The sequence below is a fragment of the Myodes glareolus genome, chromosome 7 (assembly GCF_982192425.1).
Source record: "Myodes glareolus chromosome 7, mMyoGla1.1, whole genome shotgun sequence".
Classification (NCBI taxonomy): domain Eukaryota; kingdom Metazoa; phylum Chordata; class Mammalia; order Rodentia; family Cricetidae; genus Myodes; species Myodes glareolus.
In genome coordinates, this window is record NC_142032.1 from 1,325,228 (window position 1) to 1,397,316 (window position 72,089).

The 72,089-nt window shown below is 40.2% G+C and overlaps 1 protein-coding gene across 2 annotated transcripts; it reads left to right on the forward strand.

The window, feature by feature from the left end:
- Positions 1-5,276: 5,276 nt before the first annotated feature.
- Positions 5,277-37,711, forward strand: Fam204a (family with sequence similarity 204 member A). 2 transcript variants are annotated; one of them, XM_087907725.1, is made up of 8 exons: positions 5,277-5,399; positions 11,072-11,319; positions 11,841-11,928; positions 12,051-12,081; positions 12,246-12,345; positions 20,291-20,380; positions 33,859-33,965; positions 34,439-37,711. In XM_087907725.1, the coding sequence occupies exons 1-8, from the start codon at positions 5,339-5,341 to the stop codon at positions 34,488-34,490; spliced, it is 777 nt and encodes a 258-aa protein (XP_087763851.1). In that variant the 5' UTR covers positions 5,277-5,338; the 3' UTR covers positions 34,491-37,711. The 2 variants fall into 2 exon arrangements, with proteins under 2 accessions (XP_087763851.1, XP_087763852.1); XM_087907726.1 differs by lacking the exon at positions 5,277-5,399 and adding an exon at positions 5,440-5,862.
- Positions 37,712-72,089: the final 34,378 nt, after the last annotated feature.

A 72,089-nucleotide genomic window follows, 5' to 3' on the forward strand; every position in this document is an offset into this window, starting at 1 on the left:
GGTTGCAAATAAAAGATATATAAGTAAATGTAAAAGATTATTTTTCCTTACTTCTGTGAAAAAACATACATTAATTAAAGAAAAAGGAGTAACCTCATCATGAGATCCACCCAGCATGTAGATAAAATATGTAGGATAACTTCTAGGATGGGTCCAAAGCATCATATAGACTTGTGTAGTTCCAAGATTTCTATATTTTACATGAACTGCTAAAGAAGCCCTCTAAGTAGTACATGAAAAGTTATGGATAAGTACTGTAAACCCTAGACTGATTACGGCAGGATGACAAAGGGGCATAGGTAAAACCCAATAGTATCCATTGGAATGCATGTTCAGAAAGCACCTGGACATGAACATGGGATGAAGAGAAAGACACAGCTCAAGAGGTGGCCAAGTCTTGGAGCTGAACAGGCAAGATAGCAAAGGTCTGTGTGGTTCAGGATCAGATCTGGCCAGGTAGGCTGAGAACGCATTGGTAATTCAAGACCAAATTGTAAGGGCGCTTTTAGAATTGAATTTAAATGTTAAGTAGACTTACTCAGAATTTTAAAAAAAAACAAGTGTCATCATTTGGATATTGAAGGTTCCCCACAGCATCCTATGGTTACCTAGGATTGTGCTTTCTGGGTGATGGAGGAGCCCCGAAGGAGGTCTGTGAGTTGCTGAAAGTATGCCCAGTAAGAGATTAATGAGACTCTGGCCACTCCCTTTTCTTTTGTTCCCTCGGCTATGATGAGACGAGAATCCCTGTTCTGCCATAGCTAGTGCCACTACTTGTTCACTTGATGTTCCTAAGTCACAGTCCCCATTTCTCTTATCTAATTCACTTTCATCTTCACCCCTGCCAAGCATCTTAATAAGCCTGCTCATATACTTCTGTAGCCACACACCTTAGACAGAGATGGCACTGGACACATAGTAATGAATGGAAAAGGGCTGACAGGGTAATCCAATCATCTGTCAACATTCATGGGCACCTTGGTTTTTATACATCAGAAAACTACTTACTGGCAACTTCTCAAATACCAGGCTTTGTATTAAAGGTTGATATGTGTTGTTTCATCTACAGAGGTAAAGTAGGTAGCAGAATATTTTTGAAAATGAAAGTGTGCAAAAGAAAAGGGAGAGACTAACAGACTTCAGTGCGTCAAACCAGGAATGACTGGATGCTTCTGATAGAATGGGACCAGTCATGATATGTTGGTAGGGAAGAAGAGAGAAAAGAAACCAAAACCTCTTTTTCCACAAGATCCCCAGTGGTTATGTCATTATATCGGTCATCACGGATGTCTGCATGTTGACTGTTCTGCTCTGGGATTGTCAAGGAACCTCCACTAATGAGGCAGTATGAAACAGTGGAGGAAAGCAGTAACTCAGTGTCCAGTGAGTCTGTTGTCTTTGTTTGGTAGCTTTGTATGCCTTGTCCTGGTTCTGCACATCATTGTATGTGTGGCATTAGACAAGCTACTTCAACTCCTGTCTATAAGGATGATGCACCCATACCTACCTCATAGAATTGCATAAGATACTAGAGGCAAAATATAAACATACACAAATACTCCTTAAATGTCCCTCTTCTGCTGTCTTTCCCCATTAGACCTGAAGAATTTGAAAGTACTAGACATGAACAATCAGGAAAAGGTGCTTCTCTTCAGCATTTTCCAAGATTATAGAAAATTTCTTTCCTTGCGTCATATTGTTAGCTGCTGGTTCTTAAGTATATTCTTGGAAGACTTAACATTGCTTATAGATGCTTTACTCTGCAAAACGTAAAAAGAAGTTCATATAAATTGTAATTTCTCAGTCATGATGGATAGCAACACAATTATGAAATTCCGAACTCCCTGGTTTCAATTTATCTACCAAAGTCACTAGAATACCCTTTTGCAATTTTGAAAAAGAAGTACATTGTATAGAAGGAAATTAATTATTCTTTCTCAGTTTCAGCAAGAAGTATATTTATTATATGTTCAACAGAGTTGTATTTGCTTTATACAAATGAGAAATAGTTGAGAGGCTTCATTATATTCGGGGAACATTTTCATCAATCAGAGATTTAGCAGCCACCAAAAAGAATTCCATAATTAATCTTTTATATCACGAGTGTGACTTATAATCTCTACACCAAAAGTATTAAATATGACGGAAACCTGTTCATAAACCTTAATGTTCCTCAGCAAAGAAACACTGCTTTGTGTTTTTGAAGATATGAAGAATTTAAATGAAACTTACATGCTTGAAATTAGTGCCAGATGCAATACAATTCCAGCACAATTCACTAGAAGCATGGTATATTTCACTATGATTTACTAAAAAGTATTCAACAATTCTATGTTTCACTGAGATCTCAAGAATACAAGTATTTCATTCACAAAACACATGGCTTGGCAGGTTTCCAGAGTGGAAATTTTCTAGAAGGGAAGATAAATTTATTGATTAAGATAAATCAAATAACTGACATTTTTCCTTAGAAAACTTGCAAAACATAAAATGCAGAAGCTGACATTTCACAGTTTGAAGCAGAACAAAACTCTGAGATATGACTTATGTTTATTATCAGACTTCATTGGTGTCATAAATAGATATTTAAGAGTTTCAACATTAACATTGGAAAACATATATGTATTTACATACATATATAAATGTGTATATGCTAATGATTTTAAATCTTTGACTTTTTTTCATTTCTACCCAAGGTACAGTTATAGGAAGTAAATAATGAGCATTTGTGTTGGAATATGCACATAGAAATAATTCAGATACTAAACTATGTGTCACTTTTTCTACCCTATGCTATGGCTTTTCTCCTTGTCCTCTCACCATTCTGGGCACACTTCTGTCTTTAGCAGTTGTTGTGGGCTTTCCCCAAATTCATATTGAAGCCTTAAACCACAACACAGCTATATCTGGAGATGGGGCCTCTAATGAAGTAAGTTAAGTACAATCAGATCAAAAGAGTGGGTCCCTGACCTGGAACCATTAATGTCCTTATGAGGACTCCAGAGAGCTCTCCTAAACTGTGTTCCAAACAGGTCACGTGAGCTCACAGAGATAGTAGCTGCCTATAAGCCAAGAGACCATGCTAGCAGACTTTACGGTATCCAGAGTGCGAGAAATGCAGTGATGATTTAAGCTCCTCTGTCTATAGTATTTTGTTATGGCAACTCACAGCAGACTAACACGACAATTAAGTCACTCAATACCGACAATTGCAAAGCCAGTTTCATATACTTTCTTTATATTTTAAGGATTTGAGCAGAAGGAAATCCCGTTTAAAAGCCGGACAGTCTTGTTATTGGAGAGTTTCATATGAATCCTTGAATTGTTCAGCTTTGTTTTTCTCTAAATCAGGGAATGCTTGAGAGGGGAACCTCAGCCATGCAAACTTATCAAATTAGGATATATCACTACTACACAAACTTGGCCTATCTTTCATAAGATATTAGAGGTTGTATGGGTATACTAGGTGTTTAAGTAGTAGGATTAACTTTCTAATAATGTTAAATCCATTCATATTATTAAGTACAAACAAAAATTTTGTATGTCAGAATTTTTTTTTTAGTCTAGATTTTTCTGTAGCTTTGGTGCCTGTCCTGGAACTAGCTTTTGTAGACCAGGCTGGCCTAGTGCTCACAGAGATTCTCCTGCCTCTGCCTCCTGAGTACTGAGATTAAAAGCATGCACCACCACCACCCAGTCATCAGAATATTTTTAAAAAGTATTTGTTGATAAAGTTAGTAAGTGAAAATTATTTTAGGTTAAGCAATGTGTACATTGTTTGACCTACAACTGACTCTTTTCTTTGAATAACTAAATACCTTATATGGCAACCTAACTTAATAGTGCATTAGTTTTCTTATAACATATTGCTGAGTCTTAGTCAAACCATAGTAGCTGGCTTTTAGCCAGTCAATGTGACTGTTGATCAGACCATGTTTATATAAGGTAAAGGCCCAGATATGACCAACCACACTATTATATCATCTCTTTTCATATATATGTGTGTGTGTGTGTGTGTGTGTGTGGGTGTGTGTGTGTGTGTGTGTGTGTGTTTTGAGACAGGGTTTCTCTGTGTGGCTTTGGAGCCTGTCATGGAACATGCTCTAAAGACCAGACTGGCCTCGAATTCACAGAGATCAGCCTGCCTCTTGAGTGCTGTAATTAAAGGCGTGAGCCACCACTTCCCTACTTCTTTTCATTTTCTTAATCTGCAAAGATTGCTTATTCAATGGTGGAACTCTCTGAACTTTGACTGGATCATAGCTCTACTCCAGTCACGAAAATAGCTGTTTGTTCAAATAAATTCTTATTAAAGGCTTTGTATTTTGTGTGTGCATGGGCCCACAAGCGGGTTCCAGTGTTCTTGTAGAGTTCAGAAGACAACTCCCAAGCATAGTTCCTCAGTTCACCTGTCTTTTGTGCTCACTGGCCTGGAGCTGGCTGAGTAGGCTTGTCTGATTGACTAAGGAACCCCAAGAACCTGCCTGTCTGCCTCCTCAGTGCTGGGATTACACGTTTAGGCCACTACCTCCGGGTTTTAAAATATGGATTCTGGGGATGGAATGAACTCAGGTCCTCCTGCTTGCTAGGCAAGTTTTTCACTGACTGAGCTATCTCTCTAGCCCTGTATTTTCTCAAATAACCACCACAAGAAAATAGGAACATATACTTAATCTGATTACAGAACATTACTTCAGAAAACGGAAGCATTTCTAAATCGGTCTTAAACTAATGTCTGTCTCCATGCCTGGTTTTATTGTCTTCACACGGTGATATTTTCTGATCTTTTCATCATTTATATGCCTCCAAGCCCATCATCAGGACCCATACACTCTAACAACTCAGTAAACAAACTTCAGACCAGGGATGCTGAAGCTAGATTCAGGCAACCAGATGGTGTGTGCCTGGAGAACAGGAATCGGATTGAGGATTACAGGAGGCCTGGAACACAGAGAACACTATACTATACACAGAAAACAAAGGGGGCGGACGAGGAAGCGAAGGAAAGAAAAGGGATTGATTATAGCAAACCCTGGAGACACCATCTACCACAATTTTTGATTGAACTCAAGAAAGCGTCGAGGTCAGCACTTTTCTCAGCAAGATTCACCAGCACAGGTGGAGTGAGGAAAGAACAAAACTTTTCCAAAAACAAAACCAAAAACCGAAACTAAACTCTGATGGGTCAAAGGAGAAAGACAGTGAGGAAAGAGAGGGGAAAAAAAACAAACAAAAACACAGTCTCCTCCTGGCAGACGAGCCTAGGCAAGCCCGGCTGTTGCCTAGGCGACCGCAGAGCCAGAATGGCCGTAGCCTATTGGCTGAGCCGCTTCAGCCAATGAGAAGGCACGATGTTGCCGGGGTTCTAAGATGGCTGCTGAGCCCCTGCTTCACTGCCGGTAAGTTAGGCTTCGCGCGGCTCGAGTAGGCGGCCGGCTTCGTGGCGGGCGAGCCTGTCGGGCTTGGGTTCGGGGCAGGGAAGGCCGCGGAGGAGTCTGAGCAGCCTGGCCTTGCAGCTCCTCGGCGGGGACACCGGAGCGGGCTGGGAGAACTCGGCTCCGCCGGACGCCGCTCGGCCCCGAGTGGGCTCGTGAGGTGGCGAGAGGGGGTTCTTGTCCCATCCCAGGCCGAGCGAGGAGGAGCAGGCTCGTGGGTGCGTTCGGCTGCGTCGGGGAGAGCGGCTTCTGCTGATGAGTGTGGCGAACTCCTCGATGCCCGGGTCGGCGCCCCGGCGGGCATTCTGACGCCGCTCGACATCCCAAGGTGGCGCGACCCTCAGTGCCACCAGAACCGCAGAGTTTCAGGTTGTCAGCGGGGAAAGCTGCACTGTTTTAGAGCCACCTTGGTGCGGTCTTGAACTTCGTAAGTATTTGCACGGTGGCGAGCATTTCATACAAGGTAGAGAGGCTCGTCTCGGGTAGGCGCGGGGGGGGGGGGTAGTTTCCGTGTCTTGTCTGTAAACAAACATTGTCTTCATTCAAACTCACCCACTCCTGAAAAGAGAGTACAACAACAAAAAGAAATACCGCTAAGTAAATAGTTTATGTGAAATAAATCCGAACTCAGGCCCGCGTGTTTTCTTTCTGTGCTGTTTTGAGAAAAAAGAGCACATTTTCTAGCAATAAATAAGACCTTTACATTAATGTTGATCTTTTAAGCCCAAAAGTACGTTAGTTAACTAATTCCAAAGTTCATGAATTAATTAAGTACTTTATTATGATCTTACAGGTTAGACTATGGTGATTATAATTATTTTACAAATAAGATTAAATTTAGATGTCCGTGATTATTTAAAATTGAAGACACAGTTTGTCATAAAATATGGTCATTTGATGAAAATGCTGTCTAAGTCCTGGCATATTAGAGACAGGAAATGCTTATCCATTGAGATGTTCAGATTTTTATATTTTGGGTATTGCTTGTAAGTAGTTGGGTGGTCTAGAAAATACATTTCTGGGATTTCTATATGTGACTCTCTGTATGTTACTTGCTTTAATATCTTGCCTGGTTTTTCATACGTAAAAAGTGCAGAAAAAAATTATTAGTAAATTTTAGCAGTCTTATAATTACAGCCTAGAGCCATTGTTTTGGCCCATCTCCCAAATCTTTGTCCCAAGAATACTTTTGCCCTCTAAAAGTTCATAATTGACTCCACTTTTGTAAAATAAGTGGATCTCAGTGATTTAGGGCAGATGTTAAAAGGGTTGGTGTTAATTTCTAATGAGTGTCGTGATGAGGATTAATGCCTGCCTCTTGGTTTGTGTGCCATGTGGGACATGGCATGCTTTGTTTTTTTCCCTACTGCTTTGTGTCTTTTGTTGTAACTGGGTGTCTGGTCCCTTTTCAGTGGCCTGGGTGCACAGCCTCTAAAAGCTGGTAACCTTGAGTTGAGGAGAGAAACTGCATTTACTGACTACATACATGTCATGATGTAAACTAGATTCACATCAAAGAGCGAGGCTGTTCTGGGCATCTGGGACACTCACAGTATTAAGACGATAAACATTTCAAAGGTGTGAGACATCTCCGTGGTAACTGATGACACTCTCATTTTAAAGCTTAGTTAGGATGGAGACCCAGGCTGGAAGTCATCTGAGTTCCAAGCCTATTCTTGCTCTTGTAACTAGTGTTCTCCAGGTCTAACACAAGCTTGAACTTTTGTTATTGAGATTTGGTATCGCTATGGTTTCTGTATTTTGAGAGATGATATTTACTAAACCTTTTTTTCATATTTTATAAAAATGAGGTTGTATAGTCAACTTCTCTGGTTAACAATTGAAGGATAACGCTTCACTGGATTTAAGTCTTCTTACCTAGTGGTAGATGATACCGTGCTACCAGGAGGAAAATAAATAATTTTGATTTTAAAAAAATACTGATAATTAGCTTAGTGAGTTCCAGTGCATTCGTTATAAAACTTTGTAAAAAAAAAAAAAAGGAAGAAAGAAAGAAAGAAAGAAAGAAAAAGAAACAAACCCACAGATTACCAGCCACCAAACCACTTTGTTTTAAGTGCATTGTTTTCTGCCAATGTGTGCTCAATATGGCTATGGTTGTTTATTGAGGGTGAAAGAAAGCCCCTTTTATTTAGACTTAGAACAGTGCAGAAATTCATTCAGGTCATAGTAAATGATGTTTGCCCAAAACTAAAAGATGTGTCTCATGTTGTACACAAAATTGTTTGTAGGATGGAATAAATCATAACCGCAGTGGTGATGAGTATATGGAATGAAGGTGATGTTTGAAACTTTAGAGAAAAGGGGAATTATGGCTCTTTGACATCTTCCTTGGTACTATCATGACTAGATTAAATATTATTGAGTTACAGGCTAAAAATTGAAAGCTTACAAATTAATTCATTGGCTGTGCTATGGGCCTGGCTATAATCTACATAAAAGAATTTACTTTCTTTCTGTTTGTCTGTTATTTCACATGTTTTGAGATTAGACGAGTGAATTTTCTCAGAGACTAATTTAGGATTTTCTCCCTTAAAATAAAGATATACACCCTGAAAAGAATGAAAGAGACAGTTCATAGAAATAAAGAATCTCCCCTCAAAGAAGCCCAGCAGGAGTAGCAGGAGGCCAGGGAACCATATGAGTGACACACATTGATGGAAGTAGCCTCTCCATATTGGCTGCTGTACATTGAGCTGCTGCTTAATGGACGGCTCCATTTTGCAGACTCTACCAGCAGTTACCTGAGTTTATCAGCAGAAACCTGAATCTCCCTTACATCTGTTTATGTTTTCTTTTTGTTTTGTGCCACCTGCCAATATCACAGGTAACTGATGTGTGGCTTAAGATTTTAAAGTAGTAAATTTTAAAAAAATGTACTTTATTTGAAATTTTTGTTTTGGATTTGGAGGTTCTTTGAACTTTTCTTTCTTCAGGTACATTTAGCAAACTATCGAGCTAGGAAAATACCATATTGAGGACAATTTTGGAAGCCATATCAGGCGTAGATAAAGTAATTTTGAAAAATGGTCAAAAGGCCATGAAAACTGGATAGCTGTCTGAAACCCTACAAGGAAATGCATAACTTTTGTAGGGTAACTGAGACTGCTCTCTGTGTGGAAGCACATATGAATGCCCAGCATGTAGATTGGGAAACTCCAGACACACTAAAACAGACCTCTCCTTGTAGGGGGCACATGCTGTCTATGTCCAGACTGAGTGACATTTCCTTGCCATGGTGTTAGCCTCGCTCTGTGAGGCTATAGATTTTATCCTCTTTTGTGTACTTTTGTTCCCAAACTCTTAGAGAATATCTAGCATGCAGTAGAAAATGCCATGGGCGTACTTTCTACAGTAAGCCCCCAAGCATGCTTTAAAAAATGTCTGAAATTTGTTACAGTTTCAGTATCCTCTTACAGATAATGAACCTAAAGATGTTTTGGAGGCTGTTACTACTCCACTCTCCCTAGTGGCATATTTTACCGAATATATCAGGAATCCCTTTATTTCATCTTTTAAAATCTACACACCAAGTTCAGGAGTAGATGCAGGTTTATAAGGCTGAACATGTATAACTTGGGGTCTTTACTTGGAGTTGAATGTAAATTCTGGATAGAAAATTATACACATGGTTAGAGAAGACCTTTATCAGTAAATCACATTCATATTTGAGTTCCATTAATGGCCTGGTAATCTGCCTCTTGTTTTATTGCCCTATTTAGAAGCCAAATGCCAGGTTTATTTTTAGAAGCTTCATGTCAGGCTGTGGAGATCAGGGAGGAACATGATTTATATCAGTTGATAAATGAAGCACCACAAATATCAGAAAATTCAGAGCTGTCTTACAAGTTCTTCTATCTATATTAGGAGTGATAAAAATGTATTTCATGGCCACAGAAATAATAGCAAGAACCAATGAACATTTGTATTTTGATGCATAGTTCAAGCTTATTTAAAAAAAAAAGATTATCAGCACCAAACATTCATTTTGTCCCTAGAACCTTCTGAACTCAACGCTCTTGAGTGTTGTATCTCATTTAATGCTCAGGCTAATCAGTGTAATTATCCTGTGCTATAGGTGAAGAAACTGAGGGTCAGAGTTGTTAAGTGATTTTCTTCTGCTTCTAGTGGAACTGGAATCAGGAGTCTAGTTGGGGTCCTCTTAAAAAGCCAAGAGAATGTTTTAGAAAATCAGGTACTGGTAAACCTGGCCTAAAAAAAAGCACAAACATAACCCTTTTTCTTTAAATCTGAGAGGAGGTCCTTACAAGAAAGCAGAAATATGTAATTGAGATTAATGCAAAGATCCTTGATACCTGTGACCTGAAAAGAATGGGGTTGGTTTTCTTGCTATATTAATTGCAAAATAGGGCAGGACTTTCAGCAAGACAGCTTTCTGTTCTTCTTTTCCTTCTGAGTAATGATGAATCTTGAGAGATGTAACTGTTTTTGGATTCAGTTGTATGAAAACATAGTCTGTAGTATGGAAATCAAATGAAATTTTCATAATCTTGGGAATGATTACACTAATTCTAAAAGTCATTTTCATGAAACTTGATGATTATACCAGTGGGTTATACAGATATTGTTGAATACTGTACTGAGCTTTTGTTTCCCAAGCACATTGTATTATTAGTCAAAGAAGCTGTATGCTTGTTAAGTTTTAGAATTATATTTCATTTGGTTTATTTTAGCAGTGTAAAATTTAAAACTGGGGTATCTTTTCCACCTTCCACACCTTTTACTTACTGGTAATTTTTTACACTTGTTTATTCTGTGTATGGATGTGCTTGCACACACACAGGTGGAGGTTAGAGGACATCTTACAGGAGCTGTTTTTCACCCACCATGTATAGGTGAAACTCAGGTCATCGGGTTTGGTGGCAAATACCTTTACTTTCTGAGCCATCTTGCTGCCCATCTACTGCATCCTTTAAACATATGTATGCAACTTAAAGTTTTTTTTCTTTAATTGATAACTTGATTCTTAGACAGTAAGCCTTTTGAAAGTTAAATGTGCTTCATATAGACGATGCGTCCACCCATTTTGTTCCTTAATGAGTACTATGTGAAGCACGGTATTTTAAGCCTTAAGCTAACTGTGATGTTTCATACGTATATATAATCACAGCACTTAGGAGGCTGAAGCAGGAGGAACTTTGGTAGTTCAAGACCAGCTTGGGCTCCAGAGTAAGGTCCTGTCTCAATAAAAGAACAACAAAACAAAGTAAAATTAAAAAAAATACATTGTTTTAAATTCCTGAAGAGTGTGTTGTTAAGTGTTTGACATTCTTGAGCCGTGTGTGCTTTACTATGTTTCATGTAGGCAGAATAACCCATACTTTAGAGAATCAGTATTCTGCTTTGTCCGATGGTGGATGTTGTAACATACTTAAACTGTTAAATAATTTTAAAACTTTTTTTTCAACTTAACACAACTGATTTTAGCTCTTTTATATGGAGGCTTCATTTCATTTTAGATTTTAAAGTTTAAAGTGACTGTTCCTCAACCATTGGTAGACATACTGGTCTCCTGGGATATCTGTTATGGGCTTTAAAATAGTTTCTGTGGCTACTATTTGAGTTTGAAGTCATTTTTCCCTTTCTCCTTCTAGAAGAAAAGATGTGGAGTGGGCTGTTACCTCCTGGGCTAACTGAAAGCGATGTTGAGTCAGATTCTGAAGATGAAGCCGCACTAGAGAATCCAGAACTTCCAGAATTTAATTTACAGAAAGATGGAAAGACTGACAGCAGTAGGAAGCCAAGAATGTCAGATTTCCCAGCAGGCAAGCCAATGGAAACAGAGGCTGATGCAAATGCATATGAGAAGTGTCCTTCTGGAATTCCCTTGGACATGTGGAATGTAGGTTTCCTTTGCATTGTCAGGAAAGCGCATGCTTCCAGAATTCCCTGAACATGTGGAGTGTAGGCTTCCTCTGTGTTAGGAAAGTGTGCATGTGTCCATGTGTTGTGTGTCAGAGCATGTTGTGAGCAGACAGCAGAGGGGCTCATGATACTTGTTGTTTATTTAGCCGTTTGGATACTCTGATTCTAGTTTTATTTTACATAAGTAGAAGGAAAATGTCGTAGGATTATCTGCTTTACTTTACCTAACATGGTAAATGAATTTATTTCTTTTTTCTTCATTTAATTGTAAATCATTTAGTGTCATTCTCTGTTATCAAACAGCTTGTGTTAAAACCAGTGAATATCCCAATTCACCTGAGTTGTGAGGACTGGAGTATGTATCTCAAGAGCAAAATTCCTTAGTTGGTGACTTTAGAAATGGCAGAACATAAGGGTTTTACTTAACACATTTTTCATTGTTAAAATGTATGCTAATCTCTAGCACACACCCATACTATTTTTTTTCTTTTTACATAGAAATTTCAAGAATTGCATAAAAGACATTCTGAACAGAAAAATTCAACATCAAGATTCAAACAGAAAAAAAGAAAACGCTCCAAAAAAGGTGGTTATTTTTAAATTTAGATTGTTAGTTGTACTAACTCTAAATTGACTAATTGAGATAATTTCTTAAAACATGATTTTGAAATAATAGCTGAATAATTAAGTGTTCTAAATTCATTTTAGGCAAATTGAAGAATGAAAATGAATCTCACAGGTGGGTGGAATTCAGCAGTGTTTTGGAACTTTCTAGATTGCTGTACTACTTACCTTGATAATGATTAAACATGGAAAGTAGTCATTGAAGTGTAATTATTGCAACTAGTTATAAATAGTCAAAGCATAAAGAGTTATAATTCATCTTAATTTATCTTCTTGCAGTGAACAGTCCTCAAGTGAAACACAGTGGAAGGAGCTTACTCAGTATTTTGGAGCCAATGATAGATTTGAACCACCAGTTAAGCAGAAAAAAGTTGAGAAAGTAAGATCCATCTTATTATTTATATATTATTCCATCATATATTAGCTAGCAGGATGCATTTGCAATTAACCTTGCCTAAGATACTAGTTCATTAATTTATATAATTAGAAACAAAATATATTACTGCACTTGAAAAAGATGCTTGATAAACAAGTGGATACCTAGTTTAAAACTCTTCAGAAGAGTAAGTTGTGAAAGGATTATTGTGAGGGCCTCACTCCTTTTGCCTTGGGTGAAGAAAGCTGTTCTTGTAAGAGGCCCTCTCACTGAGACCTGAAGGGTGGTGAAAGGCTGATAACATAAATAATGGTCACTAGGAGACTACAGGTAAAGACCCTAAAGGAGGGGTTAATGTGAGAACTTTTTGGTTTTTGGTGAGAAGGTTAGACTGGTTGGAATGGAGTCAGTGAGGAAGAGTGTAGCTCAAGACTCATGATAATCTTACAGAACTGCCCAAACTGGGTGGCCTTGGAGCAGGTAGGAAATGGACTTTATTTACAGTGCACTTGGCTTTTAAGAGTGACAGGATCTTACTTAAGTTTAAAGATTCCCTGACTGTTGGCATGGAGATTAGATGGTGATGTAGCAAAAGTAATCAGAAAACAGCAGACTAGGCACAGGATAATGGTCCGTTGACTGACAGTGGTGTTGATGAAGATGGAAAAAAATGTGTGAGTGCTTTGATGTTTTAATGTGAAGGTAGAATTGTCATGTTTTTCCTCAAGTGAGTTAGAAAATTGAGAAAAATCAGGAAGAGAAAAGATTGAGAGTAGACCTATTCACAATTCAATTTGGGGCATAAGTGTTAATCAGAAAACAAGAAAGGAGTAAATAATTGCTATAGTATGAGGTGGGGACTCAGAGCAGTGTCTGAGCCTGAGGTATTATTTATAGTTGTTACTCTTTAGAAATTAGAAAAGGCCTTGAAGGAATAACACACATATTCATGGTGAGGGTGGCCAGTGGTGTTGGGAGAGTCTAAGCTAATGAGAATCCTTTGTTCTGAGGTAGGGTTAGAGGCCTATGGGGGCACGTGGGACCTGTGTGTCTTGTGCTTCCTTAAGGAGATACCAGATACCGTTACATGGGTCACTGCTGAGTACTATATTCCTAGAGACCTTTGCTGTTTTCTGATTGGTTGGTATTTCTCATGAAGAACCTCTTATGTTAAATTCTTAATTAGGTGATGATATTTCACTGAGAAGATTGTAAATTAAGGGCCTATCACAACAAATTTTGTATGTGTTGTGTTTGGAGTTTTGTTCTGTTTGAGATGAGAGGTCTGGTTATGTTGCCCAGGCTAGTATTGAACTCCTGATCACAATCATGTGATCCTATTGATTCAGTCTGTGTCTGGGATTATAGTCACAGCATCCTTCAAGTGGCTTTTTCTCTCCAGTTTTGCAAAGAATTAATTCCAAAATAGTCCCTATTATACCACATACCTGGCCCTGGGTTCATTTTCTGCACCTACTACTGGGCGGTAACCTTTAAGCAGATACAGAAATAATGCATTTCCCACAAAGCCCAGTGGTAGAGTAAAATCTGAGACATAAGACATTGCTTTGATGCTTCTGGGGGTTCACTGTGATAGGTAGTGCATTTCTGGACATGTTTTTGTCTTGATCTTGACTCTTGGTTCATTTGTGCAGGGAGCAGTCGTGTGACTTTGATTTAAGCTGCTCTTGACTGCCAAACCTGCCCTTCAGCAGGGGGGAAGATCTTGTTAAATGCCCTGAGACATGGGGCATCTCTGGTAGACCTGCTGAGCGGTTCTTAACCTGAGAGTCGAATGACCCTTTCATAGGTTTTGCCTAGAACCGTCAGAAAACACAGATAGTTTACATTATAATTCATAACAGTAGCAAATTTTCAATTATGAAGTGGCAATGAAAGTAATTTTATGGTTGGGGGTCACCACAACATGAAGAACTGTATTAAAGAGTTGTAGCATAAGGAAGATTGAGAACCACTGGACTAGATCCTTCAGTGCATGAATGATTGTTAGTTTAATTCTTTTTAAACATACGAATTAAATGGCCTTTGATTTTTCAGTTATGTGCAATATTTACTGTCTTTCATATTGGTATTGACTTCAGAGTATCTAATTGATAAGAGACAGTAAAGTCATGAAATGAAATTTGAAAACATTCTAAAAAGCAGAGATTGAGAGAATATATTTTTTTACAACTTACTAGAATCCTATTGTTACCCTATTGTTTGAAGTTGTACAGTCTAAATTTTGGCTAGATACTTCTAGCTCTTAAGAAGTTACAAGGGTTGTTCATAGTATCATTTGAAGAACTCCATCTTGAGACCTAGCACCTTGTCTCACCATGCATTTCATGCATCCTAGAGAAACCAGAACAGAAACCAGAACAGCAGTTAAAAGTGTGAACTCTATTTAAGAGGAATTGCTGTGAGCCTGACTAGTCAAAGGTGCATTCATTTGGAAAGTTTGGGCTTTTTTCCTGCAGATATTGCCCTGCATGAATGGTGAGGAAAGTTATGGGTCTTCCAATCAAGGAAACTGTTGTTGGCCAGACTTCTATTTTGCCAGCACTTATTAGTCTACAAGTAAATGCAAGCATGAAAGGAGAGAAAGGGTTTAGGAAAGCTGAGTTATTTCAGCTTCTCTTGGGAGGTGAGTATGATCGCACGCAGGCAGTTCTGCACCCACTTTCTCGGGTGGGGTCACGGTTTTTACATGATGCTCCTTTTGCTGTCCTGCCGAGATCGTACTGTGAGTCCAGCAAAGCAAATAAACTTTAAAAAGGCAAAAGCAAAATGGCCACATTGGAGACACTGGTAAAAGCTATGAATAACTGTAAGTCCAGCAGATAGTTAGGGATCTGGTAGCAGTATGTAGACACGTGGTGCAGTGTAAACAAATATGGATTTCCAGTCTAGCATTTTATTCTCTGGAGCAGAGGCTGATCTGTCCCAATATCAGAAAGTCTTTATTTGGTTTTCGCTCAACCCTCAAGAACAGTAAAGCAAAACAAAACTTCTTAATCTTATGTCTATCACACCCCCTCCCTTTGGAGTCCTGCCAAACAAAAATCTTAGCCCAGAATGTGTATTACAACACTGCTGTCACCTGCCTGCCAGACAGTGCAGAGAGGCTTGTATTTTTATTTTTAAATATAGTCTTCCTAATTAATGTTCAACACTGTTTTAAGTTGCTCATTGTATTAAATGCAGATATCATTGTGTTTCTGGCAGCAGTTAATGGGGCTTGTTAGTAACTCTGTAATCATAACATAATTATTTTTAATCTATGGGAATTTCTTCATAATAAATTTTTCCCTTTAATTTCACTATAAATATCTCAAGTATTCTGTAGTTGACTCAGTTTTATTGAAGTAGTAGTCCTGGGTATGTCAAATGGACACTTTTGGTATGAAAACTACAGGTACTTTTATTATTTTTTAGAATCACTGTCCTTGATGTTTGTATAAAGTTGTTCAACTGCTGTTGCATAGAATATCTTTTTCACACTTGTTCTTTTTTGTGATAGAGTACTTTTTCCATCTAGACTATGTGGAACTCTAGTATATAGATCACATCAAAGCCAGTGCCTTGAGTGTGTTGGGAGGGTGGTACAGAGGGGAGAAACCATCAATCATGGTGATCTCTGTAGGGAGGGCCAGTGTTAGTCTCCTGATGTATTTGCATTAAAAAACAAACAACAGATAAGTTTAAAGTGAGGCTTTAAGCTCAAGTCATTTGGTTGTCATTCTGAATTTTTCTAAATTAATAGTTTTTAATTTCTCTAAATTTTGTATGATTTATGTATAATATTTAACTTATGTTTGTAGTTAAATGTTGTTCCCTCCTCTCCTTTATGGAGAAGTTGCCTCGTTTTACTCCTAGATATTTAAATTATACCATAATTAAGCAAACTCCCATAGCTATTTTATTTTCCTTTAAAGATTGAATATATTATCCAAATAAACATTTAGCATTGAGATTTGTGGAGAAATATATTGTGATGCTGTTGGCCCATGGAGTCCACACCTCTTTGTTGTGCCGTCTTGACACCTGTAGGACAGCTTTGTTGATTAGAGGTCAATTGTTGTCTTATGGGAACCTGTTACATAGGTGCCCTTAGGTAAAATTTCCGCTTGTGGGTAAATTGCCATTCCTATGCATACCTGTTCTCTGAGATATATTTTATGATTAATTCTCACTTAAGTAAAAAGTGTGAAGAGTATACCAAGGCACTGTTACTATCAATATGAGCCTTCAGCTCCTGTTGGTCTTCTGGTGTGGAAGATCCTGTGTAAATCAGAAGCTACTTTAGGACCTGTCTGAAAAATCTTAAAAAGCTTGGATACTTAAATCTTGTTTGATGAGACAATTTACTGACCCAGAGTCAAATTTTTGATACTTGTATCTAAGCCCCCAAAGAAGTGTGGTGAGGTGTGTAACCTCTCCTGGAAGTCACCTGATGTTAGAGATAGAAGAACCAATAACACCACTGGGTGGTTACTGTAATCTAAATATTAGCTAAATAGTTCACATGTATTTTCTTGACCCTCATCATCACTTTGTAGTGAACATGGCTTTACATTTACTTGACCTTAATGAGAGAACTTCTGCCATAGAAGTTTAGAGACCCTCCCCAGATTGCTCAATTCTTGGGTGGAAGTTCTAGTTCATTTCACTTTTTCAGTAGAGCTTTTGGCAGAATGATATCTTCTTATGTTGTTAAGCGTGTTTATAATACAAGAATTTTGAATGTCTCTAAATACAAAATAGAATAGAAATAAAATATTTTCAGTGCTAGGCATCTTACATAGATTATGCCTGTAAACTCAGTACTCTGGAGGTTGAGGCCTGAGAAGTACCATAAGCTCCCAGCCAGCCTGGGGGTACAGCGTGAGACCCTGTCTCAATGAAATTGAGAAGAAGAGAAAGACAAAAGCATTTTATGAAAGAAGAAAGCAAACTCACTGTGTAGACCAGGCTGGCCTTGAACTCACAGAGCTCTGCCTGCCTCTGCTACCCTTTGCTGGGATTAAAGGCATGTGCCACCATGACCTTCAAGGACCCTGAACTTCTGATCCTCCCGTTTTCATCTCCCAAATGCTGGGATTACAAGTGTGTGCCATCACTACTCCAGATTTAGTGCAGTGCTAGGGATTAAACCCAGGGTTTCCTGTATTTTAGGCAATACTACTAAGGGATGCTCCCATTCTGATTTAATTTTAGAGAGAAACTTAACCTTATGTTTAAGCTCAGCAGTTCATAGGAGTTTCTGGGATAGGAGAGTTTTCCCTTCCCTTTGTGATATTCAGTGCTGAGCTGTAGCTCTTTGTACCAGAGGGACATTAACAAGTTGATTCAGTAGAATGCTTCAATAGGTGGAGGTAATTTGGGTCTAAGAATCTTTGGGTTACTCTGGACACTGTATACAGGAAGGCAGCACCCAGCCTTTACAATCTCAAGAGCCTAGGTAATTGAAAGGAGCACAGCTGCTTTGTGTAACCTACATGTCTGAAGAGAGGATTAGTGGACAGGTTTCTAAGGTGAAAGAGTGGAGCTTGTCTAGGTGATTGTATGGGTAAATACTGAATTGAGGTATCTGGCTACCTCAGTCCTTGTGATATAAGAAAATTGAATTTGATATTAATGTTTACTTCATCTGTCTCAGAGGCATTTTGAGGAAATCTCTTGTTCTGCAAAGGGAGTATAGACTATTGTTTTAGCATTTTGTAAATAAATAGCCTCATTTCCATTATAGATTAAATATGAAGTTCTAAATGGAGAATATAAACTTCTAATTGTACTACACTCTGGGAGCTCAAGATAAAGATACCCTTGAGCCCCGAAGAAATACAGAAACCAGAAGTATCAAATCCTCTGGAACTGGAATTCCAGATGGTTGTGAGGCACCCGATGCTGGTGCTGGGGTCTGAGCTCGGATCCACTAGAACGGCAGCAGTGTTCCTATCTCTGAGCCATTGGTCTCTAGCTCCAAGAAATACATTTTTATTTGTTGGACATAAATTTGTATAAATAAGCATGACAATATGTTACCCCTTTTAGACTGAAAAGGTATTATTTCTACAGTGTTACTCTTATGGAATTCTTACCTGGGGCTACCAGTGTGGTTGAGTTACTTCAGTATTAATGCAGACGTGGTTTATTGTATTGCGACGTTCAGTGCAGTAGGATAGACTGAGTGAGTGCCTCCTGTGTGCAAGGAACTGGGTGGGATTTTGGAATACTAAAAAGATGGGAAAGGTTGTTTGTTTGTTTGTTTGTTTGTTTTTAAAGGGAAGTGTGTCAGAAGCAGTAGGAACATTAAGAAGATGGCACTTGTGGCCAGAGATTATGAATTATAGCAATGCCATAGATGAGGCTAAGAGTTATGTAGATAAACCTGGTAGCCAGGTAGTTTTATCTGCATTCTGGCAAATGATCCTTAGCTTAGCTTTTCATGAACCCAAATAATAGACTTTTGATAAGTGTATGGTGAGTCCTACTTATTATTATTATTAGATATTATTAGACATTATTCTAAATGTCTCATGACATTTAGAATTTTGATTTCTTGAAGTATTTTTATAAATTAAAACATTTGCATAGTAGATTTGCACATTGGCAGGTCAGAGCTGGTATGTAGATCTCAGCTGGAGTGGCACAGGCACAGAGTTAGGCTCCCTAAAAATGAAAATGGGTTGGGAATCAGGTTGTTTGCACCAGCCTGAGAACAAGTTCTGCAGACGGACAAGGCAGGGAAGTTTCTGGAAATCATACAAGAGTAGAAAATGGCATTAGAATCATACGGCCTATGGTGAGAGATAACGTAGGGTAGTTAGTTGAATGAGGGTCTTCAGCTGCTATGGAAAGCAGGTTGACTACCCCGGTCCTCAGATGGGATTGTGATACAGGAGTCTCTTTATGTCAGACATCCAGGGAGGTGCTCCGTGGCCTCTGCTTCCAGTTTGTTGTTTTTTGGTGAATTATGTTGTAGTTTATAAAGTCTTCATTTCAACATCAGTACAGGAACAAAATCCCTCTGTTGACTGCTGTGATCTGGTGGTGGATGAGATTTTCTTAACACTTTTGTTGTTATATAAGGAGGAGGAAGTTTGTATGAGGTCCAAGATTCACTGCGTTGAAATGAAGGGATAGGAGGCAGTTGTTAGAATAAAATTGTCTTTCAAGAAGTACATTCTAGACCACTTAAATGTTTTATGTTCTGAAGTAATATTTCACAACCAGACCTTGTTTATATCAGGGTGTCTTTTGATAAACCTTACCTAGTTTGGTGATTCCATGACCTTTAAATTTTTGATTTCTTGAAGCAGTTTTAGTGGGAAGATAATAAAATAATTGTTATTTCTTGCTTTCTTCTCTGTGTAGTTGGCATAATAGTCCTATTTGCAGATGGCGAGAAACTTGGGAGTGAGAGTGTTGAGATGTGGGAATGGGCTGTAGATGAGAACTCAGACTTGTGCAAGCTGAGTGTGGGATGACTTTACAACTCACAGACGGATGTCAGCCAAGTTGAGCAATTTATGACTGTTTCTACCTCTCACAAACAAGCTAGCATTGAATGGAGCTGTTATAAGGATGCAAATGACAGCTTTAGTAGTATAAGCCCCCAGGTTCTACCATGTGGTAAGAGCTTTATAATTTTAAACCATTGCTGTAATTAGCTTTGCTGTTATTAGGGAATAGCAGTCTTTTGTTCTACACCCCCCATCTGAATTTGCATCTTCTTTTTATTGTTACCTTGAGAAATTAGGGACCTTGACTAGTCACTGAATGTTTCAGAAATGTTTTATCGATCAATTGAAATTGATGCAAGCCTTTATAGGGTTATTGAGAGGACTGAATGGATGTTGCACACTGTGACATAGTCTTAGTTAGCAAATGATTGACTTTCTTTCCTGCCCATAATTTATTTTGTTTTTTTCTTTCTTTCTAGTCAGGCCTTGAAAAGAGGATAGACCAGGCTGTGGAGGAATGGGATGTTGAGAAGGCTGAAGAGCTCAGCAACCAGCTAGCTACTCGAGAGGTAAGTCAGACTGACTCTGATTTTCTTCCTGCCCTTCTTTTTTTCTCCCTTCCTACTGTTTGTTTTGAAATGATAGGTTTTGTGCTGACGTTAATGCTTTAAATTTATTCTGGTCTAAAATGTAGACTGGAAATTATGCATAATTGATAATTTTTTGTTTTGTTTTGTTCCAATACAGGGATTCTCTGTAGCGTAATTGATATTTGACCCTAGTTTTACCTGGCTTCAGCAGGGTTTTTGTTTGTTTGTTTGTTTGTTTGCTTTGTTTTGTTTTTTGCTTTATTTTGTTTGAGCTTGGTGTTGTTTTCAGGTGTGCTTAGAAGAGCACCTTCATTTTCCTTTTGTGTCTAGCTCAGTTGATCCTCACTGAGGACAACTGTGCTCTGCAATCACACCCTGCAGCCTTTTCTTAGTCTTTAAAAATAATTGGTCACATTAAATATTCTGTGTATAACGTTTATACATGTGTTATTGGCTAATATAAAAGAAATTTCAGAGTCATGGATATTAAGGGTATTAGGTAGAAATAGCAAAAATGACAATTATATAGCTTTGAAAAAAAAAACAAAAAATAAGTTGACATTTTAATCTGGATGTGGTGGTTCTTGCTTGTAATGCAAGCATTGGGAAGCTGAGGCAAAAAGATTACTCTGATTTCAAGGCCAGCGTAGGTTACAGTGTGAGACCCTATTTCAAACAAAACAGACTCTGACATTTTATAAATTGTTCTATTGTAAAGTATAGTAGAATTTATGCTCGTAGATGCTTTGAGTGTGTAAATGAGTTACATCAAAGACACTTAAAGTGCTGTGCAGTCTTGCACTACCCATCTGCAGATTTTTTTGCAAAACTGAAACTCTGCAACTTAAACCATTACTCTGCAATTTCCTCTTCACCCTGCTTTGACAGCATGCTGCTTTGCCTCTGCACTCAGTTGCTATAGCTGCTTTATGTAAGCCATATGCTTATGCTTATGGCTTAAGTTCTTTAGTGATCACTGTGTTATAGTGTATGTCAGAATTTTCTTCCATTTCACACTGATTGATACTCTTTCTCATTTGGGGTACTCATGCCATTGTCTGTACATTGAATTGCTGGGGTAGACAGTGCTCCCACAGTTTGACTGTTGTGAACCATGCTGCTGTAAATATGAGTGTACTAGCATCTGTGTGAATCCTTGTTTGAACTTCCTTTATATATATCCAGAAATAGAATTGCTACATTATTTAAGAAAAAAATAAATGCATGTCAGGCATTTGATATGATTTTAATTTGTGAGGGTTCTATGACTCAACATAACCATCAAAGCTTTAATACGGTTACCTTGTAGTTGAGCTATGAAATACACTTGTTTGCTTTTTCTTTAAAAGGTATTCTGCTCTTCCCATCTTCTAATACTCCTTATGCTTACAGTTTGATAATTTTTTTTATAAAAGAGTGCCGTATTTTGATTAAATGTAGCGCTTGTTAGATATAATAGTATTTCATTACAATTTCGAAGGGGAAAGATAAAGTTCATTTAATAAAATGAACTCGAAGATATGTTAAATTGTGCCCCAAGTTCAGTCGGATTTCCTGTTACCTGTTGGTTATCTGTGGCTTCTTCAGTGTGAGTAACATCCCTGTATGTCAATCTGTGCTACCAATTAGTGACTGTCATCTTCAGGTTTTGACAGGGTGGCCATAGAAACAGGGAATGGTGGAGGAGAACTGCTTGTGGGCTTGGACGGGACCTCAGGGGTTAGATGTCTGTCCCAACTCTAAGGATTTAGGTAGAGGAGGACGTCAGGATGGGACTAGGGAAGAGTAGGATCTAGGGACACTTTCGGGAACTGAAAAACACATAGGGCAGTAGTAGCCAATCAGTGGGTTGAACTCTTCTCAGGTTGTGGGAGTAGAAGCTCGTGGCAGCTTAGTGTGGATCAGGAATGAAACCTTTGAGGGAGCTGGTGCTTAACTGTATCTCTACTGAGGAAGTAGTTCACCCTGTGCTACTTGTTGACGAGGTGCCTTTTGAATGGTTTGAAAGGTTTCAGGGCTGTTTTGTATTGGTTTGAATGCTGGTCTGGGTTTGGTGGAGAGTAGTAGTAAAGCCCAAGATCCAACTTAAGAAAAGCCAGCAGGACTATAGTGTGCAGTCGGTCGCTTGCTGATTTTTAGAAATGCTGTGTCTGTCTTTTTTGCACTCTACAGGATTAAGGACTCAAACTGGTACTCTTGCCTTTTTCATCCATTCTTCTTTTGGAGGACCCGGGCATTGTGTCTGTGTCCTCTTCCAACTGCAAAGGCTGCCTCAGCAGACCCCTTCCATCAGTCAGTTGTCTCTGACTTTTTGCCTTGCTGAGAAAGAAAAGATGAGGCAGAGCATAGTTTATTAGTTCTTCTGCCTGATACCAGGGAAATTTACAGAGAAACATTTGTTTCATTGCAAGTTCTGAGTTCTTTTTAGCAGGGTTAATTATTTCACTTGCTATTAAGGAAGTTGTGCAATCTGAGGCCAGGAGGATGACTTGAGAGTCGTTGCACAAGTGTAGCAGCCAGAGCTTGGTCATAGGAATCCATGTAAAGGTGGGAGGAGAGAACTAACTTTACAAATTTGTCTTCTGATCTTCACATACAGTGAATGCCCTCATACCTACACCATATGCACATATAAAGAAGTTAATAAAAAATAAATGGTGCCTACAAGTTGGCTCAGTTGGGAACCTGAATTGTTTGATCCCTGGCACCAGTGTGGTAGAAGGGGAGAAATGATGTGGGTATACACATACAATCATAAAGAAAATTAAATTTTTTAAAAAGAAAGTTGTAAAATTTGTAAAATGTTTTTCTTTAATCCATACACTTTATTTAAATTTGCATTTATACCATTAGTTTCCATACTAGCAAAGGTATTTCCTGTTCTCTAACCCTGCTTTCTGTTGCAATGTTCCTTTGATCTAAAATAGCTGCTCTGTCCCTATTTTCCAAGACCTTGTTTTTGAGGAGAAGCCAGTTAGTACACACCCCTCAATTGTGTTTTGCCTAGTATTTCCTCATGGTGAGTCACAGCAGTGACACGGGACCTTCTTAGGCTCTCCAGAGACACATGCTCTCTCTTTGTGCCACTTTTTAATGGTTTTACTTTGATGAGGGTGATATCACTTAGTTTCTCCACTGTCTCCCTCTGTAATGAGTAAATACTTTATGGAGATTATAGTTTATGGCTGCACATGTTCTCTTGTTATTCTTTTGTCTATTTTGGCATCTATTGCTGGTTCTTTTTTTGCCAAAGTACTTTAGATCTTTAAAACAACGTTTGACTTTACATTTAGAAAGATTTTTTTGTATTTTATTATTATTATTATCTGTAAGCAGAGACTGCTCGTTCGTTTTCCAGCTGTATAATCAATCACACAGAAATTATATTAATATCAACATTTTTTGGCCAATGGCTCAAGCGTATTTCTAGCTAGCTCTTATATCTTAAATTAACCCAATTCTATTGGACAGCTTTATTTTCTGTCCAATAAAGGCAACACATATACAGAAGGATATCCCACATCGATTTTTTTTTTCCCCGCGACAGGGTTTCTCTGTACAGTCTTGGCTGTCCTGGAACTAGCTCTTGTAGACCAGGCTGGCCTCGAACTCACAGAGATCCGCCTATCTCTGCCTCCCAAGCGCTGGGATTAAAGGCATGAGCCATCACTGCCTGGCTTAAGATTTGTTTTATTTTTAATTGCATATGTGTGTGTTCACTTGTTCATCAATACACATTTGAGTGTAGTTGCCCAAGGAAGGCAGGAGAAGTGTACAGATCTCTTGGAGCTGGAGTTACAAGTAGTTGTAAGTTGGCTGATGTGGGTTCTGGGAACTGAGTTCTAGTCCTCTGCAGAAGCAGAAAGGGGTTTTAACTGTGAGCCATCCCTCCAGTGCCTCTTGACAGTATTTTCTTACATGGCAAACCAAGACTAAACTTTAGTTTAAGTGTGAGGAATTTGATTATAGATTGTTTTCTGAATCCATTTCAAATCTCACAAACCTGGACAATTTTCCAGATGGTGTGCTGGATTGGGAAGGAGCTCCACGTGTGTCTTGTGCCAGCTTAACTTTGTTAGTTCCAGTCTCGCCCTGGCGAGCTGCCTTGCTATGTACATGTTCAACTGCCTGAAAATCCATTCAGGGCTGCACCTCTAGTGTTTTTTAGAAGTAGGGATTTCTTTGAGGACACTGGTATTGTAGTTTGGTTTCTTCTCATCTTGCTGTTTTAGAAGTTGGGATTTTATAATGCTGATTAGGAGTTTTATTTCAACATCTGTCCTGTCATACTCTATGACAAATGAGATTGCTTTAAAAATACTATTTTTAGCATATGTGAAAATAACATTTTTCTCAATTGTCCTTTTTTTTTTACTGTGATACATATGTAAAGCTATGTTTTGGTAAATTCAAATGATTTATTTTGAGTTTAATGAATTCTGATTAAAAGAAAAACCAATAATTTATATCCTGTATAACTGAAAGGACGGCTGGGTCATCTCTACTGTTCTGACATAGACTCAGGAGGACTCCAGTGCTGTGCCCACACTTTGAGCGCCTGTGAGGAATGTCCAGTCAAGAAGAGCTTTGACAGGGAATGGTGCAAGCTTCAGATGCTCATATTCACCCCTTAGTGCCAGACACTGTGACGATGAGATGGGATTCTAGAAAAGCGTGGGTTTGGGGCAGAAACCTTTTATGAATAGAGTGTATATATGCATGGTAGGTGTCCTTTTGAAATTCAGGTAGATTGGTTTTTAATAACAGCAGCGTTTGCTTTTCTCAAGAAGCAGTGACTGGGACCTGCTGATAAAGCCTTTGCTCAGAGGCACAGACCCCAGAGTTCTTAGAGCCCTTTCCAGCCATAGGTGAAGCTCATTTTGATGTTTAACATTTAAAAGCCTGTGAAGCGAGTAGGGCAGCATCAATTTTGAGAAAAATGAAGTTAAAAGTAGAACCACGTCTGTGAATAGACCTTGAGAACAGCCCTCAAAGAGAGTGTGTCAAAATTAGGCTGTTGGTGTGCTCTCATTGTGACGCAGCAACCACATAATTTCCCAGAAACGTGTCCCTCAAATTTGTGATGACTGAGTTTGTGTGAAATCTGGTTTGGGGAAAGTGGGCAACTTAAAGTCTGTGTCTAAGCTTAAACTGTGCTATCATTTTAGGGTTTGCTGTGCAAACCTAGACTCTTTTGAGAGTGCCCTCCTGCTTATCTGCCCGTTCGGTGCTGTAACAGTTTCTGAGGAGAAATAGACACATGGACTTAGACGGGTGTACTGATGAAAGTGTTCCATCTTTCTCTAAACTCTTGTTTGGAGGTGTCTGGCTGGTGACCTCTGACTTGACAGAGCATTCTGCTCATCTTGCACCCTTCCTCCTAGGCTGCTGTCCTTTCTGACTCATTATCTTCAGTCTAAAGAGACCTGTGGAAACAAATACTTTGAAATACACTGCTAGAGTCTGAATTTAATTTAGTGGGCAGCAATTGGAGTGACTATTACATTTAAAAAAAAAAAAAAGGACTTTTCTCCAAACATTTTTTCTGTTAGCTTGTGCAGTTAAAAGTCAGCTTCAGTTGGTTGCAAACAGTATGCTTGCACCCTCAAATGAATCACCTACCCTCCCTAACTGCATATGTTCCTCATATGCACTTCAGTTCCACCTGTCCAGTGTCCTGTTCTCATGAATACTCTTTTTGGGAAGAAATATCCTGAAACCAAGTTTTTGAGTTAAAATTGCACAGATACAATGCCGAACAGCATATTCCAATTAACCATTATAAAAATGTATTGCTGGGACATCTAGTGCTGCTGAAGACAGGCAGATTCTTTCTGTAGTTATAAATATTGTGATTTCTGGTATCTGAAGAGTGAGTAAAAAGAGTACAGTACAGATTTTTTGTGTATGTATGTATATATGTATACACACATATAAAGAGTAAATGCCATGTCTTTATTCCAACCACTATTTTATGTTTATGGAAAGGAGATGTTGCACTTAGCAGGAGTGTGTTTGACAAATGCTGCCAACCATGAGTTTTCTCTAAAAACAGATGGTAGGTTTTACTTATAGTCATTTTGTGTGGATATCTGCAGACTTCGGCAAAATATATTTTGTCTTTTAATATTATTCTGCCTACCAGTCCTGATGTTTTCTTGATCGACTTCTCTTTTCAGTAGTAAGTCCAGTTTAGTGCCGTTTTCTTTTTGGTATATTTCACTGGTGGATTGACAGTAGGAAAGAGGATAGGGCACTGGGGAGGAAAAGCCCTCTCAGGTAATGGGCTGTTGCTAGGCAGCTCACCAGCCCCTAGAGGAGATGGACACTCTCTCCTGGAGGCTATATGTGCCTGCTGAGGATCGTCCAGGACTGACTCCGTTTCTTTATCAGTGCTTTTTAATTCGGACATTTCTCCCTGTTTTCGTCTTGTTGTCTGCACATAGTTGTGGGGTTTTAATATGGTAGTTTTAATTTTTTTCAAGACTTATTCTCCTTAACTCTAATAAGTAACTCAGTTGTTTGTTATATGTAGAGGAACTTAGCACAGTACATGGAATAAGCTTCTCTGGCCACATGAGAAAAGGCCTGGATGAATTCCTTTACATCTAGTTTAACGACATTTTCTTCCCATAAAGACCCTGCAGCTTTGAAGTCGAAGCGAGTTGGCCTCAGAAAAGTAAAATTGGTGTTTAGTGAAGGGCATCTCTCTGGAGTTTTCAGGTGTGCTCATTCGAATCTCATTGTGTTGTGAAGGTTTCTTTTAACCTCTGGGGTTTGGCTGGGTACTCACCTTGAATGGCATTCCTTATGCGCTGTCTTAATTATGTTTATCTGTGCTTTTAACTAACCTTAAAAAAAGATTTCAGATGTTACAAGTCTAATTAAAGAGACAGACAAAGCACAGTTTATACTGTAGATTTTTTTCTGCAGTTCAATTAATCAGCATGTTTTCTCTTTTAATTAAAACCATTTTAGTAAATTAAAGCCCACAGCAAAACACATATATAATTTGTTTGTAATTAGCTCTTAATTGGTGGTAGTTGAAGCTTAGCACCCTTGGTTTCTTTCTTCATGATTGCCATTTTATTAGCAGCCAGTCATTAATTAATCTTTTTCTAATTAGCTTATAAAACTGTTGATGGCACATTATTGTAAATGTGATTTTAAGTTCAAAGCTTGTTAATAGGCTTTCTTACTTAGAAGAACAGAGATAAAGAAATTGCTGAAAACAGTACTACAGTTCTTTCAAAAAACTGTCTTTCTTATGGGGCTGTGTAAAGTATCTAACAGCTTATGATTAATTTTTTAATGCTTTTCCCCCTTTATGAATGGAATAAATTGTTTGAATATAAATGTCAATATCCAGGAATAATTTCAGCAATGTAACGTCTTTTTCTTCTGCTTTGGAATATTGTAATCTAGGTATAATTTGAAGTTATTAAAATGGGCATTAGGTGAACTATTTCGCTATTAAATCAGAATTTATGGATCATATTATATGTGTATATGTGCGTCTATCTTCCTAGTGTGTTTTAAATCAGTGTTTGTTGGTTATGCTTTGAAATAAGCTGGCAGGAATTGTAGGTATGTGTGAGTATGTATCTGGTTGTACATCTAGACACTAATGTGATATACAAACATAGACAAACATGTCAGCCTGTGTATGCACACACTTCAAGTTAACATTGAAACAAGATGCCAATGATACAAAGAAAAGATCTTGATTGAAAATTCCGTTAATGATGAGCTGTGTCATGGCTTAGGCTGCTGTCAGAACACTGGCATCCCAGGTGTAACCATGGAGAGAAGACCAGTGTAGCATTTACTGTGGCAGATAGCACCTTAAGCTGTGGTTTGCGTGAAGCCCATTAGCCTTGTTACATCCTTTCTTGAAATACAGTGGCATCCTGAGTTGTTTTTAAAAATCAATTATTGCAAAGTTTTGAAACTTAAATTTTAAAACACAACAGAACTGACCATTGGAAATACTTGTTCTTTGCTCTTGAACTTTGTGTGTTACTTCAACTTTGACTGTTTCTATGCTTGTTTCTCAGAAGGCATTTTACGATGGCATGTGAGAGACACTAGAAAGGGATAGCTGACAAGGAAAAAATTAAAAATTGGATAAAAAGTAAATGAATAATGTCATATTACTAAAAAGATGAGAGGCTAATTTGTGCCGACTTTTTGCTAATTTTGTTCAAGCTTCAAAATGAGGAGCTGTCACCCGTTCTGTGTAGCGCTGATGACAGTGCCAATGATCCATGAAATAAGCTGCCGCTGGCTTTGTTCTGATAAGAATGAACAAATCTGCACAATGTTCGGCTCCCAGAATCTCATTTTCATACTTGCATGCAGGCTAAAAGAAATAAGCTGTTTGCAGGCTTGATTAATCAGACATTGGAGGGTTTTTTGTCTCTTTGATCTCTTTCGTCTCCTAGGTAACTTGCTTGACATTAATGTTGAGCTTGAGTAAAGACAATCAGGAATTGTCGACCAAACTGATATAAAAATTAAAGACCTTAACACTTTAAGTACTCCAGTAATGGTTCCGCTTTACTTCAGAAAACATCTGTTTTCATTTAATTAAAGAACAAAAGAGAATGGCATAAATATTTTTCATAGAGACCTATTATTCTATAAAAAGTTAAAGTATGATAATTGGTATTTTTAAATAAGTGCCTTGAAAGTGTTCAAAAGGGAGGAAAACTTCATAACTCTGTTGCAAGCTAGTAATTTTGAGATGACTAAAATATTTTATAAAATGGATAAGCAGTTCATAGCTGTGCTAGATTAAGCTGTTGGAATCAGATGCTTCAAAAGATTATCAGGAAACTTTATGACAACATTTGTAAGAGGTACTAACTTTATTTTGAAGTTTTTTATTTTTGAAACTTGCACTGTGTTTGTAAGGATGTGCCATCATAGCTGTTTTACGACCCAATATGATTTACACACACTGAACCTGTAAAATTGAAAGGAATTAAAAAAATGTCGCGGTGCATTTGCTTGAGGTTGTGCAGGCGCTTTTACAAATCTTCCAAGTGGCTGTAAAGATGAATGCCTCAAGGGTCCAGCCAGGGCCCTGCTTTTCCAACCAGCTAAAGCCCTTATCTTAAATCCAAGCAAAGTACCATTAATCTTTTTGAAAGACCTTTTATGGCTTTTAATATATCCCAAATTAGAACATTTTACACCCTTGGTTCCTGAAATATGGTGATAAAAAGCCTTTAGAGCTTAATTTTCCTTACCGCATGCTCCGACCAATTTGCAGTTCTTTGTGATAATGTTTAGACACCTTAATTAAAATGCAGCAAAATATTGGATGTTCTATATGGAAAATGCTGATACTTTGGCTACACATACAAGAAATCCTGTATGTATTTTTATTCATTAAAAATGTCTCCTCACACTGTGTTACTATAGTTATCTGATGACCCCGAACTGTTTTTTTTTTAATTCACTTTTTTATTTAATATAAAAGCCATTGACCAAGCTTTTGGGATGTTTACATTGCAGGAAGATGCATTTTTCTTGTATAGAGGTGAAAGGGTGATTCCTGTCTGCCTGTCTTGTTTGTCGTAGAGAAATACAGCACAGTATCCTTTTATATTCTGAAACTCAGGTTTGACATCTCGACTGAAAAATACATTTTTTTTCTTAACTACCTCTTCATGGAAGGCCTTATTATCCTTTTGTATTTCCAGATATTCTTGTTCCATTTCTTTCTCCACAGAAATAAGTGAAACAGTCACTTAAACATTTGAAAGTCAAAAACTACTATGGATTTTTATCATCATTACAAATAGTATTTTTTTTTCTGTAAAAAACACAATACATAGAACAACCTTGCTTTAATGTTTATTGACTGAAGAACATTACATTTAACCTGGCCCATGGTCCAAAGCAGGTAGATACTACATCCCTATAGGAACATTGTCTGAAAGTGCTCCTATAAACCTGGTAGTTTATTTAGTTCACAAAGTGATGGAGCCCACTCTGCAGTTTAAGAATTCTTAAAAGTTTATAATGTGTCTTGATAGTGGCCTCTGTAACTTTGCCATGAAGCTGGTGGTTCTAGGTTTGGTTTTATTTTTAGCTTTGCAGCAACTCTGAAAGCATTTCTGTTTGGCTGTGGTAGGGTAGAGAGTCAGTCCATGGTGCTCCTTGGTTTGTCTGTCTTATATCTGGGAAACTCGAAGGAGAAACTTCAGTAAGTTAAAAATAGAGAACTGTAATTTGACTTCACAACAGTTTGGGAAAACAGCTTTCACTCATGGTAATGGTGGATAGCAAATATGGTTCACATTATATTGTTTCTTACCCAAAGGAGAGGGATGAGTTTAAATAAAATAAAAAGTAGATGAGAGGTAAATAGGACTTTGACCTGGGGGAGTTGGTAAACTGTATCGTGCATCATTCTTTTATTTAGTTTGTATTAAATGGAATGGAATCAGCAGAGAAATACAGATATTCAAGGAATGAAGCAGGAAAGAGATTAAGTCATCCATGTGAATCTTGGCATCTTTCTGTACATCTTAAACTTCGGTTACAAGCTGCTTTTTGTGACAGAAAACAGCTTCTTAGGTCCGTTTAATGCTCCCTATTTGTCCAGTTTTGCCCCACACTTCCCACTCCCCTTGCATTTAGCTGCACCTTTGTGATTAACTCTGACGAGAAACGCCTGTGTTACTTTACGAGCCCCTAAGAGATCCTCCAGTTCTGCCACATAAGGAAATGCAAGATGTATGGGGGCCTTACATGTTCTCAGAGTTAAACTGAAACAAAAAGTCATTGATATTTAGGGATTCGTTTGGCACTCCACTAACCTGAGCAGCAGATTCTAACTTCATTTCCTTTCATGTATGACAAGTAAAAAGATTTTCAGTGGATTGGGAATTCCATCTTAGTGGAAAATGATGCCACCACACTTTCTCTGAGTTTCTTGCTGAGGTGTAGTAATGCTCAGCCCCATTATTAATCTTTTTAAATCTCAATCTCCCTGCCCCCTTCCCTCCCTTCCTCCCTTCCTCTCTTCCTCCCTCTTCCCCGCCCCCCTCTGTGTATGTGTGCATACATATATACTATGGATGGTTTGTGTATAAAGAGAGAACCATCTCTTTTTTGATACAGGGTGTCTTGTGTCATGGTCCCCTGCCCTGCCCTGCCCTAGAAGGATTCTCCTGCCTCTGCCTCCCATATTTCTCATACAAATTAGAATTACAGATGTGTTTGCTATCATGCCTGGATCTGTGATGGGGGGGGCTGTCCAGGTATTCGAACTCATGTCCTCACACGTGTGTGACAAGTATTTTACCTATGGAACCATCTCCCTGCCTAGTTCTTTGCCTTTTGAGGGGGGGAGCTAACTTAGGTGACCTTTTCTGTAATAAAGAGCTAGAAAAGAAGAGAGTTGACAGAACAGAGTCAGCGTGGAGGTGGCCGTACTTCTCTCGTGCCCAGTGTGAAAGAGTCCTATGTGGTTTAGTGCTATGTCTCCAGTGACTGGCAGGAGCAAATGCCTGTGCCTTCATAAAGGTTAGGAGTAAATGTTCTTGTACAGTTGTTCAGCTAGCATTGGTTTGGATTTTGAGAAGATATTGAGGTTGCTTTGCCTTCTCAAATTGATGTGGGATTCCCCTCTGTATGCTGTGAATACCACTGATTAATAAAAAAAACTGCTTTGAGCCTATAGCAGAGCAGGGCATAACAGAGCTAGGCCAGGAAAACTAAACTGAATGCTGGGAGAAAGAAGGTGGAGTTTAGAGAAGCCATGGAGCCAGCGCCAGAGACATATGTGAAAACCTTGCCAGTAGGCCACAGCCACATAGCAATACACAGGTTAATAGAGATAGGTTACTTTAGGATATGAGTTAGCCAGAAATATGCTTAAGCGATTGGCCAAACAGTATTGCAAAAAAATATGTTTTCTGTGTAATTATTTCGAGAGTCTGGGCGGCCAGGGAACGAACAAGCAGCCTCCTACAACATCAAGTGAATATTCAGATTCTGCTTAGTCCTTTCCATGGCTGTAGTGCTGGTAACCATGTCAACACCTTAGTGTGATTGTTACCTTCCATTGAGAGAGAAAAAGAATGTGTGTTTCCTTACTGAACTGAAAAGCCAAGTCTGTTTCTCTCAAGTTTGTAAATTCCAGAGATCTTGATTATCCCTTGTCTATTTTGCTCAAGAGAGATGTATCAAGCATTACAGACTTCATCTGCCTAAGTTTACTTCTTGCGCATGAACTCTTCACTTCCAACCATACCTTACTAGACTGCCAGCCAGGCAATTCTCTAAAACTCAGATTCTGATTGGCTAATTTGAATGACTTCCTATGTTTCCTCTCCACGAGTCTGCCTGTCTTCTTCTAATATGTGTTTAGTTGAATGAAGGAATAGGAATGCCAAGAAACATCAGAAAGATCGAAAGCCTTCATTGATTTAAAGCTTTCTTTGTTTTTGAGGCGGAGTCTAGCTCTGCAGCCCTGCTTGAATGGCCTGGTGTTGGTTACTGCAGCACAGCTTTGCTTCTCTGGTCAGCATCCCTTTGCCTGGGATTCCAGGTGTAGCCCATCGTACCACCTGACTTCACCTTGATTCTTCTGGATCGAGTCATGCACTTGGATGCTTAGTTTACATTAAAAATCCCCCCTGAAAGTTGTGTGCTGGCATTGCTGCTCTGGAGATGCTTCCTGGGAAATACTTTGCAGTCTAACAAGTGCTAGAGAAATACAGAGGCAAGAACTTACAGGCTGAGCTAGGGAAGACATCTGGATTGGGGTTCACGTTAAATGAATATTGTAGGGCCAGCAGTTAGCAGTCAGGGAAGCAAGAACAGGACTGCTGCCCAGGACACAGCAAGGTCCTGGAGTTCAGCTTCTTTACTTTCTGACTCCCCTTATATTCTTTTCTCTCTCAGAGACTTAAAAGCTGTTGCCTATCATGCAGAGTGCATTTATGAAGTAGTAATTAGCTTCCCCATGTTTCATTAATCCCATCTGTGGCTGTCAATCAGCACTTCTGATCAGCACGAGATAACTGGTGTGACCATACTGGGTTGCTATAATTCTAGCCCAGAGCAAAGAAAGTTGATGTCTCTGTCAGTCTGTTTGCAGCCTTATCAGGGCAGATTCCTGTTCAGCCTACAGAATTGAAGGGATAGCTTGAAGGGCCTCATTACTACCTTTGTGGACCCTCAAAGGGTCTGAGTTTGGGAGGATTTCCACCCAGGGGATGGTGCTGCTGGGGTGGAGGATGTTTGAGTAGTGAAGGGCAGTAGAAGCCGTGTCTGTATTGGTTATGCTTTGTTCAGGGGCCCAAGTGTAGGGTTTCTTGTTTTTAGACACAGCTCCTGAACTATGTGTGCCCAATTTTTTGTACTATTGTATTTCCTACATTAGTTAGGATATTTCTTTTCACCCTTTTTTTCCTTTTTTCTTCCATAATTCTTAGCTTGGTGTAAAAATTGCCAAAGCAATTGCCTGCCACAAGTTTGTTAAAGCCAAAAAGGAGGCTGAAAACTCACAGGCTGCTCGAAAGAAGAAGAAACTGGCATGGGGGTAAGTTCACTTTGTCCTGGGGTGGATCAGATGGCTCAGCTGTTAGGAAGACCAGGGTTCAATTCCAAGCACACACATGGTGCCTCAACAACTGTGCAAATCAAAGGGATTTGATGCCCTCTTCTGGGTTCTGGGGACCAGGCTTGCATATGGTACAGAGACATACATGCAGGCAGAACACTCAGACATGTAAAATAATAATAATGTTTAAAAATTGAAGAAACAAAAGTCACGATTCTGTTTACTTGGTAGGAATTGCAGAAAATCTGCTTATCCATTGAATCCAGTTTGTTGTATGTGTCAGTAAAATGATTGTGGGTTTATAACGGGGAGGCCTCTCCTCAGCCTGTGGGGTTATAGCGGAGGCCTCTCCTTAGCCTGTGGTATCTGTGAAATTGCAGTGCTTTGGTCACTTACCAAACAGGTTATTTTATTTTAGAAATAAATTGAGATTTTTATGCTCTTCGTTTTAGGTTTGAAGCAAAGAAGAGATGGGAAACTAAAAGCAACATGGGATACATGTAGCCTCGCAGAGTTCTTCAGGACGTTTATGATAGGCCGGCATGCTTCATTTGCCAAAAAGATTTCCCTGCTTAGGCTTAAAATGTCAGAAAATTGATAAGGGTAGAAAAAGATAAGCCTGAAACTTGGGAGCTGATTATAAATTCTTTTCAGTCTTTTTTCTAAGAAGTTTGTAAAGGAAATGAGCATTTTTATATTTGTGTAAGAAATTTTAAGCATATGTACAAGAAAGATGGGAAGGGTTTTATTTATTTGTATAAACCTACAGTTTAAAACCAATTTTGTGTTTCTTCTATTAGGTCTAGCATAGCCTGTGAGGTCCTTGTACTTCCTTATCTGTTCTTAACATGACTGTACTTTTTCTAGACTTGTGTTTTTCAGATTGGCTTTTGTTTATAATAGATTAGTCATAAATATAAAAATTCTCAATTGTTACTGACTTTACCAATGACTTTAATTACTTCAATGTTATAAGAATAATTATTGATTCTTTATGGAGGCAGTAGAATTAATATTTTGTAGTCACATAGTAAAAGCTATTGGTTAATTTTTGTGTAATGTCAGTGGACATAATTACAGTAAAATGGTAAAAAACAACACAGACAGAAGGTCTTCCCAATCCAGTAAAAAAGTGGACATAACATATATGGAGAATTATTTAAATTCAGCTTTGCCTAGAAAATATCTTTCTAAATATTTCTCAACCGTGTCATTTTTTAGATTATGATTGTTCTTTGGAACGGAAATGGTCTGATTGTGGTAGACAGATCATTGTAACTGAGGATATAACTTTGGATTGTCTAACAACTCATTTGTTTTTACCTCTTCCTCTGCCACTTTAAAGATGAAATGAGTTAATGAGACTAAAGAGAGAACTAATACCTGGGAAGCCATTGTCCTTCGGTATGTGTTTTACAGTCCTAATGGAAATTCGTCATTTGATAACTGGCAAGACTAAATGTGGACACTGAAAAATTAGTCATGATTATAATTACATTATTTTTAGATATAGAGCAGTAACAATTTCATTAACTTATGGCAATATGTAAGTTTTCTTTATATAAAGAATTAGTGAATAATTTGTTGCTCATTAAGAGTCCAAATGTCACCAAGTGGTAATGGCACACACTTTTAATCCCAGTACTCAGGAGGCAGAGGCAGGTGGATCTCTGTGAGTTTGAGGCCAGCCTGTTCTACAGAGTGAGCTCCAGGACAGTCAAGGCTACAGAAAGAAACCCTATCTAAAACAACAGCAACAATAAATTTAAGAGAGAGAGAGAGAGAGAGAGAGAGAGAGAGACCAAATGTCAACTCTTGTTGATTCCATTTAGTTGAGAACTGAGATCTAGGAGATTGGATATCCACTGACTTGTCTTCATACCTTTGAAAGGTGTCCAATTAAAATGTTCCTGAGTACTGTGTACTTCGAGTGAGTGAATGTATGCTTCACAGGGCAGGAATATTTCCCCCGAAGTTTCTAGAGTTTCTGGTTTTGTATGTAAGGTCCTCGGAATATGCGTTCCCCTTGGGCCCCCACCTCAGTTTTGTCTGTCCTTACATTCACCAAGGCTGGTACTTTTGCCAGCATGTTTCCCTTCTCAGACCTTGGCGGAACGTTTTTCGTCAGGATCAGATTGTGGAGCCTCTGACTTCTCCGTCAAATCAGCAAGGCCCTGCTCACCCACACCAGTGCCAGCAGTTTGCCCCTGTTTAAAATTTATTTATTCCCCTTTTATATGTGTGGGGTGTTCTGCCTGCATGTATGTCTCTGTACCATGTGCTTGTCTGATACCTATGGAGGGCAAAATAGAGGCGTCATATCCCCTGGAAATGGAGTTGTAGATAGTTGTGAGATACCATGTGGATGTTTGGATCCTCTGGCGGAGCAGCCAGTGCTCTTACAGCTAGAGCTTAACTGAGTGAAGAATAGTCAGGAGGGAAGGCGGTCAGAGAAGAGGACTCGGCTCCCTACTTGTGTGGACGTGGATTGTGGATGTGGTGCTGTGGGTTAGAATAGGAAGGAGGCTTGGTGAGAAAGCAGCACAGTGCTTTTGCTGTATCTGCTTGTCTCTTATTTGGTATTAGTTTTATTTGGGATGAGCTTTAATTTAACTTAGATACTTTATTTCTTAGAACAATAAAATGATAGCATTATTCCCAGAGTATCGGTGTTGCCCAAGGCATGTAGTCATAGCTACATTGAAATAAAGGTTCTTTGTGAACCAGTAATAACTATGGTTCCTGAAGCTTCAACTTGTTCATTTACTACCTCCAGAATGCTTGAATTAGATTAGTAATGTGATTGTCAGTTCCTGCTGAGTGAGATTAATATGTTTTAGACCATTGGTATGGCATTAATGTAACATGATTTATTGTCTAAGTACTTCAGGTCAGAACAACTTACTGAGGAACAGTAATTTTCAGCTTTTACTGCACTGGTTTTGAGAAGTAAAGTTGGTAGTGCATTCTTGTTTAGGAGCCCTCGGGATGTTTCTGATTTCAGCAGAACATTCTATTTCTTTCACCAAAAGGAGAGTTTGAATATGTAATCTCAAGCTGGCTATAATTAGTTCTGATGACAGTTAAATGCCTCAGCCAAGACTGTAAATCAGCAGTTAAACTCTGATTTTTGCAACTGATCATAAATCTCAAGCACTGTATTTTGGGGCAGGCAAATAAAGGAGGGGCAGACCTCAGACAGAGATAAAATGTCATTGGGACATTTGGGTGCAGCTGTAAACCTCATACTTCAAATCTCATATGGCTTACACCTTTTGTCTAAACTATCTTTGACGTCCTTTAGTAGCTTAGGTTATTAACAACCAATGAAAAAGTGGAATCCTCCGTGTGGGGGTGTGTGGTGGTGTGTGTGTGTGGTGTGCTGGTGCAACACTTCCCCCTCGTTTGAGTTGGGACCTCATTCAGCCTGGAGTGAGCCTGGAGTCCATCCAGCTTTGTCCTTGTCTCTGCAGCCCCGGCTCTGGGGTTAGAGACCTGTCTGTGGCCATCCTTGTTTTTTTACATGAGTTTGGGGATCCAATCTCAGTTCTGTTATCCTCCAAGTCCTCTCCCCATGACTTTGTTAGGGAAAGATGAATGCTATGTGTTTGGAAATATATATACTTAATAACTAAATACATTATACAAGGCTGAGTTTTCAATCAGGTGGTAATTTTTTTGTTGTGATTTTTTAATCAATAATAAAGTTTGGGAAAATAAATTGATGTTATGTCCAGTCCCATTTTGAAATGTGGTCATCAAATTCAGAGTCAACTAATACAATTCAAGTTTTGTGTGTGTGTGTGTGTGTGTGTGTGTGTTGCCAAAAGTTGCTTTTATTTTTAGTCTCTGGCAGGGGCAAAAACACTTTGCATGTCAATTTAATATTTTTTAAAGCTGTTTGTTCATTCACTTAAATTTACACTCTACTAGAGTCTTAGCTCTAACTTTGAGAAAATAAATAGCAGTATTTAGACAAAATGTACATGTGAATATCTTTTTCCAAAGCAAATGTAGATTGGTGTTTGTGGCATCAGTGCCTTTTAACCTGGTAATAGACCTGAAATGACACTGTAAAGTTGGGAGCTTTCTGAACTCAGGGCAGCGTATTTTATGGCTTTTCCCACTCAACTGTGTATATGTGTGTGGTGTGCATTTGTGTGTGTGTGTGCACGCTCATACTCAGCTCAGCTAGTCAGCTTGACCTCTGTCTACTTTTTGAGTTCTAGGATTACAGAAGCTATCATGGCTGCCCAACTTTTACATGCTTTCTCGGGATCTGAACTCCAGGCCTCTAACTTGCAGCACTGACTGAGCCATCTCCTCAGGTCACTTGATGCACTTTTTCTATGAATTAATCAGAATACATCTTTAGTTTTCAAACTTTAAATTAACCTTATGCTAACAAGCTCAGTGTGCTCTTAAGTTTCAGTGATGTATTGAGACATTTAAATTAATGTGTATGTGTACCTTTAAAGAATATTTTTGTTCTTTGACAGTTATATATATATATATATATATAAACATATCTTGATCATATCCACCCACTCTCCCCTCTCATTCTCCAACATGTCCCCTCACCTTTATGTAATTAAATGTGATGATGATGGTGACGATAACCTCCTGAGTCTTATTAGTGCTGCTTGCATACATGTGGGTGTGATTAGTTCCACCAGAGCTTGGGAAACCTACAGATGATTACTACTCCAAAAAATGTCCTCCTCCAACAGCCATCACCTGCCAATAGCGCTTCAGCTAGGGGTGGGACTTCATGAATTCTTCCCATCTGTGCTGGAATGTTAACTGGCTTGATCCTGTGCAGGCCTTGTGGGTCCATATGCACACTGGCCTTGAAGTCTAGAAGATAGCATGTTACAGCATTTCTTCTCTTCCCCTGACTCTGTTTCACCTCCATTTTCTATAGTATTCACCAAGCCTTGAGCATTTATGTTTTTTACCATAAGATACTGAAGTAAATATAACCATCTTCCACCTTGGCGATTGAGTACTCTAGGTTTTGATAAATATGCAGAGCTGCATTTTTTAGTATTTTTTTGTTTTTTCTCCATACTGCCCTCACATACATGGCTTGTGTTGTAGTTGTAATCAGCAGACTGACTGGGGAAGGGACCTTGACCTCAGTGAAGCACAAGACTGGCAGATTGTAGTGGCCATAAAGAAACTTGGGAGAAAGTGCTCTTTGCTCTGGGGTTGGAGTGAAGTAATTGCCTCTGTGCCATCTGTCCCTTTACTTCTGCTCACTGGTGAATGTTCTGTGGGTGGTTGTTGCTGTTGCCAGGGTCTTCAACCACAGCAGTACCTGCCCTTTGAGTAGCTTCTTGCCTTCTGGGTTTGGTGAATCTGATCTTTGGAACCCAGCTATTGGCTCTGGTGGGACAGTTTATGAAATGCCACAAAATACCTTATGTTTTCAGATCTGCTTATAAAATTAAGAATTAACTGAGACATGATTATATTTTATTGATATTAGTAATACCTTTTTAAATTCAAGAAAAAGCAATAAAATTTTCCATGTGAGAGGACATTTTCAAACATTGAGTATTTAGTATGTGTCTTTTACATTCAGATCAGACTTCTTAGGGTAATGATATTCAGGAAAGAAAGGGAGGAGTTGGGCAGTGCTTCCCCTACTAAATGCTTCTGTGCCAGGTTTCTCCCTGTGTATGGTGCCACCTGAGCAATTGCTACCTGCCACCTCCTAAGTTTGTGGGCCACCTCTTGTTAAATTGTTGTGAGGGGCTTGTTTAGTTACAGGCATGGAATGAGGTAATCCTTTCCCACCTCTCATTCCTGAAGGGTGTGTCTGTCCAGTTATTACTTGTTCATTGAACCTGGAGCTTTAGAAACCAGCTACAGTACAAGCTGTAATTATTGATGTCTGTTTCATCTCATCTGTAAGCTCTGGCATTTGATCAAGAAGTTAATATATCACTTTATCTCCAGGCGAAATGTCTCAGCTCTCGAGGTTTTATTATTTGATGGATAGTATACAATTATAACTGCCCAGAAAAGAAAAATTGTATTTATTTGTAAGGTGGATGATACTAGAAGTAATTATGAATGTCACAGGGAGTGGTGAAACAGTGAAGTTTGTGTTCCTTTGGATTCCTACCCTGGTGATATCTGAGAAACATTTCTTGAACTCCTCCTCTCTTTTACCTCTGAAGTGATTCTGCTACATGCAAAGATGAGTAAATGCAATCTAATAGAAAACGCTATCGACTAAATCTTAGACATTGCATAGTTGTTAGTGACTTGGCAGCTTTGCCGAACTCAGAAGAATAATCCATATGTGGTACCGTAAGTAATCGAGGCCTACAGGTTGTAGTTCCTGTTATCTCTCACATGTCCCCATTTCTAGCTGTGCAGCTGTTTAATGACCGATAGATATTCTAGGGCTCAGTGGAGAATGGGTGTGTTGATACCCTCACTTTCTCAGCTACCTGTGCTCTAGGCATTGGTGGAATGTGACGAGGAATGAATGTACTGCTTTGTCAGTCCATCATTTTCAACTGGGAGTTTCTTGATGGTATCAGAATGTCCCTACATCAGAATGGTTGTCTCAGTGCCTGTCCATGTTCGGTACTGTTACGCATATGTTATCCAAAATACAGTAACTCAGGCACAGTAGGAATTGGTTTCTTGTTCACTTGAGGGACAAAGGCCGATTCTGCAACCAGGAACCTCAGCTCCATGCAATTCTTGAAAGATCCAGCCTGCCAGCAACTTTCCACCTTTGCACAGGAAACCTGGGTGTCGCCTCCTTAAGTTACAGACCTGGCTTGGACATAAATCCAGCTAATCCTGCTCACTCCCCCGGCTACAACTTCATTACTGTACCACACTTAATAGTAAGGGAGGCTGGGAAATACAGACGACTGTTTGCAGGAAGGAGAGGAAATAGCTTCAGTAGTAGCTAGCAGAATCTGCTGCATTGCCTCAGTCAAAACGCATGGCTCCTGATCCTAAGTAACGTCAGAGGAATGCCAGTCCTAATTCATTCAGACTTGCTATGTCAGAGTTCCTAGGACATGTGCTAGAAATGTCATGTGTGGATAGTGGGACAGCATCTGTCCACAGGAGATCTGTTTAGACAAAGCAACATGCAGTGATGATCTTGAAATCCAAAGGGTTTAGACAATGCCTCGTCTACCTGAGTGGCTAGGAGTAAGTGAGGAGTAGATAGATACGCTGGGCTAGATGGAAACCTGCTGATTCTGACGCTGAAGTGTGACTAACTCAAAATACCTGAAACTAGGTCTCAAATCTCCTTTTGCTTGGCGTTTAGCATGGTGCTCATATCCTCTGAGCCCAATTCAGATAGACCTACCAAATCAAACAGTTTATTGCCGTGTCTTTTTAGGTTAGAGAATCTCTACAAACATTGTAGAAGCAGCGGGTTAGCAACTCGAAACTCTTCAGTCTTTGCATACAAAGCCCTTGCACCATCCTTGTAAGCAAACATTTGTTCTGTAGATGAGGAAGTTGGGGTGCTAGGAGGATCAGGAGCTCTGACATCATACAGCTAGCACGAAGGGGCCAGAATTAGAATCTAGGCCAAGCCTTTGGACTGCGCTCCTTTTTAGTGTCCTGTGTGCCCCCTAAAAGTTGGAAATTTAATCTGTGTATGTGGTATTCGGAGAAGTGTATGAGAGAAAGTTGGGCCTGTCTGATGTCGTTAGTGGCTTTATAAGAAGAGAGACCAAGGTAACAGATATGCTGTATCTCACTGCGTTGTAGTAAGGAGGCCATCACCAGATGCTGAGAAGACACTGCTGCCTTGCTCTTGAACTTCTTTCTCAGCCTCTAGAACTGTCCTAAATAACCTGCTGCATATTGAACTTGGTCCTCGGTGTCATCAGCACCCACCTATCACGGAATCACATGTTAAAATGGAAATATCAGGGTCCCTCTTTGGGGTAGAGCAGTGTAGTTGGCAAACTCCAGGCCTGTCTGCAAGCACAAAAGGCAGATGGCACAAGGAGCAACACCGGAAGTTGTCTTCTGGCCTCCACATAGGTGCACACGTGAATATACAAGCTGGTGACTAGTGTACCCTGGCAAAGGCAAGCTCTTTCTTCTACGTGAAGAAACTAGAATAGGAAAGAAAGACAAACCAGCCTAAATTGCACATTCTGCCAACAGCCACAGGGAAGGAAGTGTACTGTGTAGTTGCAAATATGAAGTCTATTACTGGCTCTACTCACTAAAACACTTAGACTGTGAATAGAAGAGGAAAAGAAAGCAAAGGAAGGCTCCATTCGTGTCAAAGATTCAATTGGAATCCTCACTTGACACTTGCTTCCTAGCCAGCAGTGCTCCTAAAGAAAGCAAGAATAGAAAATCTAAAGTCCACACATATAAAAAAGGTTCTATTCCCAAGGACAAACCACTTAAATCCTCAGATGAGTCTGTGCTCCTTGGAAGGCATTTTTATGAAATTAATACATTACCAGAAGTGACTGCAACCAAATTTTCTTTTTTAAAAAAAGAAGACAAACTTTTTTTTACGTACCAATCCCAGTTCCCACTCCCCTCCTCCCATTCCTCCCACCCTCTGTCTACTCTGCAGAAAAGGTAAGGCACATTGCTTTGGGAAAGGTCCAAGGTCCTCCCTACTATATCTAGGCTGAGTAAGGTATCCAAACAGAGTGGATTCAATAAATAAATAAATAAATAAATAATTTAAAAAAATACAGTATAAGCAGTAGGAGGAAATCCTGGTTTCACTGCCAATGGCCCTGCAGTCTTCCCTAGCCATACAACTGTCACCCACATTCAGAGGGTCTGGTTTGGTTCTATGCTGGTTCCTTCCCTGTCTATCTTGAGATGGTGAGCTCCCATTAGCTCAGGTAAACTGTTTCAGTGGGTGTCCCCATCATGGTCTTGACTTCTTTGCTCATATTCTCACTCCTCCCACTCTTCAACTGGAGGTAACCCAGATCCAGAAAGATGAACATGGTATGTACTCATAAGTGGATACTAGAACAAAGGATAATGAGCCTATAGTCCACGACCCTAGAGAAGCTAAGTGGCAAGGTGAACCCGAAGAAAAATATATATAGATCCACCTGGAAAGGTGAAATAGAAAAGAACTCCTGACAAAATTGGGAGCATAGGGGTAGGGGGGTAAGGGAGGGTGGAAGGGGAAGATGAGGAAAAAGCAGAGTGGGGGGAGAACTTGAGGGGATGGGATAGTCAAGATAGGGGAAGGACAGTGATGAGAGTAAGGAAAGGGATAATTCTGATTGAAGGAGCCATTATGTGGCTAGCAAGAAACCTGACAGTAGAGAAAATCCCAGGAATCCACAAGGATGACCCCAGGTAAGACCCTAAGCAGGAGAGGAGAAAGTGTCCAGGACAGGCACCAAAGCTACAGAGAAACCCTGTCTCCAAAAACAAAACTAACAAAAAGGATTAGATTCAAGATCTTTCCTGATTGTTGACAAAATTGTATGCAAGTGTTTGGTAACATGATTAGTTTCTTTTTCTTTTTTTTTTTACTCCACTGCAGATTTTCCTGAAGAAACAATAGTGAATATAGTGATTCTGTTTTCAAAGAATTTCCAGATGAGGCAAAGGTTGATTTTGACATTGGAAGAGGGTGGGGATATAGTTCAGTTGACAGAGAGCTTGCCTAGCATGTATGGGACCCTAGGTTCAATCCCTGGAACCACATGAGCTAGGCATGATGGGGTGTGGATATAATCCCAGTATTCATGAGGTGAAGGCAAGAAGATTTGAAAATCAAGTTTATCCTTTGCTGTGTAATGAGTTCAAACTATCTGCTTGGAGTACATGAAACCCTGTCTTTATGTTATGGTGTGAATGAAGACACGATCATAGAAAAGCTCAGGTTTGGAATAAAATGATTATGACTTCAGGTTATGTGCACACATGAGCTGCAGACACTCTGGCCTCTGTGGAGTGTCCTGAGCTTACACTGTAGAGTTGTTGAGAATAGCATGTAGAGTATAGCACAGGACCAGGCATGAATAAGCACGCGGTTACCAGTTCAGATTCTCCATTCCTTTGACATGGTCAGTGCACGTACGAACTCCTCCTTGGACCTTCAGGATAATCAGGCCCTCACGACTGACCCTGTTGCATTCCAGGTAAAAGCTGTTTCTTTGGAACTATCTGAACCACACCTCAGACTTTGCCACAAAGCATTCCACAGTGCTAAGTTCCTATGATGAGCTAAGAAAAGGACTGCCTTCGGAGTCAGCTCTTAGTTTATATATTTAATATGATTGTGTAAATTAAGTTTATATGGCTTATGCAGATGTGCACAAATATAGCATGTAATATGTTCTCAGTCAGTGCAAGTTCTTGCCCCCAAGTCTGTGGCCCATGGTCTCACAGGCCTTTTATTTTTATGCTGCATCTGCAGGGCTTTTCCCACTGTCTCATGTACCACGCTTTTTCTTTGGGTCTCCCAGATCATGACATGGAGACTTCTTACTACTTATGAATGAATGCTCAGCCTACCTTAGGCTGTTTTCTGGCTACCTCTTTTAACTTAAAGTAACCTGTTTATCTGCCTGTTGCCTCAGGACTTTTGCTTTTCTTTCCTTCTGTGTATCTTACTTTCACTGCTGTAATGTCTGGCTGGTTCTTCTTCCCCCCGGTGTGTCCCCCTCTTTCTCCTAATTCTCTTCTTTTTCTTCTTCCTGTTCTTTCTTCCAAGCCTAGATTTCTCTTCCTACTTCTCTCTGCCTGCCAGCCCCATCTATCCCTTTCCTGCCTAGCTATTGGCTGTTCAGCTTTTTATTAGACCAATCTGGTGCCTTAGGCAGGCAAGATGAAACAAATGCAGCATATCTTTACATAATTAAACAAATGCAGTGTAAACAAATGTAACACATCTTTGCCTAGTTAAAGTAATATTCCACAACGTTCTCATATGTGGCAAGTATTTAACAAATATTCACTGATAGAATCAATGGACCAAGGAATAAAAAGTTTCCTTCATTTTACCTGTCCTGAGATATTTCTGCACTAAATCGTCCTTAATATATAATTCTCTGAAAGCAGAGATCATACAGTATACTGTTTTCTCATCTCCTGTGTTGCTGAATTTTAAGCTGCAGAAGGCTATAGAACTTTTCTATGGGGAGGTATGCATGTGGCCATAAATACTAATTCACACAGTTAGTCCTCACATATCTTTAAGTTTTTCACATCTGTGGAAATACTTGTTTAAGCACACTTGGGTTATCAGACTACACTGTAGCTAACAATTTGGTTCCTATGTACATTCCCCTGCTCAGCAAGCCATCATGGACAATCACACTTGAAATTGTGTTCTAGGGTAGGGCACATAAGACCCACTTTCAGTCGCATTAGGACCTAAGGACAGCAAAGGTAAAGTAGTTTGGGCATTTTGAGACTCATTATAATCATCAAGACAAACTAATATAAATATTATAAGAATTATTACCCCTCCACTCCCCACCCAGGCTAAGACTGGGGGAGCTGGCCCTGCCCCTTGCTAGCTTTAGCACTCTGTTGATCTGACCCTGCCCCTCAACTGGGCAGTGTTGGAAAACTGGCCCTGGTGGCATGGGTATGGAAGAGCTGGCCCTGATGGCATGAGCTGGTCCTACCACTTGCCAGCCAGCTGCTGCAGCCAGGAGATCTAGTCCTACCCTTCTCCTGGGACCATCAGGAGAGCTGACCCTCGTAGTACGGGTGCAGGAGAGTAGGCGGGATAACCTGCTCAGCTACCACTCAGATCCAGATCCCGGACTTTTGAGCTGGCACACCCCAGCATCTACCCCATTAAGAACTGCTGAAGCGTGTGAAGGGTCTGGCCCTGCAGAAGCAAAGCTGCCGGATCTCCATGATACAGGGCACCAACAGGACATCCCAGAGGAGTTTTGGAGAGCGTCTGGATCCAGCATTGATAGTGTAGCAGAAGCCAGAGACCTTGCATCAGACCAATGTCTAATTGCAATGAACATTCACTGTTAAAGCTGTTCGGGCAAAACATTCACTGTTAAAGCTGTTTGGGCAAAAACAGTGTGACATACTGCAGTTACCATGGCGAGGTTTTTATTCTTTTTTATTTATTTTTTTTGTTTTCTTTTGGTGGGGAGGTTGCAAGGACAGAGAGCAGATATGGAGGGATGGGGAGATGTGTGGGATTGGGGTGCATGAAGTAAAATTTCACAGGGAATCAATAAAAAATTTGAAATGTCTTCTTATTGTCTATATTTATAGTCTTATAGTCTTAAATTCTCAGTGTACTTAGTGTACTTTTCTCTCCATTTTTTATTCTTTTCCTCATTCTCTAGTTGTAAAAAATTCAACTGTCAGAAAATTAAGAAACTGAGCATTCAAGACTTTCCTGGAAGGAAGGAAGATGAGGCAAACAACCAATCAAGTATCTTGTTTGACCTCCAAAAATATTTAAGAGGATTGGTCACTGATCAACATGAGGAGAAACCAAAGGGGTGGGGAGAAGGATGCCAACCCTAAGTGGTGCCACCCAAAGGAAGATCTGGAAAGCCCACCCAGAGTTCTAGATAGGTGTCAGCAGTAGAATATTCAGGAATTAAGCAGTGCATTTTTTCGATTTGGGGTTGAACAAGGAAACATCCACAAGACAAAGAATGGAATTATTTGGGCACAGAGGGAATTTTCATGCATTGTACACTGTCCAGGGGGCTGCAGGAAGATTACAGCCACCAACGTGGCTTCTTTAGAGTGAGGCAGCAAGCAATGTCTAGTGGTTGCTAAGCAACCATTAGCCCATCGCTGCCCTTTCCCATTAAACATTATCTGCCTTCTTAGATTGTTTTAATTTACTTTTTAAACAGGAAAGGTAACGCGGCAGAATTACCAGTGGAACTAACATTGGAAATGTAAAGATTTTGTAAAGGTTAGATCACTCTTGTGAGGGGTAGTTGGTGATAGGTAGTGACAGTTGAATGAAACCTTAAAGCATTCACCTGTCCTTGTATTGGAAAAAGAAAACACACACACACACACGCACACACGCACACACGCACGCACACACACATGGTGAGGGGTGGGGAATGATTGTAGTCTCTGATATTGTGGAGCTCAAGCCTGAGTTTGAACAATCTCTGTCCTTCACCCTGCTCCTCAGACTACAGTGTCTCCTTCAGTACAGAATGGTTAACAGTAGGTAACATGGCATTCTGGCTCAGTCAGCCCTGTAGACACCTGAAACCATAGCTAGCGTTCATAGATCTGAGAAGAATGTAGAAATAATACCTGTCCGTATCAAGAATACTTTCAGGCACATAAAGAGTGAAAGTACCTGTTAGGCAAAGAAGCACTGTTATTTAGGAACCTATTTGCATTCTAGTTTTAGAAAGACATTAGCCACCCGTGTAAGGAAAAACGGGGATGACCAGCAAAGTATACATACAGTCAGAGTTAGAAAAGAACTCCTTGTCTGTCGTGCACCTTGCTCATAGCCTGTGCTTTTAAATATCAGTGCGATCACCAGTTTGCTCATGGATTCTTTCTTGGAAGGGTTTCTGGGCGAGATGATGGTTGATCACATGGGCTGGATATTAAAAGATATATTGCTATGCACATGAAGCTAGCGCCTTGATTGTGACGGTGCACGTTAGATGACTATGACCTGAGAATGGTGTGTAGACAACTGTGCTCCGATTCTGCTTTTCCTATTTCTGTGTCCTTGGGTAAGTTTTTTGTGTTCTTTGTCTGTAAGTGAGACTAATGACTACTTTGTGAGGGCTGTCCTGAGAATTTAGCAACAGTTATGGATGTTGATCACTATTAATATAATTACTACCTGATCGTTGCTGTTTCCGTGTCTGATTAATATTCAGGTAGCCCTTTCAGATTTCTCTTCCCATCATGCCATCTGAATAGGAAGAGTGGGAAGGGCTCTTTAACAGAAAGGAACCCTGCCCTGTGGAATAATTGATGTCCTTCAGACAATGGTGGGCCAATATGTTCATGCTTGCAAGGGCACAAGGCCCTGTCAGAACAGGTGACAACATTGTGGAGCATGTTCTCCCATGTGCTGAGATAGCAACCACCATTACTCTTCTCCTCACCCTCCTCTTGTTTCTCTCCTCCTCCTCCTCCTTTTCTGCTCTTCCTCCTTCTTTCTTCTCTTAATGTAACCAACATAGTGTTAAGCCCTTCATATGCACTATCTTCCTTAATCTTAAGTCTGTGAAGTAGTGGAGTAACTACAATTATCCTTACTTTACACACCAGAAAAACCTTACACATAAGTAAGTTGTAGAATTTTTCAAGACTAAACTCATATAAATGGCAAAACCAAAGCCCGAAGTTGGACTAGGGCTGTATTATTGTCCTATCCTTGGCCTTGGCAAACTAGGCCTTCTGGAAATAAGGAAAAAGAAGGTCTGTGCAAATCACACATCTGCATAAAATTTAAAGTTCCTGTGATCTTCTGATGTGCCAGTGAGTCATAAGACTGGAAGACCCCACCCAGAAAAATAATGACAACGACAGCAGAATCCTGTGGTTAGATTACCATGGTTGCCAGGAAAACCGTGTCAGGCTACTATCTCACTGGTGAGCAGGCATGACTTCTGAGTCATCTATAGCAGACATGCATGTGAGGCTCTGTAGGTGACTGGATGCCAAAGAGGACTGGCTGGTTGGTGTGGCATGGTCGGGAGAAGTAGAAAAATCAGAAGCAGATGATCTTGGTGTCTTGATTCAGTGAAATCAGAAGAAATTTTTAGTTATCTGATAATGCAGCACACCCTTATTCCTACGTATCGGTTTTCTAGGCACCAAACTGCCCTAGGATAGAGTGCAGCCTTTTCTACAGTCATTTTCCTTTTGTCACTTGCAATCTCGTGCAGAAGAATGATTTCACCAAAGGATCACCCAGCACCCACAAAGCTTTAAAAACTATACCTGGGATAAACGTTATAAAGGCGCTTGTGCTTCCAGAAGGGATTGCAATGACGTTGTGACCTGGCTGGGAAGGGGCTAGCACTTCCCTGAGCAAATGGGAATGGAATTCCACTCCGGAAAGTGAGGAGGATTCAGAAGAGTGCTCTATACAGAGGCAAAGGACTTGTGGTGAGAGAGAGGAGGGACCTGTGCTGAGTAACCAGTCCAGCCTTTCTGTCGTACATCTCTAAAGGCTACATGGCATTGACACTTAGAAATCCCAAGTGCTCAGAGATGTAGCCTAACGTCTAGATCCTCATGTCTTTGCTCTCCACGGTTGTCAGCTTTGCCACGTCATCGGTCTCTGGAGACGCTGCTGCGGCACTGCCTGGCGCCTCTCTGAACATCTGCCATTTCATCTTGGCAATGTGAATGAGTCACAGCTTTTGTTTCCCTCTATTGTTGAGGAACTTTCACTTGGAACTTTCCTGTCTGTTAGGATAATGTATCTGGAAAGAGCTGAAGCAGGTTGAGAAATTGGGCCCCGGGAAAAGCATCCTAGACTTCGGGACACCTCAAGATGCCTCCTTTCCTTTCCCAGAAGATAGACTTGCTATCTTTGTAAAAATATGTTGCTCCTCCACCTCCAGTGTCCTTTAGGTATCATGAATACAGCTGGGTGGAAAATTACCCCTATGATCATCATCATCATTCATATATATTTATAACCATCATTAACTTAAAAGGACAGATGGTTAACAATCATCCTCTGTTTGGCAATGTTAATTGAGTAATTAAAAATGACATTTAAGATCACTAAAAGTTTTTGTCTCATTTTTAAGCTTTACATAATGTATGCATGGTGGCTTTCTCTCTGGATCGAGGGTGGTTCCATACTTTAAAGCAGTGGTTCTCCACCTATGGGTCACGACCCCCTTTGGGGCCACATATCAGATAATCTGTATATCAGATATTTATGATTCATAAGACCAAAATTATAGTTATGAAGTATCAACAAAAGCAGTTTTATGGTTGGGAGTCAGCACAACCGAAAGGGAACTGTATTAAAGGATTCGGTAGCATCAGGGAGGCTGAGAACCACTGCTCTGAAGGGACTAGGCAGGTAACGCCAAGGAGAGACAAGGGTGGAACAAGGACTGCAGAGTATTCACGGGGCCACTTAGACCAGGTGCTCTGATTTAAGAAGCCATGAGTTTAAAACAGAGCAAAGGGTATATCTGAAGTTTGGAGGGAGGAAAAGAAAGGAAGGAGATGATGTAATTATAATCTCAAAAAAGGCATAATTTAAAAAGAAACTCAAACACCCAGGTGTGTTTGAAAGTTTTCAGTTTTGAAATTTTGCCACAGTCGGCTACTAGGATGAAGATAATGGATCCGCATGTGTTTAGAGGACCACTGTTGTCTGTTTGCTGCCATACTCAGAGAATCAGAAATTTTGTTTACTGTACTTATTCTGTGGTTTCTATCTGTATCTATTATTTGCCTACACTATTTGTTGTCAGTGTTGCCCATTAAACCGTAAGAGCCACAATGTAGTGTTCAGGTTTTAACAAATCGCATAAGCACAAGAAGATAATGAAACCACTTGATAGTCGAAACATAAACTTGAGCGTTCAAGCGGTGGGGGAACCACCAGTTTCAGTACATGAGCATCACCAGCATCTATGCTGCAGAAAAAACAGTAAGGCATCTGATGGACCACAGAAACCTCTACGCAGTCATCGCTATGTTCAGGAAAGCAAAACTAGACAACTTAAAGACAACCCAGGTGAGAAAGCCCAGAGCTGTTGGGCCCCTAGGAGCTCACAAAACAATCCACAGGGCTCCCTTCAGGATAAGTCCCAGCAGAGGAAATCAAGTTTGATAGGATAGAGACAACTGAGATGAAAGAAGGGAAGGTCCATACTGAAGTTATAGATGGGAACTGAGCTGGGAAACCACAGGAAGCAGCCCAAAGGACGCTGGGGAAGGCGGCTGGAATCAAGTGAGGTCTCACAGAAGTCAATGACTGATTCGCAGCGAAGTAGGGAGAAGAGAGGGCTGTTTCTGTCTTTTTTCACTCAGCCTGACTTGGAGATTTATCCATTTTGTCGCATATACTGTAATTGATTTTATCGTACCTCCTTAATAGCGTTCCCAGTGTTCATTTTGTCTGTTTACCACATTGTTTATGCCTTTTTCTTTTGAAGCTTATCTAGGTGTTTCCAGTTTTATATCTGAGCATTAAGTTAAAAGAAGGCAAGGTTTATTTGTGCTCATAGTTTTGAGAGATTTGGTCCAGGCCCATTTCAGTCCTCACATTGGACCTCTGGTGAGGCAGAACAAAGATGGTCATAGCTAGAAGAGAGAGGTGAAGGAAAAGATCCTAATATACCCTTCAAAGATGTGACTGTAGTCACCTATTTCCTCTGAGTAGATTTCATGTCCTGAAGTTTCTGCCTCCTGCTAATAATACTGTTCTATGGAGTTCAAGCCTTTAGCATGGTCTTTGGAGACATAAAAGTTTCAGATCATAAAAAACTGTTATGAACATTCGTAGACCATAGACCCATTCATTAGTTTTCTATCAAACTATCTCGACAGCCTTTACCTAAGTCTGAATGTTTCTAGTTTAATCCTGCACCAACACAACCTACATATCACTTCCAGAACAATCTTCCAAAGACAAAACTCTGAGTTCACTGTCCCTTCAGTGGTGTCTCATAGTTTGTAATGTCAAAATTTCTTATTTTCAGGAATGTGTACTATTTTTCTACACCCATTATAATACCCACTCCCCACTTTACCTTAGTTTTATCAACAACAAACTCTGTTCTCCTCTAATTGCTATCTACCTTTGATCCATCCTATTATTCCAGAAAGGCCTTCTACCATTGCTGTACATCAAACGTCCTGCAACCATGACTGGTTTGGAAGAAAAGTCACTTCTTCCTTGAACTTCAGTTTGGCTGTGTGTCATTCTTCCATAGTTCATTTTGTGCCTGTGGTAGACTTGGTGCTTTGGAGGGAGGTGGTCCTCTTTCTACTTCCAAATTAACATATGGGTGCATTTGTAATTCTGTATGTGGCACTTACCGAGAAGAATGCATTTTAGCTTCTGCAACTGAGATGGGACATAGAACATTGAACAATCCAGAAAATTTAAATATAATATCATTTAGAATAATACTAAGCCATTTCTATAGATGTTTTTCTGGAATGAGTTACTAATATCTTGTGCTTTCTTAGCCAGAGTGAAATGAACATAATTTGAATCTTTTGCTATGGCAGGATAATTACTATAATAATCACGTATAGATTTTTACTGTAGTCATTGACTGTCCAAATGGGCAGTTGTAGGTGCAGAGTTTCCCCTTCTTTCTCTATAGTACCCCCCACATACGCATAGCTGAACACTTGGATTTATTTTCAGTTCTTCACTGGGCTATAAGTTATGGGCAGACTTTTCTTTCCTGAAAGCCAGTTCCCAAATAACCACACAGAGACCTATTATTAAATATAAATTCTTGGCCAATACCTTAGGCTTGTCTGCAGCCAGCTCCTACAACTTAAATCAACCCATTTCTATTACTCTATGTGCTAACCCAAGGTCCATTTACTGTCGAGGTCCAACCTTGACAAAATCATCTCTTACCAGGGTTGGGCTATGGGAATTGAAGAAATTTAAGTAAAGAAGAAACATAAAAATAATAAGACAGAAAACATAGAAAGTATCAGGAGGGTATTCCAGTTATTACTAAAATCACCCACATTTATTTTTCCACAGCTTTTATACCCAACATAAATGAGAGGTGGCAGAGAAGGTAACAAAAGACTTTATTAACATGATACAAAGGATAACTCACACAGTCAATTGCTTTATCACTCTGAGACATCAAATCATTAGCATTCTGTAGTCTTGGTAGCAAAGCTACTCTAAGTCACATATTCTCAAGTCTACCCTTCCCCGGGTGACCTCATAGTTACAAAAGAAGGAGCAGAAGACCATTTGAAATTCCTGACCACCTTGTCAGGATGGTATGAAGTTATTTTAATTTCAAAAGGACCAAGTAACCACACGTACAACTATGCTTGTCAATCTCTAAACTCTGACCCTCAGACAAGGTGGAAATAGGGCTGCATTTTTCAGCCTCCACAATTTACCTCATCTATAAACTTCCCATGTTGCTTCTTCTGTGTCTGCCTTACGACTCCTCACTTCTTCTTCCTGGTGGCTCTTCTGCCCAATCTCTTCCTGCCCAGCTATAGGTCAGCCAGCACGTTATTAACTAATGACAGTTACACATATTTACACTGTACAAAGATTGTTCCACAGCAATATGTTTCTACTGCATTGGCTAATAAAGAACTGACTGACTCATAGCCAGGCAGGAAGTATAGGTGGGACAGCCAAACTGAGAAAGCTGGGAAGAAGAAGGGCAGAGTCAGTGGAGTTGACAGGAGACACAGAGGTAGGAAGGCATGCTGGAGGACAAGTAAAGCCATGAGCCACATGATAATGCATAGATTAATAGAATTACTGGTTAATTTAAATATAAGAGTTGCATAGTAATAAGCCTGAGCTATCAGCTGAGCATTTATAATTAATAAAAGCCTCACTGTGTTTATTTAGGGGCTGTTGGCAGCTTTGCCTACAAATGGCGTTCCAACTCAGGGCTGGAATTTCCACATAAAACCTGATGAAGCTTTAAAAAGGATTCTAAATACACAAAACACTGAAGTCAAGCTTGGCTTCTTTGTGACCACTCCTTCTTGGGTAGGCTCTGTTTGCTAGCTGCAAGCAGAGGTGCAGCTCCTTTGAACCCTGTGGCTCTTTTAAGAGATCCTGCTACCAAACACTTAAAGGGGATTTATAAGTAGCAGTGGCACACTACTTGGTGGCAGCATAGACCCAAAAATTTCACAGAGTTGGGGCAGCAAACATGACTCACTCCTGCTGGTGCCTCTACCATGAAACTAGGCTCTTAGAATCAGCTGGCATGGAGGCTTTGGTCCTAGTCAAGCCACTGAACTGTTTATTGGCTCATGTGATCAGAAAAAGATTATAGATACACAATAAAGAGAGATTTGGTTGGAAAGAAAACTCTAAGTGCGTTATAGTGTGTTTAAAAATATACATAGCCTTGGAAGAGAAAAGAGAAGGTATAGATAGTCATAAAAAAGAAATACATAGTTTTAAAATAATAAAGTCCTTAAAAAGGGAGTAAAGTAATATAAAACAAATAAGCCATAGAAAGATGAAAAATACACAGGTTCTGGATCATACATATTATTGTGTTATCTTTAAATCTTTTGGCTGTTAAGAGATACTGAATTATAAAAGGTACTAGATTAAACTAATCTATATATCTTAAAAATATATTTAACTTCAAAATTTAAGTCAAAGATATGTTACTTTGGGGAAGAAGTTATGCTTTTATCCACAGGAAATGAGAAGCCGTGGAATCATCCTGAGTTAAAGAAATTCATGTTTGATTTAGGAAGAGCCCCTGAAATCCTGTTACAGACATGAAGAAATAAACCTACCACAAGGCATGTGATGTATAGTTTACCTGCTCAAACATGTAACGAAAAATCATCTTTGGCTGGCTTATGTACAATGCATACCCTAAATTTGTATTAGTACAAATATGTACATTACCTTTAAAGGTTTGTGTATTTTCAGAGCAAGAGTATCAGACACCAATAAAAACAGATGACCCAGGTGATCCAGCATCCAAAGCAACTTCAAGGTTGTTGATTGAGATGGCACAGCCTCACAGAATTCTCTAGAGGAGACCTCACAATTATTCTAAGTTTATCAAGCTTCCTACAAAGATAACAATACCCACAAACAACAGGAAGTCATCTGAAAAATGATGTGCACGTTCCCAAAATATGGGTTATGGATGTTTATTATCATTTAAAGGGGTTGGTTATAAGTTGTTATTGGTAATGGTCAGGAAAATAGCTAAACAATCAAGATTCAGTGATCTTGTTCTGAGGAGAAAAAGAGGGATATAGAAATGGTTAAGATAAAAGGGTAGATTATTGAATCTACATTTAAACAAAAAAAGCAACTGCCAGTCTTAAATATTTTATATTGAAATGGATTATTATATATTGATATAAATTTAAAGTTAATTTTGTTATACTTTATGTATGTCTCTACTCTTGTTTCGGTTATTGTATTTATGAAAACCATTTAAAAATATAATGTATAATTTAAAAATATAGACTAATAGTCATCTATAATAGTCAAACTTATAGTCATGTTAGATATGTTTTCAAGATCATACACATATACCTAGCTAGATAGATGGTCTTTAGATACTTCAAAGGCCTACAGAATATAGAATCTAATATGTTTAGTAGCCTAAAGTTTTTCATGATATTGAGACACATCTGGGTTGGAGGAAGGCTGCTTGTTTGTCCCTGGTCACCCAGACTCCCAAAATAATCACACAGAAACTGTATTGATTAAATCACTGCTTGGCCCATTAGCTCTAGGTACTTATTGGCTCTTACAGCTTAATTTAACCCAACTCCATTAATCTGTGCATCACCATGAGGCTGTGGCTTACTGGGTAAAATTCCAGCGACATGGCTTCTCTCTAACTCCTTCTTTCTCCCAGCATTCAGTTTAGTTTTCCCCACCTACCTCTATTCCCTGTGCAGGCGCAAGACAGTTTCTTTATTAACCAATGATATTCACAGCATACAGAGGGGAATTCTACATCACCTCCCCTTTTCTGTTTAAATAAAAAGGGAAGGTTTTAACTTTAACATAGTAAAATTACATGTAACAAACAGTTATCAAGCAATAATTACAGTTACAATATTGATATCTGCTATCTTTTATCATAACTAAGGAAAACTATAAGTATAAATTCTTCAACTCCATCAAAGACTCCAGAAGGATATAATATTACCTAAGTAAACAGGAGGTGCATTGTAAGCAACTTCCAAAACTCTAAAATTGACAGAGACTTCTTGCTGCTTGAACAGTCACCCAAAGTTCTTCTGTAACATTGTGAGCTCCCATCTTCAGCCTACAGACCCATAGTATCCAGCAGACTTTTCCATGAAGCAGGAAATTTCAAAAACAGTTCCTCCTCTATTGGCAGTTTGTCAGTCACTTTCTTGTGTGTCCTGCAGAGTGTCTGGCAGACTCTTTCTATTCTTTCATGAAGCGGGAACCCCAAAGGACCATCTCACAGCAGTCATTTCTCTGTGGGTTCTGCATGTCCAGTTTATACAGCATACCATCAGGCAGTCCAGGCAAGAGCAGTTTTTTGCCCAAATGGCTAGCAAACTCTATATGGAGTCTCTTTAATGCCCATCTTCCTCTTTAAGTAGATTGGTGCTGCCAGGAGCAGATGTGTCTCATTGTCATGAAAAATCCTAAGTTCTTAAAACATTTTAAATGTCATATTCTGTAGTCTTTGAAAGGTTTGAAGATTATCTATCTACCTGAAATATATCCCTATATATCTAGAAAACCTAACATGACTAAAAGCTTGATGATTACAGATGATTATCTATTAACCTATATTTCTTAATTATACATTACACTTTTGAATGAGCTACCCAAACACAATACCTTAATCAAGAGCAGAAAAACACGTAACAAAATTGGCCTTAAATCTGTACCAATAAACCAAGATCCATACTATTCAAAGTATTCATCTCTATAGCATATCCCCCTTTAAATGTAAAGAAACATTTACAAATAATATTTGGGAATATGGGCATAGTTCTTTCCAAACTGCTTTCTGCTTTTTATTGGGCAAAGTAATTTTTGGGAGTGTTCACGACAACCTTTCAGGAGGTCATGGTCCATCAAACCACATTAGTCTAGAAGAAATCCACAGTTTCTCATCTTCTGTGAAAACATAAGAAGAACCTTTTTTTCCAAAGCAACATATCCTTAGACTATAATTTTGGAATCAAGATACCTTTAAAATATATATGTTGGTTTAGCTTAGCAGCCCATACAATGAAGTGTCTCTCTGTACTGAACTCCTTCACAGTCAAAAATTTCAAAAAACACAATAATATACATAATTCAGACTCTCTTTTTATATTCCATCTTTACATGGCTTTTTTTACTCTATTACTTTTTAATATTTATTTTATTATTTTTACTCCTTTAATCTATGACTGCTTGTCCTCTGTCTCTTTAAAGACTTTGTTTTTTATTATAAACTATTTACTTCCTTTATAACTCTCTATATTCTTTTCTTTTCTCCTAAGCCTATGTACATTTATCCAACACTGTGACCCATTTCGAGGTCTTTTCCATCTGAATTTGTCCTTATTGTGTATCTATAATTATTTTCCGACCAGAAGTGCTTCTTAAAATGCTAAACCCTTCTTATGAATTTAAGTGGCACCATTGCTAGGGGAAATACAGCACTGCCTGCTTGCTCTGCCCCGTCTAACACGGCAGGGTGGAGGTCTGTTTAGTGCAAGTCATGCTCACAACCCCATTTTCAGGTACAAAGCAGGTCTATGTCACCATTAAGCAAGTTGTAACACATTGGTCACAAACCCCTTTTAAATGCTTGGCCTCCTGAAAGAGCCAAAGGTCATGCTGGTGGCACAGCCCAGAAACCTGGTATTTCAAAAGAGCGCAGCATTTCTCTGCTACTGCTGAGTCAGGAAAACCTCTCTTAAAGGAGCCATTGCATTAAGCCATGCTCAACTCTGTTTTGTCTTGTTTTTTTTTGTTGTTTTTTTGTTGTTGTTGTGTGTGTGTGTGTGTGCCTAGACTTCTTTCCCAAATTTTCTCAGGTTTTAAGTGGATTTTAGTTGGCCACGTGGGTGCCAATTTGTTGGAAGAAAGGCCGCTTGTTTGTTTCCCAACTGCTCAGCCCCCAAATAATCACACAGAAACTATGTTATTTAAAACACTGCTTGGCCCATTGACTCTAGCTCATACCCAGATTAATAGAAATGTGTTAAATTAATATGTTAGAGTTAGCCAATAAGAAGCTAGAGCTAAGTAGGCTTGGTGGGCTGGCCAGCAAGCTGAGGAATTTGTCGCCTTTACCTTCTCCCACTTGGGATTTGTTTGTTTATTCATTCATTTTCTCACTTATTTACTTTTGTATGTGAGTATGGGTGTGAATCTGTGGGTGCTTTTGTGCCACAACCCATATGAGGGGATCAGAGGGCAACTTTCGGCAGTCAGTTATCAGTTTCCACTTTGTTGAAGCAATGTCCGTGTTTTGGAGCTCAGGTTAAGATCTTCTTGCTTGCAACTAAAGCTCTTCCCTGACTGAGGCATCTCCTCTCCTCCTAAAGCCATTTTCCAGAGTGTGAGCAAGTGAAAGAACACAACTCTGGTTGTGGAAAAATCATTATATCTCATTTTGACCATGGGCTGTTTTCATTTTTAGTGTACTTATTAAGATTTTTGGTACATTTTCTCTAGAATTAGTTCAGCAAATCATATCTACTCTCTCCCTATGTCAGGCCAGGTTTTCCCATCTGCTCTCACCTCAGTTCATTGTCTCCTAGGACCAGACTCACTCCAAGGAAAAGCGGCAGTGGGTGAGGCTATTCGCACTTAGATGTGACTGACAACATTTTTTCCCTCTGTACATCCACAGAGCTCGTCTGTCCAGCTCTGAAGCACAGGTTAAGAAGAAAGAAAAAGGTCCTTAAAAAGTTTGAAGCTCCCTAGAAGTTGATCAGACCAGTCTTGACTCTGTGCCTGCTAGGGAACCGGTTTCTTCCACGGAGGCCTCCTGGGCTCACCACTGTGTTTGGATCAAAATATTGCAGTGGGTTCTGATACCTTGGAAGATTAGCACTGAGTATCTGCTGGTTGTATTCATCCTCGTTAGCACTCCCTGAGTATCTGAGTATAGAGCCTCCAGGGTTGCTAGCTGATCTCTTGTCTACGTGAGCCTCTAAGAATGGCTCTGTCCACTGGTCACAAAGCTCTTGACCACCAGGGTTTCTGGTGGGAATGGGTGGAGAGTGCCCAGTCATAACCCCTGTGTATTAAGATTCTCTAGAAGAACAGTACTGATAGAATGAATAGGTTAGGGTACGAAAGGAGTTTATTAGATAAGAAGTGGGTAGTCCTACAATAGCTATCTGCACACTAGAAAGGCTGAGAAACCCCATAACTTCAGTTTATGAGACTGGATCCTCTGTAGTCCCAGTCTGGTGCTGAAGGTCTGGAGGATTCCTGGAGAACCACTGGTCTTCAGCCCACACTGGAATAGCCAAAGCTAGATCCTGACGTCTGCTAACGGTGGCAACAACAGCAGAGACAGACTCATCAGCTATAACTGAAGGTAGGCAGGCCAGGAAGGACTGCTTTTCCTGTGGGCACTTTCATGTTTGTGCTGCCTCCAGAAGGTGTCACCCACTCTACAAGAGGGTCTTCCTCTTCCAATTCTTGGAAATGACTTCACACACCTATTCAGAGGCATGTGTCTTGCTTGATTCCAGATCAAACAATCTGACATATGATATGAAGTACACAATCTGGGTGTGTAGACCATAGAGGTAGACTAGCAGCCTTCTGAGTCATGATCCTGCCTACGAACCCTAGAGAGAGAAAGTCTGGCTTCCAGACACAGGCTAAAATCTACTAGAGGCCCAGGATGAGTCTTCCCTCGGAAGTCTTCCTGCTTAGGGAGCTCTCCCTAATCCCTCTACTTTGGATTTTAATGTCTGGATCACTGTCATTAGCCCAGGCCTCTTTTCTCTTGCGCAGGCCATTGGCATATTGCCTACTGGATACTTACATTGCTCCCCTCTTAGCCAGAGATCCAGGATTGGGTGTGCATTCTAAATCATATACATCCTCAGAGCAGATGCCCTCCCTGTCCCTTTGTCTTGGCTGGGTGGCCCTCTCCTAAGTAGCTACATTATCCCATACCTCTTCTCAAAAACCTTGACCTATTTTGTGATAATTAATTCCTTGCTTTGTCTGTCTTCCTTGGTAGATCTCAAACTCCAGAAGGGCTAGCCTGTAGCAAGTCTTTCTCTTCTCTGTCCCACTGGTCAGCTCCCATATCATGACATGGAGACTTATTATTAATTATGAAAGTTCAACTAATGGCTTAGGGTTGTTTCCAACTAGCTCTTATAACCTTAATTAGCCCATTTCTATCAATTTACTTTCTGCCCCGTGGCTTTATTACCTTATCTTCGTATTGCCCATCCTGCTTGTTGTGCATTTGGCTGGCAAATCCCTCTTCTTCTTCCCAGTATCCTCCATGCCTGGAAATTCTGCCTAGCTATTGACCATTTAACTATTTTATTAAACCAATCAGAGTGACACATCTTCACAGAGTACGAAAAGATTACCCTCTTTTTCTGCCCTGTTGCTCCCAGCCCCAAGCTCAGGGAAGGGCTCCTAAGCAGTGCCTCATGGGTGTGTGCTCAGTAGGATGGATGGGTGAGGCAAGTAGCTTGCATGGTGGTTCATGGTGCTGACCAACTCACAGGCTTCAAAAGCATACCCCAAAAGCAAAATAAAAGATAATTTGACCAACACTTTAATAAAATTCCCAAGGGAATTATACTTTGGGCTGGGGCTGTGTTTTGCTTTATTATTTATTTATTTTGGGGGGAGAGGGTGAACTAATAATTTAAAACCAAACTCTAAACAGTACTTTTGAAATTCATGCATAGGCAATGAGGAGACTCAGAGTTTTGTTTTTTTCTCCTGCAGTTTTAGTCTAGAGGTTTTTGGTTTTTTTTCCTACAGCTGTTCTCAGATGTCACACTCCATTAACCCTTCAGTGTGCTATTGGTCAATCATCCTGTCAATGTAGAAGAAACTGTGATGGGGGAAGAGTCATTGGGGCCATTCTGGAGGCTGACTCTATCACTCAAGGTACTTGACTAATGGAAGACACATATTTGCCACCTTATTGGCTACTATTGAAAGTACTCACAAGTATTCATCCACCCAAGCTTTTCAACTACTCTGTGGGGTGGGTACCGTTGTCACCATTTTATAAATGAGAAAACTGAGGTGCTAGGCCTTTAAGCAACAGCCAAGCATACATCATTCAATTAGTGGGAGGAACCCATCACTGAAATTCAGTTAGTTCATCTTTACAAGCCATACTTGTCAGTACTGTATTGTTCTGCCCTTAAGTCATAATAAATTCTGCTCCCATGGCTGTTGTGCAATTGTTTGTGGGAGTAAGAAAGAACCTATCAAACATAAAAGGGAGCTAGCATAGTAGAGCTGGTTTATTTGCTGCTAAGAATAGTGTGTTGCAGAGTCTGGGAGCCCCTGCTGTGCAAAAGATCACAGTGTGCATGGAACTTGAGTTCCCTGTTCCAGTGGTGGTGGTGGTCTTCCCGCTTTCCACTGTGGCCATGAACACCACAGCATGGCTTCTGATCAGCCCAGAGATGCCACCACTGCACTTTCTCAGGAATCTCACACTTCCCTGGCAAAAGAATATGATTTACTTTTCTCTTTAAATCCACTTTCTAAGCCAGTCTATTGATGGGCTCTGTTCTCTGTCACTGGGGAGTGCAGACAGGCAGGACTGCTTCACTACCTTTGTTTGCTGTGTGTTGGGCTAAAGATTAGAAGTGAAAATGCACTTTGCTCAGAAGGACCATACCCATGTGTTTGATCCCAGAGGAACTTATGTGGCTCCAGAAGAAAACAACTGGATTTCTGAGTTGTGCTTCCTTCTGTGACCCCTGAAGTAGAGCTGGGTTGGGGTGGACCAACTGGAGATGGACATGGTTGAAGTTCTCCAAGTGGCTACATGCAGGGTCAATCCACCTCCTTCTGGAACCCTCATTGACTCAGAAGAGGCAGTATGCCAGTCTTCAAGAGGGGAGGGTTTGTCAAAGAGAAATATAAAGTGTGACTCAAAGCAGGATGCGGGTGTGGGGAGAAGAGCTTGGGAGAATGGGTAGTGGGAGAGCTGCCATTTTTGCTGCTCTGGCTTCCCAGCCCCCCTCCCCCTTTTGGCTCAGGAGATGATGGAACATGTGGCTCACAGCTGACTCCTGCCAGCCCTTAGATAAACGACGAGAAGACAGGTGACACCTGGGCACCTTTTTCCAATTCTGTGTGGTGGGGGAATGAACCAGATGGTCTTACTCCTCCACCCCCATGCAGTCACTTTCCAATGAGAGGAGAAAGGAGGGAGCGAGGAAGAACAGTGGTGGGTGGGTGGGTGTTCAGAGACAGGAAGTGGTGTATTTAAGCAAGTTTGTTCTGGTTAGTAAGTGTTAACGGCCATGCGTCCTGTTTCTCTCTTGATTCCCAAAGCCTTCTGATTATGGTCTGGTCAAGGACTCCTTGAAGGTCAGATATAGGTTGCATCAAACTGCACAGAGCTAGGTTTATCCTAAGGACTATCTTTTGAGATGAGTGTGAATACTGGTGCACTGATAGGCTATCCTCTCAGAGTCTACCCAGTTGTGTTAGTTCTTGCTGCCCGTGTGAATTTTGCTCCACAAACTGGGACCCACTCAATGTTCCATTTAGAATCCCAGTGCTTTGGAACTCGATAGGGGATGCTTGGAGCAAGCTGACTACCTAGATAAGTCACATCATGTGAGAAACCTCAGGAAGACAACTGCCACTAACCTCCAGCTTCTACACACACATACACACACACCTTGCATATGTGTGACCCACCATGTGAACATATATACACACATGCATACATACATCACACACATGCAAAAAAAAAAGAAGAAAAGAAAAACAAGGCTGAGCTTCATATGGGTATAGCTATCCCAATTCTCTAGGATGGTTTTTGGATCTCTTAGCAGATACTTAATGTTGATGGAAGTTTTTGTCCCGTCCAGACCCACAATCATTCAGTCCCAAATAAACACAAAGAAGCTTATATTAATTATAAACTGTTTGGCCTATTGCTCAGACTTATTACTAACTAGCTCTTACAAATGAAATTAACCCATAATTCTTATCTGTGTTTAGTCATGTGGCTTGGTACCTTTTCTTAGTAAGGCATTCTCATCTTACTTCCTCTGCATCTTGCTTGTGACTCTCTCCCTCTGCCTTTCCTCTTCCCAGAATTCTCTTAGTCTGGTCGCCCCACCTATACTTCCTGCTTGGCTACTGACCAATCAACATTTTATTAAACTAATACGGGTGACAAATCAAATCATTACACTGTACAAGAACATTATCCCACAGCACTTTCCCTTTTTTTCAAAACAAGAACTCTGAATCTAACCTCCTTTGTTTAGCTTTTCTCCCAACCATTATCCATAACAACTTGTAAGCAACATTTTAAACAAATTCATTTTGAGGGGAATGTGGGCATAGTTCTAGGCTACTTTTTGCTGGTTGGAGGCACTGATAATCTTACGGGGACCTAAAGAAAAAGTCCTGACTGGAGTATCTGCGAGCCTTGATCATCTCAGCCAGCAGTCTTGAAGCTGTTCTGGATGTAGACCTCAGAGGGAACTGCAACTCAGGCACTCTGAAATGTTGGATCATCTGGGTCATCTGCTCCTATCTAAGATTTTTTCGGGGGGGGGGTCTTTCTTGATCAAACCTTATTTTTTTTTTTAAACCCAGAATGAACCTAGCTTTCTGAGGTAATTAGTAGGGTAACTGGTCCAGATGTGGCTGACATGGAAAGGCAGAGAGTGCAGCATGCCCATCCACAGACAGCCACTTAAAAAAAATAAAAGAATGGACAAAGTTTCCAATCAGCCACCCCAAATGCCCCGCTTCAGTACTTTTTAGGACTACCATTACCATAGTAACTTGAGGCCAATCCTGGTGGTCACTTCTTTGTGCTCTGTTCTACTGAGAGCTAGAAATTACCTTGGTCTCTTACATACTAGACTAGCAAAGATTCAGTTATGGGAATTTTATTTATTATTTATTTAGTTAGTTAGTTTTTAGCTAAAATTACTTTTACTGGAGCCAAAGGAACCTCTCAAATATAAGTGGTTTTCTTCTTAAAAAAAAAAAAAGGATAATTTGTTGGACATTAAAATAACAAAAAGGCTTTGAGAAAGGATTATGGGTTTCTGGTGTGTCACCACTAAGAATAGATTTACTTTACATCCCACTGATGTTGTAATCTTGCGTTCTGAGGTAATGTTTTAGCTCGTTCTCTTCACATAAATAAAGATTTCAATGATAGCACTTCATTCCTTCTCCAGAGAATTCCTTTAGATCTCCCCTCCCCCTCCAGACTCTCAAGACTTGCAAACCATTTCTCTGGGCAGGGCCGGGAGGGAGGACAAATTAGATGCAGAGGCTCCGGCGCTGGCAGGGAACTCATTACCAGAGATTTTTCTCTGCTACAAGCTTAAAATGGGAGCACTGGAGAAGTCTGGTCCTTTGAATGGGGCTGCCAGGTTGAAGCTGAGGGTGCTTGCCTGTCCCAAGAGGAGAAGCGCCTTTTTGAAATGAGGAATCTAAAGTTTTTAAACCCACCGGCTCCTAGTCATGGGATTTTTCTGATCCCATGGTTAGGGATGAATGCCAGCTCGGGGTAATTCGGATTTGAGAGAGAAAGCATTTGTGTTTATGTCCTCGTCTGCTTAACAAGTGCGCCTGTTCCCTACCCTTTCTGGGCAGCATAGATTTAATCAGGGCTAAATCTATTTTAACTTTTACATAGATGACTGTCTTTCCACGTAAAGTGATTGCAAACACTAGCCTTGAATATCTTTCAAGATGGGAAGGAACAACTGCGGGTAAATAAAGGCCTGATATTTACTAACTACAGAAGGAAGAGCTGGTCACCCCTGGCTCCTGGCCGGCAGGAGGACTTCTCTTACTGCCCTTGCTATTTATTAGCCTGAGTACCAGCTTGGATTTATTCCTCTCAAACTCACCCTGGCCTTTGAATACAAAGGAGGAACGTGTGTATTTCCAGTTTTTTTTTTCTTTATTCACGTGACTGAAGAGTGATGAAGCACTTGCTGCCTCTGTCAAGGCAATGTGAGGAAGTCTATAACTGTAATTACCATAAATGATCAGGCCGGGGCCTCTTGGTACAGGTTTCTGAATAACTTGAGGACACTGGTTGCCTGGTGTCAGCCAACTTTGCTGGCGTCTGTCAGGTGGGCAGGAAAGGAGAGTTTTACTCACCTGGCAGATGATGTCGGTGCCCAATCTGTGGCAGATTAACTCTATGTCCCAGAAAAACTCATTCTATCAGTTGGTTATTGGACATTATTTGGATTTTATTTAATTATTTTTTTCCCCAAGCAAATGCTTTACAGCTGAACTGCCACCCCAGCTCCAGTCTTTGTTACTTGGAGTTGACAATGTAACAACTGCTTTAAATGTTTTAAAGGGAAGTCATTTGCATTTGACTCATACAGAAATGTCCTGGATCAATATAAACTTTGAACCACAGCAAAAGAGTTACAGAAGAATGCCAACATCTCCAGAAGACCACAAATCTAATAAATACAAACCTACAGAGAAAGATTTTGATCTGGAAAAAATCCAAAGATTATCAAAAGTACAAATAGTATCCAATGTTTGATCTCAACAATAGTCTCAGTTTCTGGCAACCGAGTTGGGATTTGTTTCCAAAGTCCTCGCCCTCCTCTATCTATCCTTGCTTAAAAAGAAGAAATCAGCGAGTTTCCATTTCATTCTCAAAAGCCTTTATCCCTGAAGGTTAGGCTTAAACAGAAGTCTTCCTACTAAATACCAGCTATGGGACTTGTCCTGCACACAATGAGACCGGAGTGTCCCTGTGGAGGTTGGGAGGTGAACTGGTGACCATGACGATGGTCACTTTGGCCAGCACTCTCCCTCCCGCACCAGGTGGCTGCTGAGTTGTGTGCTATCCCCAGAGGGTGGCATGTCTGTTTCTCTTCATTTCTCCTGTTCCAAGTGCATGTGGCATGTCTTTTAATTAATGTGAGAATAGAGAATCAAGAGGGGATCCCTCCAAAGAGTTGTTTTGAGGAGTGGCAAATTAATCCCCTTGGACTTGCCTAGAAGCAGGTTAGAGACCTGTTTTGTTTTTCAGAATTCTGCAATTAGAAGTACAGAAGTTTCATTTTTAGTAAAGATATAAATTAGTAAATTTCATCCACTTCTACACACACACACACACACACACACACACCATTTCTGGAGAACAATTGTGAAAAATATTTTTTAATTATTGAAAAACCTTTGCTGAATTCTGCCCCTCCCCCCCATCCCTGACATGGCTGCTAGCCCTCAATGCAGCTCGGGAATGCCTCAGGGTAGGCAAGGCTTTTCAGGCAGAACTTGGATATCCCCCACTTAAGCTCCCAAACAATTCCAGGAGATATTAATTGTCCTCATTTTATAGATGAAGAAATGAAAGATCAGGTGGTCACTTGATTTATTTAAGCTACACAGATGGGTAAACACTGGAGATAGGATTCAAATACAGACAATTTCAGTCCAAATCCACAAAGCTTTCCTCTGGTTCTCTTGACTGCAGATTTTCTGGAAATAAGAATAAAAGTTGGACATTGCAGGCTTGGGAAAAGCACTAACATGGGAACCAGAGTTTGGAGCCCCAGCCATGATATAAAAGCTCCCAGTGCTTAGGAGGCAGATCCCTGGGTCAAGCAGGCTAGTTAGACTAACTGAATTGGTAAGGTCTGGGTTCACATGAGAGACTCTTCCTCATCGACCTCTAGCCTCCACATGAATGTGCTTGCTTTCACACAGATACACGAACATGCTTACAGGCACACACAGCACACACATGCCCACATAAAAAAGAAAGTTGGAAATTTCAACTTTGAAATTCAAAGACCAATACCTGACACGGAAGATAATCACAGGCTATGCTTTCAAGTTAAGTATTTAGCTTCCACTTGCTGCCCATGTAATTAGGATTGTAGTTCCCACGAGTCAATGTACTTCCGTCCATTATGATCTTGGGCTTGAATCCTTGGTATGAACTGTCATCAGGCAGGCTGAACGTCTTACTCACTAAAGTCATCTTAACATACTGAAGCAGCTCACCTAGGGATGTGCTGGAAATAGACCACTGCCTTTCTCATCTTCCGGCTACAGTGCCTCTGAGGTCAGAAACTGGCCCTTACCACATGTAATTTAAAAAAAAAAGTCAATTCTTCCAATCATTATACTTGGACCAGACTGCATACAATAATACCAAGATGTGCTATTTCCTTTCAAACAGCCTCCACACTGGCTCAGTGGCAGTACCCAGTCTCTCCAATGGCACTATTAGGGGGAAGGGAGGGGGCCATGAGTCCTGTCTCACAGATGCACAGTTTTGTTACCCTGAAAATTGAGAAACAGGTGTTAGAAGGGCATAGGGAAAGTGATCTATGTTACTTCTCTCCCTTGATGTTGTATTCCCAGGTAGAAGAATGGATACAGGGAGACATGTGAACAAATGGTCCTTGCTAGAAACTTGACTGCCGCATTCTTTGAAGACCCACACTACAGAGAGCCACAAATCCCTTCCTTGGGCCCATTTTGGAGAGGGAGAAGCCTACAAGAAAACCAATGATTTCTCCAAGGTCTCTCTACAAGCATGTGGTGGCAAAGCTAGGATTTAAATCGTATCACTTTTCCTTTAATTCCATACAGATTGACACTGAAAACTGTATTTCTGTGAATATCTTATAAATTCATCCCAGCTGGGTGGGGGAAATAGTGTCCCGAGATAAGTGGTATGGCACCTATAAGTCTACTATCATAAGAAAACGAAGATGCTTGCAGATCTCCACCTAATGCTAACTTTAATGTCAGCTTTTCAACCTTTTGTCAGCCGCAGTCCTTTGTACACAAGTGGCCTGGTAAATCCCGACCTGTCCCTATACATAACACCTACCATCCCCATGACTATTGGGCCTTTATATGGTTTTTCCAGGTGCAAACTTGGGCTTCCTTCTCTGCTTTCCCACTTTTGAGTATTAGTATTTGTACATCATGAGAGAGAAAGTAGACATGACATTTAGCAGAGGCAGAAAGGTTTCTTGTTGTTACTTTTTTTCCCACAGAACTAAAATGTTATCAACTGAGTCAAATATGAACTTCACAAGGTCCCTGGAAATAAAGTCACAACGTTTGGGGTAGAGGTGAGTAGGGTCTTCCTGTGTAGTTCAGGATGGTTTTCAAACTTGAGATCCTCAACTCTCTGTCTCCTGATTATTGGGATGACAGTTGTGTGCTATCACATCTGGCTAGGAACACAGCACTTGAACAAGAATGGATGTCTACTGTGCCTTGTTTGGCAAGAGACCATTCTAATGGCAGCCATAGAGGCCATACCTCTGGTATTTGTTCTCCTGTTAGCTTCCTAGCTGGTCGTGGTTACCAGCCAGGATAAGGCTTGTAGGTTTATCAAGTGGCCTCTTTTCAGAACATATTGGGAATCTCTGTACTTGGCCTCCCGCCAAATACTCTACACGGCTCCTCTTGGACTGTGTAAATATCAAATACAATTCAGAGTAAGAAATCTGGAATCTGAAAAACCAGGGTTGAGACAAGTCATGAAATCTTTCTGAATTTTTAAATCCTTGCCCATAAAATTGGAATAATAGCTATTTTCTGGTTAAAGATGTGAGAACACACACACGGTGCAGTACTCAGTGCCTGGCAGTGGTAGGCTATGTTTTTTATCAACTGTGTTGTTTGAAGATACTCTGTACATGCTAGAATGTGATGGACCTTGGAAAGTTATGCCAGGTGATAGAACACAGGAACCTAAGGCCATGCATTGGTTATATGATGCATTCTTAGGAACTGTCTGTTACAGGCAAACCCATTGAGGTATAAAGCAGCAGTTTCTAGGGGATACAGAGAGGGGAATGGAGAAGAACTATTTAATGGGCCAGGAGTTTTCCTTTGGGGGTGATGAAAATTTCTAGAACAAAGTAGAGCTGGTGGCTGCACAGCAGACTGTTAGTGGAATAAAGGCAACTTAAAAGCAAAAACTTGAAAGTGGTCAAGATGGTAAACTGTGTATTGCATATATTCTACCACAATTTAAATCAGTTCTGTACACAAACTTTCTATACTTCTTTCTCTGGCTTTCGCTTCTTCAAGACCACTCATCGCCTCTGACATGCATCAAGGGTCATTTCCTAAGTCACTTATCCCAAAGATGAATCGATCAAAATCACAGGCTTTCTCATCCAGAATGGTAACTAACAAGCCTCCCACACAGAACCAGATTTCTCAACACCCTCCAGAGTAGACAGAGAGTGTTCCTGCCTCTGCTTCACTAACGGACTCCGTCTTGCTAGTGCTGACATCAGTTTCTTAGGTCACTGGAGAGAGGAATGTCAGAGACTGGACTCAAATCTTTGTTCCCGGGTTCCTGACCAGTGCTTTCAGTGATTCCATTTCATGTGAGGCCAGTTTCTTGACAGCACATTTTCTAGTGCACACATGACTTCACTTTTATGCTATTTGTATGGGAAGGTTGTTGGACTGATGTTTATTTCTGGCTGACTCTCAGGATCGGGCAGATTGTGGCCTCGTGGAGACAGCACTTGGACTGTTGGCTTGCTTTAACTGGAAATTACTGCCTTCACTAGGGGCCATTAGCACATCAAAATGGTGTTTGTTGAGCCAGGAAAAGTGATACATTATGTTTGCATTTATTCTTTGGTCCCCAAAGACTAATTGTTGGTTTGTGTTTTTAAACACCCTTTCAAGTGCTAAGAGCCTCTAATGAGTTAAATTAACAAGCCATTAGGGTTAAGAACAGTGGTGTTGACATGGACACAGTGGTCCAATTACTGATGCTGGACTAGAGGATGAAACCCTGTACTCACAGAGCCCAGCTGCCCCGGCCCTTTCCGGGGTACTAGGACAGTTGTGAGAGCTGTCTTGTTTGGTTTATCTTTGAATCGGTCTTTTGCCATGAGGACTAGCCATTATGCAGATGAGGACACCATGACATGGAGGGGTGTTGAACCCAATCAGGCCTCAGAGACCTCAGAGACCTCAGAGAGCACCTGTTTTTGTGCACAATACTGCCTGGACTTTTGCTGGTGTTTGCATAGAGGCCAGATGATACAGACTGAAAGGTGAGCTTCTATGATGCCATTTAAAGAACTGACTTAGCTCTAGTGAATAATCCCTTTCTGCAATTCAGCAACTCTAAGGCCAGCATGGCACTATGGTGGGATGACTTAAAAAGATCTCTGGGGGCTATACCTGCAATATGTTGGGGTGCTCCTCTCTAAGAGGGAGAGAATCTTGCCTGTTCTGCACAGATGATGCGCTGGCTGTGTTAGAAATTTCTGAAGAGGTGCGCCAAGTGAAGCTGTCCCTCTGTCTAGGCTGGTGTCACCTATGTTAATCATTGCCATCACTTCAGCCTGTGTGGAGCTGGCTGTGTACTATTGCAGGCGGGCAGGCTGTCATCCTACATCCTCTCAGCTGTGCTGTAGGGTCAGGAGGATGACTTCTTATCTTGCAGAAAATAGTGAAACCCCGTGAGTTGGTAAAATCATAAAAGCCCCTAGGAGCACTCTCAGGGCAATTTGTGATATCCAAACTAGACCCTTCCTTTGGGCTGTTCCAGCTTTATTGCTTATCTTCATAATCTTGCTTGGTTGAGCTCCAGATGTCCTAGATTCTTCACATCGCACCAGGCCTAAGCCAGGTGTGGTAGTTTGAATGTCATTGGCCCCTGTAATCTCATAAAGGGAGTGCCACTATTAGGAGGTGTGGCTTTGTTGGAGTGGATATGGCCTTGTTGGAGGAAGTGCAGCACTGTGGGGGTGGGCTTTGAGGTTTGTTATAATCAGGATACTGCTCAGAGTCTCATTCCTTTTGCCTGCAAGATGTAGGACTTTGAGCTCCTACCCTAACACTACATCTGCCTGTACACAGCCATGTTCCCCATCATGATAATAGACTGAACCTCTGAAACTGTAGGTGAGCCGTTCCAGTTAAATGTTTCCTTTATAAGAGTTGCTGTAGTCATGATGTCTCTTCACAGCAATAACAGTTCTAACTCTGACACCAGTTGGATTTTGTTGGGTGGTGGGAACAGGTCAGAAAAAGGTTCATATCAAGATATGGACTACATCAACTGCAAACAGCCCTTGTATTTTGTAGCACTGGGGACAGGAGTCAAAATCCTTCAAAACTAAGGGCCTCCTATGTCTTTTTGTGGCAGGAGGGAGATGTTTCTGTTGCTCTTAGCCAAACCAAGTTGTCCCTGTCTGAAGATTGCTAGCCAGGGTCTTGTTCCCCAGAGTTAGTCTTGATACTATCCTTTTGCTGTTCTGAGCAGTACAGCACTTATGGGGGCTGCTCTGTGCTAGGGGGAATTTGGTTTCTTTTTAATATGTAATAATCACTATTACATCTCAATTACTTAACAAATAGAGAAGCACAGGGCCATGTTATTTCCAAAGAGTCTCCTGAGAGTATGGCTGGAGATCTCCAAATGTTATCCAAAATTAGCCTGGAGAGGGCAGGCGATCAGATCTTTTAATATATTCCTAAGGGAACACAAGTATATTATGTACTCCTAATGCAGGCGGTGCTGTGTCTATTCGCGGCCTTCCCAGACCTGGAAAATGCCATGTTCCTTCTCTTCCTGCTAAGAGACACCTAGATTTTGGAGGAGACTGCAGCAAGGTCCCTTCTGTTTCTAGAGATGGCGACAGATGGGTTTCCTTCTCTTACGCTGAGAATTCCCAGCTTCTGACTGGAAAGGACATAACAGGTCACCACAGACAGAAAAAAAAAGCAGATAAAAAGGAAAAACTCATCAGTAAATATACAGTGGCAAAAGAAGTGAAATTGATGTCTAAGCAAGCAAGCAAGCAAGCTAACAAACAAACCTCACAACTGGATAGTGAGACATTTTCATCTCCCCTTTGAAACTACAATGGCTGTCTGACTTTGTCAATAAGTATGATTAATATTCTATCAAAGGAGTGCTTTGGGCAAGGCATCCATAGACCATTTTCTTGGGAAATATGCAGTTTCTCAAGGCATTTTTTTCTTTTTCCTTTTCTTTCTTTCTTTCTTTCTTTCTTTCTTTCTTTCTTTCTTTCTTTCTTTCGTTCTTTTTTTCCTTTTTTGCCTTGGCCGTTGGCACTTTTCCTATGAGAAAGCAGGAGAGGTTGGGGGCAGATCCTTAGTTTAATTTCCAAGGCTTGAGTTTGGCTTAATGTAGAATTGTGACCGCGAAAGCAGCTTTGGTTTACTGGTGGCATAGCACTCAAATTAAATTTGGGTTTAGCTAAAAG

Coding starts and splice junctions, on each gene's coding strand:
- Fam204a (XM_087907725.1), top strand. CDS start 5,339: ATGAGAAGGCACGATGTTGCCGGGGTTCTAAGATGGCTGCTGAGCCCC. Junction 11,929..12,050: donor AAGAAAACGCTCCAAAAAAG/GTGGTTATTTTT, acceptor AATTCATTTTAG/GCAAATTGAAGAATGAAAAT. Junction 12,346..20,290: donor AGCAGAAAAAAGTTGAGAAA/GTAAGATCCATC, acceptor CTTTCTTTCTAG/TCAGGCCTTGAAAAGAGGAT.